Here is a 72089-nt window from a genome sequence, read left to right as displayed (position 1 = left end):
AACATGGCCAGGTTTATGGAGCAAATGTTTAGAGTGAGGCAAAATGTCCAGCAGGAGTCAAATGGAGCCTGGGGAGCGGCAAGCTCTAGAGGGGTTTGGGAGAAGCCTGCAGAGCCGGCTGCTCTCGCGAGGGCACTGGAGGGGTCAGTCCCCCCTCGTAGCCGGGGAGGTAAAGGCATAGGCGCAGAAGACAGTCTGGGAAGAGAGGAGCAACAGGCCACAGCAGGGATGGGGGATAGGCAGGGGCATTGCACCCTCAAATGGCGGGGCAGCGGCTCCTGGGGTGTCCCTCCACACAGGGGTGACAGGGGGCAGGGTTGAAAAATAGACTGTCCCAGGGTCTGAGGGACAACCCTCAGACTTTGGAGGTGCAGGGGGAGACTGCATCCTAGTAACAATTGCTCCATTACTGTCAGGGAGATCGTCATTGACCTGGCGCATTCCAAAGCAGGTAAAGGAGGTAAATGGGTCCCGACATTACAATAATCAAGGAGGATGATAAGAAAAGGAAGAAAAGCCATAGGCCAGAGCAGATGATTGGTAACTGGACCAAGGCATTTTCTTTGTTAGCTACAGTAATAATGGAGAAGTTCACAGAGCAGGGGGCGGTATTGTGGAAGTACAGGGACACAAGCATTATGGTTCAACAGGTTGGGTTGATTATGACCGTGATTTCAGGTCCAAGATGGCTCAGGTCCCCGAGGGGTGACAGGGGATCGAAAGGAAATGGAAGGGTGGATAGCATACATGGAAGGGAAAGGTACAGTCAGCCGAGCAGGGATGAGGGTAAGACTCCTCGGCAGGCTTGGTAGGGTAAGTTAGACGAGGGGAGAAAAGAGAGCTGGCAGCCCTTTCACCAGTGCAAGCAGGCCGCGATGGGCAAGGAGTGACCATGCAAGAGTGGCTTGCAGGGTGCAGGCATGGGGATCACAGGATGGTGGGATGGGGGAGGGAATGGCTCCCGCCATTAATGGGGGTTCCTGCCCCTGGGGCGTGAATTTCAAGTTCTCTCATGAATATGCAAAATGTATGGGCAATCACCCATCTACCGCATGCGACACGGGCAAGAGTCTCACAGGGGCAGAGGACAGCACAGGGGGCCACGATATGGAGTGGCTGGTAAATGGCCCATCTCCGTTAACAGAACTGAGCTACACAGATTGTTAAATGATTACCCCAGGGAGAAGGAGCGTGACTTATTGTACAACAGATTTAGGTGCAGGTTCGGTATTCCTTATGTGGGGCCCTTGATGGCAATGCCTCAGAACTTGCCATCAGCAGACAGCATACCATGCATTGTAACTGAAATAATTAAGAAAGAGAAAGAGCTTGACAGGGTGATGGGCCCATTTGCGACGCCCCCGGTTGCAAACTTCATAGTATCCCCGCTAGGAGTGGTTCCTAAAAAGAAACAGGGAAAGCACAGGCTCCTACACCATGTGTCTTTCCCGAAGGGGAACTCAGTCAACGACTGGCTGAACCCCCGAATACTGCTTAGTGACATATCCCTCTTTTGACCAGGCCATGGATTTGGTGGTGGAAGTGGGTTAAGGAGCTCTGTTGGCTGACGTGGATATAGAATCAGCAAGTAGACTGCTGCCAGTTCACAGAGAAAGTTTTCAGTTGTTGTGGTTTCAGTGGCAGGGCCATTTCTACTTTGACAGGGGCATGCCCATGAGCGGCACAGTGTCTTGTGCGTTCTTTTAGCAATTTAGCTCATTCCTGGAGTGGGCTGGATGCAGGAAGGAGCCGCGAGGGGGCATTGTGCACTACCTGGAAGATTTCCTCTTTGTGGGCAGAAAGAAGCCAGGGTAGTGCGCTGCCCTGACCTCATTTCATAGCTTAATGGTTGAATTGTGCATACCGCTAGGGCAGGGGAAGAGACGGGGCCCGGGAGAAGTGATCATGAAGCGAAAGACCGGACCACCCTTGAAAAGGTGCAGCAGCTGTTGGGCAAACTGAATTTCACAGCCTGGGTCGTGCTAGGAGGCTTGCAAGGGGAACAGCAGATGTCGCCTTGAAGCATCATCATATCAGGTTAATTGCACCCACCAAGGAAAAATGTGCATGTAGCGCAATTTCCTGCAGGGTTCAATGGCACAAGGTTGTGGAGAGCCAGATGTATTCGGATGCATCAAGGAAGGAAGGAGTCAGGGTCATCCTGAGCCCGGATTCGTGCGCACAGATGTGGCCTACACAATGACGAAAGAAGGGGAGATTGAGTACCATCTTGGCTCTCAAACTCTTCCCAGTTGTGTTAGCCCTACTGTTTTGGCTAGGGGAGTTGTGCAACAGGAGGGTGCATTTTTGGTCAGATAACAGGGCTGTAATGTAATTTACAATCTGCATCATGCCCAGTGGTCCTGGGATTCATAAGGAAGATGGTTGAGGTTTGCCTGTACCAAAATATCGAGTTTATGGCAAGACATGTCCGAGGTACTGCTAACATTGCAGCTGACACACTCTCTGGTTTTCAGTGGGAGAAGTTCAGGAAGGACCACCCGCAGCCATGGAAGCAGGGGAATGATTAGAGTGAAATTATGGCAGCTGATCTCGTGGACCCGATGCTCTGGGACCTTGGGGAGCACTCGCTCACACCAGGAGTGTGGTCCAGAAACTGGGGTGCACCAAAATGCGGTTGGAGCAGCAAGGTGAGAAATTTCTCATCTGGGCACACAAGGAGGCTTGAACAGGGAACTGGGCGGTGGGGCACTTGGCAGCAATAGTCTATTATAACACATTGAATGGAGGGGTGACCCCATCGAGGGTTTCATGGTGCGTGCCGCCCTTAAAGGATGGGGGAAAATGGAAGGAATGAGGAAAGACTGTCGCAATCCCATCGATTTTGGAGTATTGGTAAGGATGCTGGGAGTGCTGCAGGGGGGTATGTTTCAACGGATTTGAAGTAGCACTCTTCAGGGCCGCATTTCCATTGGTGTTTTCTGGGGTGTTCCAGAGTGAGCTACCTTGTTGCAACAGGAAAGAGGGATAAGTATGCAGGGTCCTCACAACAGGGGATGTGACTTTTTCCAAGATGGGTGTGAGAATAACACTAAGAAGGTCCAAGACGGATCAGGCGGGAAGGGGAGATGGATCGATTTGTACCTTTCAGCAGATGAGGAGAGTTGCCCTACTAGACCCCTTTCACACTATATGGCGGCAAGGCCGCCTGAAGGGGGAATACCTGCTAGTACATGAGGATGGGTCCCCGCTGAGACTGTTTCACTTTCGAAAGGTGTTGGAATCGGCACTAGGAAAAGTTGGAGGCCACAGGGGAGGTTGGTGCTCGCATGGCTTCAGAATAGGGGCAGCCACAATGGCATTCCAGTAGTTAATGCCCGTAGCAGCAATAAAGAACGTGGGAAGATGGAAGTCCGACCGGTACAAAATATACGTTTGACCATGGGGGGCTGGGCGCCAATGCGCCTGCACCACAGTAGGTGGGTCACAGGCTGACAGAAGGAGCGCTTGTGCAACCTAGGAAGGGGCTGTGCACAAATGTACATTAGATTGGTGTGTTTTCATGTGTGTTGTAGTTTTGGAAAGACCCTTTTTATGTGGACGTTAACACCTGTCGTTTACACCAGCAGGTCACAGTGTGGGTCATTGGCCATACCTTCGTCATGAGAGCATAGTTCAGATCTCAACAGTGGTCGCAAAGAGAGGGCAGCATGGGACTGAGGAGCACTGAGGCGGTCTGGCTGGGCACACCGGGCATGCAATAGAATGCATTGCTCCCCTGTGTGTGCAGGCAGCAAGAAAGGATGGCAGCACCAACGGGTACTCATAGTATACCTCGGGAGGAACAACCTCACAGAGCTGGTTAGAGGTTTGGTTATTAAAGGAAATGCAGGAGGGGATCAAGATCTTGGGGTAGACGCTCCCAAAGACTGAAATGTTTTGGTCAAAGGTAGTGCTGCAGAACGTGTGTCGAGGTGCAGGGTCCAATGTGGCCATTTAAAAATCTAGGAAAAGGGTGAACAAGGCTATGGAGAAGTTTATGCACCTGGAAGGACTGGGTTTCATCAAGCAACCAGTACACTTTGATAGCAACAGGGTTCCCCTGTCTGACAAGGGGCAGATGTCTTCCTCTTGGATATGTTTGCAGCACTGGGAAGGGCAGCATGTGCCTAAGGAACTATGGTGTGTAGTTGGGCTGAAATAGGTGGGGGCATTGTGGGTCACGAAGGGCCACCCCCAAAGCATGACAGAGTTGCAAGGGCGGTCCTAGAGAAGGCGGTATGCTGCAGATACTGCCACAAGCTGTACTCGCTTGCTGCATGAGCCAGGATGGGGTTTGTCGGACACTGACTCCATTAGGGACAGTCAGGACTCCTCAACAACTGATTGCAGAGGCCCTGGACATGCTCCATACAAGGATATGGGAGTGACCGACCTGGCAGGTGGTCAACTGGAGGCGGGCTGTTCTTGCTAGAGCGGAACCGGAAGTGACCATGTCACCCGGAAATGTGCCAAACCGAAGTGAGGAGGGCTCACCGGTTTGTGAAACCTTGGAATGGTGAGGGGCCAACTGGGGAGGTGTTTTTATGGCAGGTAACTTCAGCAGTATTATTTAGTTGTTGCAATAGTAAAGGGGTGTTGTGGTACCAGGGAACTAATTTGATTGCACTTTCTAAACTGGTATGTGGGTGGGAGCCTGATCCTGGGTCTTACAGGCCCAGGGCGTCTGATAAATGGCTGAACCTGAAGACATTCATGTTAGGGTGGCATTCAGTATATAGATTCCCTGCTGACAATACTGCCCAGAGATTGCTGCCCAAGTAGCCATTGGGCCCTAGTGGCAACCTATGTGGATCCCTGATTATCTGTGTAGTGTTAGGAAAGATTTCATATTTGGATGTAATTTTCCCTCCATGTGTAAACCCCCAAACTTTTTGCTGCTGTTTAAACACCTGTAACTAAACTTTGCCAGAGAAGCACAGCCCTCTGCTGCACTCCTCTGGGCTTTCGCTCAATTCTTATGGGGAAACTGACATGCCCTTAAGACAGTCCGTACTGGGAGACATTGTTTCCCTTAGTCCTTTCCTCATGTTGCAACTTTTGTGCAACATGTAACAAATGTACAATGTAACTTACCTTACAGTACACTTGGGTCTCTAGTCTTTTCAAAGGCCCTAGAAACTCTTGCTGGACTTTTTATGAACTGTGCAGATGTGTCACGGACACGACTGGTGGTAGCGTTCGTTTACATATATTTTTCAACCCTTTCTTGCCATGTTAAACTGCGTTAACCGCAATTGGCACGAATAGGTGGCCTGGCTCCAAAATGGCCATGCCATAAGGTTCTTTGTCCTGTCCTTTGGCCATCTTGTCCCTTCACCTTCCCCAGGTCGAGCCGACCCGGGTCAGTCCTTATTTGGACATTCACATTCCCGCGAAATCCAAAGCTTTTGCGGGCTTCTGCATGCCTTGTGTGTGTGCCTCCAGGATGTGGGATGGGATGTCTGTTCCCAATACACATCCTGGGTGCCAGAGAGTCTAGAGTGTCCTGAATGCTTGGGACCACCGTGGTCCGCGATTGGTCCATATATGGAGTGAGTGTTTGTGAACAGATCTCCCATTGGGTCCTCTCCGTTTTGGCCAAAGGGAACTTTGGATAAGAGGAGGCTGAAACACCACTACCATGTCGATCTCCCGAGTTCAGACCGAACAAGGGATAAGGAGCGAAGTATCCTGCAACAGAAGCCGAGTCAAGGAATCGCTGGGGACCCGCTGGAAGGTTTGGCACCCTGAGTCCGCTGTCGTCCCGTGAGACCCCTCTGCATCTGGTCGTCCTAGAAGGTCTGCAAAGGCGCTTTGACCCATTTGAATAATGGGACCAACTATTCTCAGCACCTTCACCAAACCCTGCAAATAAGCCTCTTCGGAAGTGTCCCTGGGCCAACCAGTGGGCTGACCAGCTTACGTGGGACATTTGCTCTGTCACCGCCGCCGTTTTGAGGAGGCCCTCGAAACTTGGCATACTGCTAACTCTGTGTCCACGGCACCCTCACACTAAATTTCATACACTGGGCATTCCCAGGTGTGAAGTGAGACGAGTGTATCCGGACCGGAGTAAATGCGGTTGCCGTGTTGCCCTGCTGTGGCAACGACCTGTGCAAGTTCACTGCATTTGTGACCCCCTTGCCTCTGAAGCCTGCTGCAGTGGAATTGGGCCGATTCTTTCTCCCTGAGCGGAGAAATCACCACTGTCCCATTTGGGAATCCTCGCTGCATCGGAACTACATGGTGTCGATACGTCCTGATTGTCGCATTCGAACCTGCCAGCGAAGTGGACTGTACTGGCGAAGTTTGGGTCTGCCTGCATCGGGGACCGGTGAGTAATCCTTACCCAAACCGGTGGCCCCTAGCGCAGGCGCCCATTTTTAGACACAAAGTGTCCCCTGAGGGCCCCTTTCCTTTCCACCGCTATTGAAAAATAGCAACTCCATCCCGAACTCTCCAACTGCCTCTGCCCTCAATTGGAGGTCCTGTTTGAATAGTGGGAACTTGTTCTTCATCGCCTCATCCACCTTCCTGAGCTGCTAGAGACCCTTGAAAAGACCATATTTTGTCCATTGGCACAAGCGCATGCATGTACTATTGAGCATAAGGCTCATCTCTTCGTAGGGCTTGGACTGCCTCTTAAATTAGGGGTATCCTCGATGTGGAACTAGGTCTAAATATTATTTGCACTGCCTGTTTTCCTCCCCATCTAGGTGGTCTACATAATTAGTGCTCTTAACCCCTTAGATCCCAATGGTCTTGTATATATATTGTATTGATATTGATGTATTGGTTTACTCTAGTGATACTGTGATTCTTTGCTATGGTCTATTTTACAAAGGCCGTGTAATAAATGTGCATATATTTTTAATATAACACCTGTCTGGAGTAATTTGTAAGTGTCCTTGCTTTGTATACTCATTGAGGTCTTTCAGTCACCCTCACCCCTCTTGAGACTTAGTCTTGACCGCCTGCCATAGCTACCCTGATTGGTCTGGCTTGTCCAGAGGTTACCCTGTTCCAAGAAACTAGGCTGGCCTTCTGAACCTCTGCCCCTCCAGGTCAGAGTTCAGAAATCCTTCTTAACAACCCTGAAGACATTCATGTTAGGGTGGCATTCAGTATATAGATTCCCTGCTGACAATACTGCCCTGAGACTGCTGCCCAAGTAGCCATTGGATCCTACTGGCAACCTATGTGGATACCTGATTATCTGTGTAGTCAGTGGTACAGGTAGCAGTTGTATTATAGTAAGTTGTCTACTTAGGGTAACACATGGCAGCACCATGAGCCCAGATAACCGTAGGCTGACAGCTAATTTGCTGCTGAACTACATGCTCTTTTTATGACACTGTGCTGGCCAACACAATTTGAAGGGCTATTGGTGTATGGTGGGTGTCTATGTATATGTATACATATAGACCCTTTGCGTCATCCACAAGGCTTTCTGGGGCTTGGACCCTCTTTTCATCCAACCCTCTTTCCCTAAATACCTCCCTGGTAGTGCCCTTTGGTCATCTAGCTCTAGCTCTCTGCAGATCAGACACTTCTTCAAGCAGAGAGTGGGGGTAGATCTCATTCCTGCGCAGGTGCCTCACTCTGAAATGGGCTTCCTGCGCCTCTCAGACTTGAGCCGGATCTCCTTAAGTTTCCAGAAGCTTCACAAGACCTTCCTTTTCTCTTCATCCCTTTTCCCCTCCCACTCCCCCGCTAATGTCCCACACCTGCCTCTTGAATGGCTACCTGGTTCCTTCAGAGTTTTACAGGGCACCAGGCTCCCCTAATACAGTCTACCCCTGAGCTTGTTCTCCCGTGACCCCCCTCACTTATATCCCCCTGCACTAGCCTGGCTGGCCTGCACCCTTGTATCCCCTCCAGCCCCTTACCTCGCACTCAGCTGGTGGACCTTCTTGCCCCCTGGACTCTCTGCTTTCCCCTGGCTCTGTCCACCTGGCCTCCCCTGGCACTCGCTTTTTCTCATGGGCCCTTCCGCCCTGATCGGCACTTCTCCACCTCCCCTCTTCCCTGCACTAGCACGATCTGAATGTCACAAGGCCTAATAGGATAATTTTTGTTTTGTCCTCCCTATGCGCCCATCCTCTTGTCTTGTTGTCTTGTGCATCAAAACACTTGTGTATGGGCGCCTTATAAATACCCAATAAATAAAAAAATATATATGCACATAAATATATATATAAAACAGACAACTATATATGTTGATCTCAGTGGCATGCCTTTCACCACAATCCATTCACTTCTCCGCACCCAATTCAAAGTCACATAACAAAGTACAGAGAGATACATGGTAAGGTTACCTACTCACAAAAAAGGCAGCTCAGGGACAGCAAAGGGTATCTGGGGTTGGATTTTAGGAAGGGACACGGGGGGTGGATGCTAAGGAGTACAGGGAGTGGGCAGGCACTGGGCAAAGGGAAATAATTCAAGTAATTTGAAAGAGAGATGGGTGCACCTGATATCATTCTTCACACACCAGCTTTGACACTAGCATATAATATACCTGTTATGACAAATAGAAAAGCCTTTTGTACCCATAGTCTCAAAGCTAGTGTTTAAGAACGGTATCAGGTGTGCCAATCTCTCTTTCAAATTACTGGAATTCTTTCCCTGCCCCCAGGATCCCCCACTCCCTATACTGCTCAGCACTACATTGACTAGTGGAGCCTGAGGGCGCTTGCCATGGATGTAGGTCGTGGCTGTTGGGATCTGTTTATGTACTACCAGGGGGTTTAAGGATATTGGCCATGGCACAATAATTGAAGTTAAGAGAGAGTTAAGGTGAGCTGATTAATCGCAACAAAACCCTCGACATTCAGCTGGTGTGAAGACCATCTAAACTCAGTGTCCACCCTATTGAAAAAAGCCCACGAGGACATAGATGATATCACAGAAGGGATTCAAAATGACATACAAAATAACATCATGGGGGACAATAAAGACGCTACAATTTGGTTCAGCTTTGGGTGAACGTCGAGTTAAGATGTTCATCAATCAGAGAACCTGCTGAATTTCAAGGGTTTTGTAGCGATAAATTAGATCATCCTAACTCACTTTTATTTAAAGTTTTTTTCAGGGAACACATAGTCGCTGAATTACTGGGAAGTGAATGCTTTGTGTGACAAGTCATCCAAGCATGCTGCAGCCAAACCCACAAATGGATACAATGAAGTGGAAAGTCCCTGAAAACACATTTCTGTAGAAACTGACGGCCATAATATTTCTCTGAGCAGGCAGAAAAGTTGTGATTTGTGCAGTAGAAACAATTGAAAACCCTTCAAAAGGGCATGCGTTATTGCATTACAACTCCCTCATATGTAAAGCAGCAAAGCTCACTAGTAACCAATGTTCCCTCTAAGCTCTGCGCATGTGCGTTTGCCCAGCTTCCTTCTGGGTCCCGCTCAGAAGAATTTTAGCAGCGCACACAGACAATTCCCACCTATTCGAAAAGTTTTAATAAGGCACAAGCCACAACCAGTACATCAGATTTACGTTATCTCAAAATAAAGGTACATTATATTATTCTAGATATTCTGATTTAGCCTATTTATATTTGCCTAATTTGCAAGCTTGCTCTTAAAAACCTAAAAATAGCATACACCCACAACTTGGGTTAAAAATGAATATGAAAAAGTGTCTCCAAGAATAGATATAAAACTAAGATATTCCTGCACACGTGAATCAAATTATCCTCTGTCCCCACCCAGGACTCCTATACTTCACTCTACCACACTTATACCGTATGACTCGAACTCTGCCCCAGGCCACATTCAGATATTACCAGACAACCATAACTCTGCCTATTTTCGCTCTGCAAATGGTTACCAGACTTAGATACAAGTTTTGTTTTATGTTTGTTATAATAATATGAATGATGTTCAAGCAGTAGAATTAAAGCATTACCCACACTATGTAACCCAAGTGTCAGTTCCAATATCGGATAGCGACTGTAAGTAAGCAGGCTACTACGATGTTTAACCTCATCCCATGCTTCCTATTCTTTGTACATATGTCACACAAGCACTTTAAAGCAGCCCCCTTGCAAATTAACTCATTATAATACTCAAATGTGAATTTGCCCGAAGGATTTTGAGTAGTGTAAGTGTGTCAAAGAGGGAAGCTGACACAAAGGTGGCATGGTTTTTGGTTATAAAATTGCATTTATTGACTCCAAAAAGGGAGTTCCCTGCCTCAAACTAAAACTAAAGAAATTGTCAAAATGTTTGCCAAATCAAAGTTCCACCGTCCTGCATCAAATCCTACTCTAACACTCACACTATAACTAAAGGATAAACTAACAGAATGTTCTTCTTCAGGAGAGTGGCTCCCTCCTGCTGCTTCTTGAAGTGTCAAAAGAATGTTCTCCAGAATTTGATCTTTCATAGATTCACATGCTGTGAATATTCCCTGTCGTCATGCTGGGATTCCCTGGTTACTTCCATTTAGTATTTTTCCTATCGAAAAACGTTGACACCTTCAGAGTCCCATCAATGTCACTGTGGGTGCTTTTGGTCCCTACCAATAGGACGTAGAGTGCATGGTTCCGCCCCAACAGCTTCCCCTCAGATTTGAACCCTCTTTCTAGCTGGTGGGATTCCTCGAGTTCTTCTCGTCACTGGGAAATAATCTTTATACACAAAAAATATATTTCGAATGGATTGTGTGGTAAAGCCTCCACTCTAAGTCTCCTCATTTGCTGGGAGGACTAAACCCGGCCCGCCAAGTACTTATATTCGTGTTCCTCCCAATACCACTGCTCTGCTGGTTGTAGATTCAAAAAGATCAGTGAAACGTTGTGAGTAGAAGTAGGGGATAGGTTCCTATATGTTCATGGTTTCTTGGTTTTGTTGGGCCTGTTTTTAGTGAGTAAAATGGGTGGTGCATATGCCTCCTAGCTGTAAGGCTGGTTTTGAGTAAGTGTTGTCATAACTCACAGAACATAATGTGGATAGTAAGCAGAGCCCCAAGAATTCTGATCTTCATATTCTGTGGTGCAGTTATTGTGATGCATTAATCGTCCTTACACAAATTATTACCACATTTTCTCCTGGCCCTTGAATTACTCCATGAAAGTGTCACATAAACTCCTATTGCCATGTTTTCTGACACATTCATTTCAGTTGTAGTTATTCCATTTACAAAAATTGCATAATTTCAGATTTTTTTTGACAGCCACATCAGTGATTAGCAATACTTGTTTTTTGTAATAAACAGGAGTTTTTCCCCAATGGAATTAAATACGTTCTTTATTGTCTCTGACTAGTGTTAACAAACGATTAGCCACAGCTAATTCTATTATTTCTGCTGAGCATGCAAAGCTGTGTTTGTGCATACACGTTTTTCTATGTAAAATATTTGTTTTTTTTATAGCCTATATGCTTGGAAAAAGGATGCTCCTTTTGCACTGAATTGTAAAGAATAAAGATTGCCCACTCTATCAGCTCAGGAAGTCTTCATTCTATTAAAGACAAGGATGCAAGCATTATGCTTTACTTTCTTTTATTTGCAGCCACACCAGCACTTTAAAACTTAACTTTAATACTGTACATTTATGTTCTTACAAAACCACAGTTATGGAAAACCAAAATGGACTAGTTTAAACGCTTGTTTCACATCTGCATGTGATCACTGTAATCACCCGGGAACTACTAGTCCCATGATACTCATGTCTCTGGTAGTCCAATCCTCCCAGCTCTGCGCCTATCAGAGGGCAGCCTCCTGTATAAGAACCCTTGTGCCCAGGTCCTTTCCTCTTTCTTTGTGTCTGGCCCTTAAACTCAATAGTCTCTTCACCAACGGAGCGATCCTCTCGGGATGAACTGTTAACAATCCTCGGAACTGAAGGCTTTAAGGTCAAACGCGACCAACTTGAAAGAACATTACTCCATTTCGTGAGTTTATTCATCCTGTAGCTTTCTGCTCATTTCCTAAAAGGAATGGAGAGTCATTATGAGGGTGGGAATGAGCAACGGTGTTACAAAGTTAACCACATGACAATGCAACTGATATGTTACAATTCTGGGTGGGATATAATGCTTGCCTCCTTGTCTTTAATAGAATGAAGACTTCCTGAGCTGAAGCGTCGGCAATCTTTATTCTATGACAAGACAGGAGGCTCGCATTATGCTTGTTCAACGCTGTTCACCACCCTATTAGGTATTTCCGATACAGTCTTAAAATAGAATGTCTTGAAGGTCGACTCAGAGGACCAGTCTGCTGATTGCATAATGTCTTGTAGCGACACCTCTGTAGTAAAAGCTTTCGAAGCCATCGCCCCCCTGGCTGAATGCGTGCCAAAAAGAGACAAGTCAATTCCTGCCCAATGCATTATTTCTCTCACCCATCTAGCAATGGTCGCTGATGCTACTGCATGATAGGGCTTCCTGCGCGTAATGAGTAGCTGGGTCACTCCCTGTGGCCTAATATGCGCTTTTGCTTTCTCATAATCTTTGATACATTGCGCTATGCAAAGCTTTATATTACTAGTGAAGTACGGGTAGTCAATCACTCTCAAATCTGTTTTTGTCATTTTAGTAATGGTAAAAGATATGCCATCCGGATAGAATATTTTCCTATCGATTTCCAGAGCTTTGACATCAGAAACTCTCCTACAGGCTGTAAGGCAAAGCAGCATGGCTAGCTTTCCCGATAACTGAGATCGGGACAAGTTCTCGTTATCGGGCCATGTAAGAAAGAGGCGAAAAACGTCTCTAACATCCCACAACACTTTGTACTTGGGCATAGGTGGTCTTTTGAGCTTCATCCCCTTGAGTAGACGTACAACTGCTGGGTGATCGCCTACCGCGGAATCGCCTATCTCATCATGGCCCGCCCAAATGGCTGACCTATACACTCCCATTCCGTTTCGCCGCCTTCTTGAAATTTGAAAGCTAGGAAGTTGAGGACTTCTACTAAAGGGGCTGAAACGGGATCCATCTCGTACTACGAACACCACCTGGACCACCCTTTCCATGCCGCACTATAGCTCCGAAGGGTGAAAGGCGCCCAGGAGACTCTGATACAATCTGCATCAAGTTGGGAAATTCCAGGCAAGTCCCATCTTTTCCTGAAACCCTGCATGCTATCAAATGTAGCGAGCCCGCGGTCACTAGCAGGTGAGGATGGCCGGATGGGTCGAGAAGAAGGTCCGGCTGCTGAGGCACTATCCTCGGAAAATCCGTAGAAAGTTCCATCGCTACTGGAAACCAAGGTTGTGCCTTCCAAAGGGGGAGCACCATCACAATCTCTGCTTGGTCTCTGCGAACTTTCGCTAGAGCTCTGGTGATCATAATGAACGGCGGGAAGGCATAATGTACTGCCCCTGTCCAGGGTTGCAGGAAGGCATCTGTGCCCGCTGCATCCGGGTCTATCCTCCAGCTGAAGTACCTTGATGTCTGGGCGTTCAGTCTGGACGCGAACAGATCTATGTGTAGGGGCCCCCATAGATTCTGCAATCGCTGGAAGACTTGGCGGTGTAGTTTCCAATCGCTGGAGTCCACAAGATAACGTGAATTCCAGTCTGCTACTTTGTTCTGCTTGCCTAGTAAGTATTTTGCTGATACAGAGATTCTGGTTTGAAGACAGTAATGCCAGAAATTCTTCGCTAACTCAGCTAGCATTTTGGATTTTGTGCCTCCCAATTTGTTTATGTAACGCATTGCGGAGATGTTGTCCATCTTGAGCAGTAAGCAACATTTCACCTTGTCTTTTGGAAAAGCATGCACTGCGAAAGATCCCGCTAACAACTCGAGACAATTTATGTGGAGGTGTAACTCTTCCTCTGACCACTTCCCTCCTGTCTGCACATGTTCGCATCTGGCTCCCCAGCCTGACCTGCTTGCATCTGATTCTATTACTAGTTCTGGGGCGTCGCCGAAAATGGCGCGGCCGTTCCAGGCCTCCATATTCTCTAGCCACCAGTTGAGCTCTGTGAGGGCTTTGCGGTCCAAAGTCACTAATTGGTGGTATCGCAGGCCTCCTTGTAGATGTTTTATCTTGAGCCTTTGCAGTGCCCGATAATGGAGAGGACCCGGAAATATTGCCTGAATGGAGGCTGCTAGAAGACCTACTACTCTGGCTAGTTTGTGAAGGGAAATAGTTCTTTCTTGATCGCTCTCACTTTGTGACCCGGGAGCTCGAGGGAGGCTTTCACTGAGTCTATTGTGAAGCCTAGAAAGTCTATCCTCTGGACAGGACGTAGTTGGGATTTGTCTAGGTTCACTAGGAATCCTAGCGAGGTGAGGAGTGAGAATACCCATTGAACATTCTAGAGTAGCTTTTTCTGATCCGCAGACAAGAATGTCGTCTAGATAGATGATGATACGTATGCCTCTCTCTCTGATGGCTGCTGCCACCAGTTTCATGAGCTTGGTGAAGGCCCAAGGAGCGGAGGACAGACTGAACGGGAGACAGGTGAAGCGCCATACTTCTCCCTTCCATCGGAAGCACAAATATTTCTGATAAGAAGTTTCTATCGGAATCGTTAGGTATGCGTCTTTGAGATCTAGACGAGCTAGCCAGTCTCCTGAGCGCAGAAGGTCTCGGAGAAGATGAATCCCCTCCATCTTGAAATGGTTGTATAATACCCATTCTTTTAAATCTTTCAGATTGATTACTGGTCTTATTTTGTCCTCTCTGTGAACTGGGAACATGTTGCTGAGGAAACCGGGATCTCTCTGGAGTTCGCGCTCTATCGCATTTTTGCTTTTTAATTTGCTGAGCTCGCTGTGCAGGAGCGCTGCTTCCTCTTGCACCATAACTATGGGGCGGGGTTCTGTTCTCTGCACTGGCGTACCTATAAACTCTATCTGTAGGCCTGTTGCTGCCTGTAGCACCCATGCATTGCTTGATAATGCTTGCCATTCTCGCATGTAGTGGAGGGTTCTTCCTCCTACACTCCGACATGCTGTACTCACCGGCTGCTGCCCCTGGTTGTCTGTAAGATCCTCTTCCCCTGTGGCCTCTGGGGAACCTCGATCTAGCCGGGAAGAAGGAGTCTTGTTGTCTGGAGTTCCAGTACTGGGCGCACTGATTGTAGGGCCTTCGTTGGGAGTTATAGCGACCGGACGAGCGACCCCTATGTCGTCTGGTCCTGGCAAAAATCCATCCTGGAAAGATTTTTCTGATTGAAGTCTGGGCTTTCTTTAAAGCGGAATAAGTTCCTACGAACTGCGCCATTTCTTTAGCGAACGCCTCGCTGAACAACAGACCTTTGGCGCCTTCGCCCGCCTCGTAGATGGCCAGGTCGCTCAACTTGTTGTCAATCTTCAATAAGATTCCTCTTCTTCTTTCCGAAGATAAGGCACAATTGGTGTTGCCCAATAGGCATACTGCTCTTTGCGCCCAGTCGCCCAGGACGGTTGCGTCTATTGGCACACCTGTATCTTTTGACTTCTCAGTGAGGTCCATAATTTTTGCTAAAGGACCCGAAATGTCCAGGAGCTTATCCTGACATCCTTTCCAGGCTCGGTCCACGCCTTTCCTGACGTCTCTAGCTGTTTTGGTCACAAACGTAACCATCTTAGAGTCTAAGTCAGGGGTTTCTGTTAGTTTATTCGGCAGCTCTGGTCTAGGACACTGGGATCTCATTCTCGATCTTACCTCTCTTTCTAGAGATTTTCTGATATGCTGAGCCATGTAGAGTGCCACTCTAGGGGAAGGTACCCATTCCGAGGACTTGGGGTGCCGGATGGCTTCGGGGTCAAACATGTCTGCCGTATCTTCTATGATTTGGGGGTCTTCCACACCTCTACTGATATCTTCTTCTTCCTCACCCCCTTCATCATCGGGCGAATAGCCCTCGTCATCGTCCCCTAAATTGTACACCCCTGGGGTAGGGGGTCTATCCTGGCCGTCTCTATTCTTTGCCAGGAAGGCTTCTTTAAGCCTGGCGACAGGGTCGCCTGTTAATTGGGGAACAGTGTTAACCCTTTCAGTGTTGCCCGTGGGGGTCAAAGAGTGCTTGCTCTTCCGGGCTACTTTACACCCCTTCTTCTCAACCCCTTTTTGGGGGTGTCCTGCTGACGTTCCTTCATCAGGGCTACTAGCCCGTCTTTTCCTAGCTGTGCTCTTTTTATGTTGTTCAGCCATTATCATTTCCAGAGTCTCCAATCTCTTGGTAATGGGCTGCACCCCTTGAGAGACCGCCTGCTGCAAGGAGTCTCCGAGTACCTTCTTAAAACTCTGTGTCAAGTCTGATTCTTGCTGGGAAGGATCCTCTTCCCACTCTTCTTGACTCCACTCTGGAGAAGTGGAAGGGGTGTTGGTGGGGGTGACAAACTGAGCAATAATCGAGTTGTTGGCAGGGCCAACTGCGTTGAAGTCAGCAGATGAAGGCTCTTCAGGCTCTACACACGTTTCTGAGGAGCAATGTAGTGTGTGCCTGTAAACCGCTTCTTGCGTTTTATAAAGTATTCAAAAGATATATATATATATATATATATATCTTTTTTTTTTCGAAATTAATCTGGAGCTCTGGTTAACTACTTCCCTCGTACGTGACTGCAAGCGCAATGTGAGCGGAAGCTAGAATCTCTGGGGAAGCTGGGAAAAACCTGAGGGGGTTCCCGCTCCCACCGGTCCTAATGGCCGCTGAGTTCGCCGGCGCCGATTATTACAGAGCGCGGGGCTCAGCAGCCTGAAGCGAGCGGAATTGCTCGCGGCTCCGGCCCTCACTCGCTCTTCACAACACTCGAACTTTCGTGAAAGAAGTCTAATGCACGCTTACTGAATGTAATACGCTGCGCAACGCTCGCACTTCGCGTTCAGGTAAACTCCTTTGAGGAGAATGAAACTAATTCCATGTGCGCTACGGTGTAATGCCATACTGATATACACATATCAGACCCTCCAGCTTTTAGCGATTTTGCGATCCCGCAAAATGACGCGAAAACTCCCTTTTTGCGCAAAATGCTGTGAAAACTGCTGTTTTTGTGCAAAAACAGCCTCCTTTTTAAAAAAATTACATTTGCAAAAACTACTGTTTAAAAAAAAAAATACTCAGGGTGCCAGTTTCTCAAAACTTTTTTTTATGCAAAAAATTAAATGCGCTAACACATCTAATCACTTGCGCCCAAAAAAAGAGCAGCCCAGTCCACAAGGGACACCTGAATGGGCACATTTTATATGCGCTCCCATTCAGATGGCCTTTTTTACCTCCTTGAGCAAATCAGGGGGCGTTTCTGCCAATTTAAAAGCGCATCCCACATTTCCAAGCAAGATGCACTTTTAAGTATGAAGAAATTGTAGGCAACCCTACGTGCACGGGATGTGGGGGTGCCACTGTGACAGGGTCTTTCCTGACCCTGTCATGCATTTCCTTTAAAGGTATGAACTGCTGCTGTGTCGCTTGCATTTCTGTTCCTCAAACAGGATAAAAATGCATTTTTTGGGTCGCATTTTATAGTGGCAGGCCCATGAAGGGCCTGTCCCTGTGAAAGGCGCTGAAAGCTTGCAGAACACTGTCGGGAGAGCGCTTCTATGCAAGGTACTATTCATTTTGACCCACAAAAATCGATTGAATGGAATGGTACAATTTTACCCATTTCGGACAGGACCATTCAATCGATTTTTATAAATACCGAACATGTGTTGAGGGGGTGTCACCCGCTCCCCTTGTACAGTATTTTTGGGCTTGGGGATTGCACGGGTGTCCCCCGCGTCCTCAAAATTGGAGGCAGGGGCCAGAAAAAAAAGAACATGACTAAAAAGGGACCCTGCAGAGTCGGATCCGACCCGCGTTAGAGACGGATCTGACACTGCAGGGTTGCAGGGGAAGTGGCTGCGACCAAGCCGTTGGGGGAGGGGGTGGTGGTGAAAGGTACATTTTGGGTTGTTTGGCTGAAGTGCCAATCAACTTGCGGCGAAATTGACTATGGTCAGTTCCGCCGCAAATAATTACACTCCGGTCAAACAACCCAGAACCCTATTCAAGGCAGCTGGCCAGCGCAAAATTTGCACTACAGCTCAAGCCAGTGGAAATGTGCCAGTCACCTTTGAGAATAAAGTGATCTGCTCATTTCCAAAAATGGGTTGTCTAAAAATAGCATATCCTGGGCTCTATTTTTAAATGCCCCATTTTTTGAGGATCTGGGTCAAAATCTACATTTTAAAAAAATTGTCACACTATGAGAGGGAAAGGAGCGAGAGGGAGAGAGTGATGGGTGAGATGTGAAGTGATAGGCAAGAAAGCAGAGAGAGAGCAGTGGGTCAGAGGAGGAAGCATTACACAGGGGAGCAGAGGAATCAGTGATGCGGTGGGCCAGAATTCTGTGAGCGAGCGGAGGTACAGAAAGTAGAGGGAGCGTGTGATCAGTGAGCCTGAAAGCGGAGAGGAAGCGGTTAGCTGGAAAGAGACAGTGAGCTGCAGATTGGGAAAAAGGATGAGGGAAGAGTGCGATAGAATGGGAGAAAGGATGCAAGATGCAGAAGCAGCACAAAAGAATGAAGGACTGTATATTGCGGGAGGAATTGAGAGTGTAAGGTGTGAGTTGGGAGTATGAATTGGAGTGTGGCAGGGGCTGGGGAGTGCAAATTGTGACTCGACAGTGACATAGCAAGTGAGTATTTGTATGACAGAGGTTAAGGAATGCAAGTTGTGATGGGGAGTGGGTGAGATGTGTGTTGGTGAGAGGTGTGTTGGTGTTTGAGGGATTGGAGAACATAGAAGGGGAATATTTTCAGCATTACAACAGATAATGATCAATTTAGTTAATACTATTAAATAGGCATGCACATTAAACCAAAAATGTAGCCAAATCTAACACTGTTCTGCCAAGCCAGAGACATCTGGGACTCTTCCTATTAAATGAATCCAAAAGATACATAATGATACCCTGGCTCTCTTGTAGGCTTGCACTCTGCCTCTTTCCTGCAATGTTGCAATCTTAGACCCTCCAGTTAATAAAAAATGTCCCGCAAAAATACCGCAATAAAGGTTTGTGCCGCAAAATTTGCCATTTCATGCCGCAAAATCCTGGAAGGTCTGACATATTACAGAAATTATAGAAATATATACGTGACTAACGATCCTTCTATAAGCAAAGATAGCGAAAAAATGTCACTTATTTTATGGCAGCAAAAAGAAAGAGGAAAGGACCTGGGCACAAGGGTTCTTATACAGGAGGCTGCCCTCTGATAGGCGCAGAGCTGGGAGGATTGGACTACCAGAGACATGAGTATCATGGGACTAGTAGTTCCCGGGTGATTACAGTGATCACACGCAGATGTGAAACAAACGTTTAAACTGGTCCATTTTCGTTTTCCATAACTGTGGTTTTGTAAGAACATAAATGTACAGTATTAAAGTTAAGTTTTAAAGTGCTGGTGTGGCAGCAAATAAAAGAAAGTAAAGCATAATGCGAGCCTCCTGTCTTGTCATAGAATTGCGGTGGTTGGGAAGGGGAAATTGCCTTCCAAACTCTTTGGAGATTGTATCTCACTAACTATGCATGCTCACAAAGTGGCTTACATCATTATTCAGTTGTCCACATGGAAAGTAATGTGCGCACGAAGGCTAATCATTTACGCACTTGGGAAATAATAATTAGAGGGATCATTGCTAGTAACAGAATGCATAGCCCACTTACCCAAAGGATTGAGTCAGACCGAGGAAGCAACTTTACCAGTGAAGAGATGGTGAAGATGTGGGATATTCTAGGGATAAAATGAAAACTCCACATTGCCTACCGCCTGGCCTCATGTCAGTTGGGACATCCGGTTGTCGCTTGTCCTGATGGCTATTAGGTCTACACCATCTTCTGCAACAAAGATGTCTCCATTTGAGCCCATGACCAGACGAATAATGGTGTTACCACAGCATTTGCTCTATAGGAGTCAGGAGCAGACCCTGGTAAATGTGTCCTGTACGTACTAATCGTGAGTACATTGAACATTTAAGGAAACATCTCTGGCATGCTTTTGCTTATGCTCAGCGCAATTCAGAAAAATCGCTGAAGGAATGAAGACCTACTATGATCTAAAGACCACCAAGAAAGAGTATGAATATGTGACTAGGTTTACATGTACAATTTTCAAAGGAATCAGGCCAAGGAGCGGAAATTCCCCCCCTCTTGTTGTGGTGTCTTTGAAATTGTAGATAAAATATCAGCTGTTGCTTACAAGATCCGGAGAACTAACAGAAGAAAAATGGGTCCACATCAATCAGACACGCTTTGCGACTGATTGATGGGTCAAATGAAAGTCAAGTAGAGGAACCATCTGAAGAATGAAAAGGAAGGATGACAAATCAGACCGAAATATATACATAAATATATTCAATGAAAAACTTTGTTAAAGAGACGTTATGGTTAAGTTGCACTAATAAAAACCTATGATATTCAATGAAAAAACGTTGTTAAAGGGACGTTATGGTTACAAGTAAAAATGAAAAACCCCAGAAATTTGCCAGATATGGTAAGCTAAGCAACCATAACTTGCACCACCACCGTGCACTGCTGAAACTAACACCAAGGACATCAGAAATGACATCACAAATGTCATTGATGACATCACTGATGACATCCCATGTGAAATAAATTTTGATGAAAAGTCCAAACAAGGGGTTGTGTTTATAATGTTGGTTACATGATGTCAGGTGTGATTGTGTAATGTTTAACATGTAATAACTAGCTAACAATTCAAGACTTACTACACATTTGTGCTAGTACAAACAATGCACATGAAGACCCACAATGCATACAAATTAAGGCACATACAGGGAAACTAAAGTAAGGAAGAAAAAAATAGCATAATCAGAAAATGTTAATAGCATTAAAGTTTATCTTCATGTATACTAATGAATTGTGTGTTTGAGGCCTGTCTATTGCCCCATGTACATGCACCTTTTGAATTTTAATATCCGGACTGTCAGTGAACAAAACCACCTGGCTTAGATATTTCAGTGAACAAAAACAAATGGGCCAGATATGTGATGTCATCAATGACATTTGTTATGTCATCTTTGATGTTCTGGGTGTTAGTCTTAGCAGTGCACGGTGGTGGCGCGAGTTATGGTTGCTTAGCTTACCATAACTGGTCAATTTCTGAGGTTTTTCATTTGTACTTGTAATCATAACGTTCCTTAAAGATTTTTCATTGAATTTCATAGGTTGTTATTAGTGCAACTTAACCATAATGTCCCTTGAGCAAAGTTATTTCAGTGAATTTTATAGGTTTTTATTAGTGCAACTTAACCATACCATCTCTCTAACAAAGTTTTTTCAGAGAATTCCATCGGTTTTTACCAGTGCATGCTATTTTCTTACAACTTACTAATATCATACTTACCCCAATATAGAACGTCTTTGTCCAATTTACAACATTTCACCTTAAAACTCTGCCATTTGCCACCTTCTAGCATCATTGTTAACACTTCTATACTTTTTCCACAGTTTTTGCTTCAGTCAATGTCCGCAAACCTCTGACGTCATTGTGGACCTTCCGGACAGTGCCACTTGACCATGTGTTTACGCGCAGCATAATAATTTGTCCATGAATGCGCTTGCACTTTGCGTTCGGGTCCTTGCTTCCAGGACAGTTCTGAACTGTATTTTCATCTGATCTAGGAACTTTCAAGCTCAAAATGTACCCTTACACAGCTCCTACACCTATTCTTACTCATTATCCATTAACAATCTAGTACAAAGCACATATTTGGAAGAATAGTAGCAAAACTGCTATTTATCTTAAAAATGGCATCAGCTATTGCCACCCCTCCTCCCAAGAGACACCACCACCATGAGCTGGAGGACCCACACAACAAAAAAGCACAGTATTACCAAAGACAATGAAGAGAACCAAAAATATGAGGTAGAGGAAGTGCCTTCCTCAAAACACCCAGAGAGAATCATGGGTGTGGCAGTTCTTTACCACTGTTGGGAATGTCCCAAAGGCTAAAGCTACAAAAGTGAAATGCACTTAGTGCAACTTTGTACTCAGTCGCAGACTACCGCACATTACTCCTACAGGACCACCTTCATGCGGCGTCACACCAAATCCAACTACTGCAATGCTCTCAGAAAGATTGTTCCTTGCTTAGCAAATAGTAGTCTACCTCCACATCATCTTCCTCAACCAATACTGTGACCACACAGCCTACTTCTGTGGGACACAAAATCCCACCAGCTACCTTGCAAGCAATAAAAGAGGCTGTGGATCCTTATCTTTGGAAGACAACAGTCCTCTGTATATACTGCAACACACCACTCTGCAGGGGGAAGCAATTTCGACACGCGTTTGAAGCTGTTATCAAGGAGCACGAGAAACAATGCCCACCACCTTAGAAGCAACACACGCGCAACATCTTCCCCTGTCCACCTGCCCCTCCATATTAGTGCTTGGTGCCTCTTCCATCATTTCCCTCTTCACCTTACGTTTTAAACTCTTCTGCAAACATTTTCTTTTTTTTTTTTAAACAACAAAAGAAAGGTTCCTTTAGGAACCACCTTTCACAGTTAAATAATAGAACTAAAAAAAAATCTTATAGACTCCATCTGCTTTACATTTCTCAGTAAAGTGCATAGACTCAATACGTTTTTCCAACATTCCATTAGCATTTTGTGTTCTGCTAATGGGAATAATGTGACGTTCATCTCCCGTTCCAAGGGCCGGAACGGGGGATAACGGCCCGGCAGCCCAAGTTATCGGCCCAAGTGAAGTGTGTCTGCGGGTGACCTTGATGCCTGCGGGCTTCGGCGCATTATAAATAAATAAATAAATAAATAACGGGCCCTCCAGACCATTATCCTCCATTGCAGTCCCTGCAATGGGGGATAAAGGCCATTAGCACCCCTGGTTCCCAAAGCGGGAACCCGTGATACTAAAAAATAGATTTTTCTTTCTACAGCGTGATGGCGGCGCCGTACCGCTGTAGGAAGGAAAATCCTTTTCCAAGATGGCCACCATGGAAAGAGAAGGTAGGGCTCCATACAGAACCCCTCTTCCCTTTCCATGGCAGCCTGCAGAAGGTGAAGTCAGAACCCTATGACCATATTACCAAGAGGACATTTTATTTCACTTTCAAATCTATCCTACTTTCGAATAACTGTGCCACATAGCCAGCCGGTCCAGGTGGACATGGCCACTTTAACACCATTTTTCCTCCCTTGGGGTCATGGCCAGTAGCCAGATTTTCCGGGTCATGACCTTATAACATGACCCAGACAAGCTGGCCACTGCTCATGGCCACAGGCTATAACTCAGTCACCAAAGGTATATCACTATTTTTTGTACTTACATTATGACACTTGTCAAAAAATAAAACACAGGCACATTTGCAAAACCATGTTTTAAGGTCCTTACCAATACTCCTTATACGAGTTTGAAATCCGCTCATGTTTTATTTTTTCCAAAATGTATGTACATATAATAGTCATATGATTTAGCCCCCACTTGACAAAATCCATTCAGTCTTTAGACTACATTGAAGGTTGGGTCTATAATCTTTCTGAAAACATTTGTCCACATTTGCCAAACGGCGACTAAGTTAAAAGCCATCTAAAAATGTCAAGACCCACCTCTAATTTAGCCCCCTCTTGTGAAAATCCAACCAAACTTAATAAAAATATGTATATGTAGATTTCAAATTGTTTTGCAAACTTTTGTGCAGATTCGTCAAATGGCACATTTATAAACCTTCACAATATTTTGGAACCCCCCCCTCTTAATTTGTTCCCTTTTGACAAAACAGCTGCACATTTTCCAAAACCATTCAGAATCAAGTCTAGAATAAAATTCCGCAATTTCATGCATCTTCGTTGAGTGGCGCCAAAGTTATAAGCCATCCAAGAACTGCTTTTCACCAACCCTGTCATGCTGAAATAGGCATAGATGTCCCCGAAAAACTGAATTGTTCACAAACATCACAGGACTGCCCATGAACATCCGGACTGTTTGCAGACTTTGGGGGTAAAAAACACCTGATTTTTGGCTTCTTACGGCCACATCCCATCCCATCCTCATCACCACTCACCTCCCTAGAGATTGTGTGAAAAGTTTGACAAGTGCAATGTTGTGTTTTTTTATGTTTCTACTGCAGTTTCCGCGAACACCAGCGGGTGTCCGTGAATCCAATGTAAAAGAGGACGAGATAACCACTGACGGGCCCATAGGCCAGTGCTCACTCTCTAGTACTTGTAAGATAAGATAGCTGCACCATGTGAGGAATGGGGGTGCAGGATTCACTTACTCCAACACGACTCAATAAGGAGGACTCAGTAGTTTGGCAAAGGGAAGTCCGTTTAATGACAAATACATCAAACAGGGAAACAATTGGAAATCAGCATTCTTGCGATCACCTGTCTCGCTCCGACTTCCACGAACTTCAGTTGAACAGTAACTTTTATACACAAAACTCATCATCATTGACGTCTAACTCTACAAAACTCGTCATGCAATATAATTGGTTAGGAAAGGTAACTTAAGTATAGGTGCTTTATCTGTATACCTGTATATGGTAACAGAGAATGTGGATTGGATAACTCTTATCGGGTGGGCGTCTATGTCCAACTCTCGACATCACGCGTGACAGACGTCATGACAACTACGACGTCTCATTGGTTCTACAAGCTATAGGACCCTAGATTATTTGGTCCATTGTGATTGGGTGGGTTACACCCCTAGACATAAATCTCCACTTTAATTAGCAGCATGCAGAATGGACACCCAGGTGCCTCATGCCCTAGGATTCACCCTGCCTCCTTTTTATCAATCAGTATCTTTGGGCTATGTATCAATTAGTTGGCTAGATATGGCCTCGAAACTGTAGCCTTTTATCAGGAAAAGTTATGGCACCCTCGGGTTCTGGGTGACATCAGACGTTGGTGCCTCCTTGTGCTTGGCAGGTCACGTGTCTGTTCACCATGAATTTGCTTCAGTTTCCATTTTTTCATGTATTTGACTCACCACCTGCTTGGGACCCCCTTATCTTGACCTTCACGGCGCTGGCTGGTATGCTCTTAAGTTTCGGTTCTCCGGAGTTGCCACTCTCCTCCCTTCCTGGAGTTGACCTTGAATTCTCAAGCATGAGCTACTTCTTGCTGTGTTTCATTCCGCTCTTCCCTCCTGGCTTTTGCTGGAATATGAATCTCGGCCTTGGTGGCCCTCTTGTAGCCTGGGCTTAGTTCTGCTTTACAAAATGGAGTCGCACTAGTATAGCGTGCTTCATTGAGCTAGATTTACACCAAATTTACAAAAGCACGCTTTCGAGACCATGCCGTCGCTCCTGGTGCAGATTTGGTGAAAATCCATCCAGCGTTTTTGGGCTGTATGTGTGATTCAGAGCAGGCCATATACTTTTTTTTGCAAAGTTTGGTAAGGATTCGTCCAGGGGAAGCAAAGTTATTGAGCAACTTAACCATAACTAAATGGCCACTACCGCAGGTTGTGTAATATATATATATATATATATATATATATATGTATAAAACACAGAGTAATCTTTTTGGTGTTATTGTACAAGTAAAACAAATTAAAATGTGTTTTGTGTAACGGAAATGTCATGTTATAACTATATGTTGTTGTTGTCAATTCTATGTAAATCTTCCAGGGGAGAAATGTGAGGAAAAAGTACTGAAACTCTTTTTCTATCTTTTACTAGAGAACTAACCTCCTTAACTCCCAACCTGTAGGTGAAAGCGGTGTCCGGTGAGAAACCCCAGGGACCTGGAAAGGAAGGAAGAAAGGGGATGCCATGCTACACCCTCCAACCCAAAGATGGAAGGGGAGGCTGGAGTGCCCACTCCCAAAAGAAGGAAGAAAAGGAGGCGCCATGCTATAACCCCCAAACCATAGATGGAAGGGGACACTAGAGTTCTCACTCCCTGCTGAAGAAAATTACGCCTAAGAAAAACCCCACTTTCCCCAACAAAGAGTCATGAAAGAACAGGGGGGGTGCGTGGGGTGTATTTAAAGGCCACAAATAGAAGTCCCTTTCTATTTACAAAAGAAGGAGGAATCAAAGATCCCTGTGACAAGATCCCTCTAAAACCATACTGGAAAGGATGTAATAGCTGATTTGGACCAGCATTGCAGATGATCCAACACTATGGTGGTAAATACATTACTGGTTGTATCTAATATGGACAAAAGCTGATAGTTGTCAGGGGCAGTTCTCGTTCCAGCCTTAAATACAGATATTAGTATCGAGGTCCATGAGGTAGGTATATTCTTTTCTTTACATAACTTTTTACAAAGTAAATATATCATCAGGACCAGCTATTAGGGTCATGTTTATTGACGCTTGAGGCAAGCCGATTCGGGCCTAATTTACACTGCAATGTCTTTCCTAGAAAACTTCAGTGGCCATTCATTCGAAGTATCATCCACAAAAACAGCAGGAAGCTCTTCGTACATGGAGTACAACAGGTTTTCTACCCATTTGTCTTCACCTATCGCATTTAGCGGTTGAGATATAGAATCACCTCTAACTTTATTTGGCATATTCCACACCGAACTGGTGCCTCCTTTTTGTAAGATGCCTATCATCATCTGCCACTTTATTTTTATTTTCTCTGATTTTCTGCGTTTACGCCAACACCTTTATTTATTATTCAACAATTTATTTTTTTGAATATAAACATTCATGGGAAGGCATCATTTCTTTAGATTACGAATTTCCTTACGATTGGTTATGCTTCGCCACCAACAGCTCACAATCATAGGATTAATTCAATTTCATCACCATTCATGGTGCTGATGTCAGTATCCAGGGTTTTAATTAATTGCTATGTTTTTCTAATCATTTTCTTAATATTAGATACATTCCATTTAATTTTAGACCCACTGCTATTAACTTTAATATTTATGGGACCCCTTCCATTGGAACCAACATGGGAAATATTCAACTTAGCATAGATAAGAGAATGGTCACTATATGGCATCTGAATAACTCCAATATCACTCATATGCTCAAGCGCGTACACATTCCCACAAATGTAATCTAAGGTGGCAGATTTACTGCCACTGTGCCAAGTGCATTTTCCAGGGGAGTCACTTTTTGTTTTTCCATTAAGCGACCATAATTCCCATTCCATCAAAAAATTATTCCACACTACCCTCCTTACATTACTGCTAGGCTTTTCCATTACATTTGTTACTGCAACATTGTTGAAACTCAGGGTCATCAAGGTGGCACCACACTGAGAATTAAAGTCAGCACCTAGGATTATCATATTGGTTCCCACAATTAGGAGCCAATCAGTAATTTTTAAGTCAATCAAATCATGTATCTCAATGGTACATTTTCTAGTAGGCGGGTCATAAGTATTAATAATTAATATATTAGGGGCAGTAGAGCGATTTGTTTGCCTTTATTTGAATTGCCAGCACATTGTTAGGTGAATTTCTGGTGGTCGGCAGAGCCGTACCCGGGGTCCGCGGACCTCCAGCTGTCGGAAGGCCCTAACTCCTTCTGTGTCCCAACGAAGTAGAGGGGCCACACAAGAGCAATTAGTTGGTGCTGTTAATTACAAGGAAACGGACAGGGACAAATACTTGGAGCGTAAGGTCCAGGCCACTTGTCATCTTAGTCGGACTCGCAGACCCTTTTTGTACCTGAGTGATGTAACATTGTGCCTCAGTGAAAGGGGTTATTGGAAAAGTAGAAGTCAGTTGGTACGCTTGGTTCATCCCTACAAATTGTTACTTCTAAAATGTTACATGGGGAGAGTAAGTGATTGGTTGTTGTTGTAATGTCTTCAGTGGTTAGCCCCCCTGTGCCCCGATTGGTCCATCAGCGAGCCCCCTAGCCTGGGACCATTGTCGTTCCCAGCCCGCAATGTACCTGGTGCTGGCAACAATGTATGACTATGTGTCAGTGGACGACAATGGACAGGTCCTGCTACTGCCATTAGCACGCTCCTTTCCCATCGCCGCCTGTGTCTATGTTGTTAAAACGTTGTTACAGGCGGGGTCCCAGACGTGGGACACCAGTGCTTCTTCAGTCTTCGGGAATTGGCATTGTATCAGGTCTGCCTGGTCACGTGTTGAGAGACCGTGGCTGAGGCAGAATTACGGGGATTTGATTTGTATTTTGCTTCGGGTAGTCGCAGCAGTGGCAGGTGTCACCTTGGCTTGGAGAGCGCGGAATGTGGATTGCAACATCGTGACCTTGGCTGTGGTGGCTCCAGCCAGGGGCTGTTCTGCATGCTCAGCACCTTGTAGCTACGTATGCTCTGGGCCTGTCGACTTTGGTCTGAGGCCTACTTCAGCTTGGTTGCATGTTGTGGTATAAGGTCCATGAGGCAAGGGGGTGTGCGGTGCGGTGTGGTTCTTTGTACATCGATCTATTTATAGGGTCCTGTCTTCAGGCTTAATAGCATGAAGCCTCTGCAAGCATATGCACTAACTCTTGCAGTGTCTTGCGTTTCTGTGAAGCGGTTGCTGGCCTATTGCGTTTCTGTGAAGCGGTTGCTGGCCTATGTGAAAAATAATAACGATCTATGTCTGTGAGTGTACACGGTCCGCTAAGCCATAGCACTGAGCGTGTTCTTCGTGTGGGTTGGTGTGTGTTTGATCTAGGTGCGTGGCAGCACATGTGTTTCTGTCTGCTGCGGCTATGTCGTTGTGTTATCTCTAACGATGGCAGCTTAGGTTGTGAAATGTTTAGTCAAGCTGGTCCATGCGATCGCTCCCAGCTCCGTCTTGATTCCCACCTCGTGCTTTGGGCGGGATGCGGCCTGGTTTCGCAGGTGGAGCAGGATCATGATGTGCATTGGCATCTGGGACAGTGGGAAAAGGTGTGAATTCATGTGGCCGGAGGTTCTTTGGCTGTGACGTTGTTTTCCACAGTTTGTACGTAGGTTGGGGGAAGGGACCATCCCATTTCTCCTCTTCAGTCCCCCCTCTGGTCGACTTGTCGACCACAAAGTTGTCCACTCTTTTATTGTCTTGTAAGCGCCATACCTTTGTTATCCCGCCTGGTGTCCATAGCAGTTGACGTGATCTTCGAATGACAAATACATATATACACATCTACCACCGGGCTTACAATAGACCCATTTTCCAACATATGACTTCGTATTTTGTGGATTGTAGACTTTTATAGATGGTAGGTACAGGTCTGCTTCTACTATCTGTTGGCGTAGCCGTTCTTGTTCCTTGAGGATGACATCCATGTGTAATTCATCAACTGCAGGCATGAGGATGTGCATACCAATAATTTCTTCTGCTGTACGTTTTGATCTTGCCATCCATAACTTTATTCCTATCAGCGATGCCATGCCCAGTATTATACATCCTGTTAAGACCTTAAAACCATCTGCTTTCCCAGCACTCAGGTTCACCTCCTATCTCTATTGCGCTCCATTTACATGGTAGATAGTCCAGTGGCACTACTTTTGTTTCTCCTTTGTTTGGCCCATCTGTTATGTACTGTAGTGCTTCAGTGAGTTGCCAATAGTTGTCGAACATAGGTAGTGTTTTAATTAAGTTATCCTCGTATGGGTATGTCGACCTTGATTTCCACCTTAGTGTTGCTGTTTTACCTTGGAATCGTCCTCGTGTCTGAAACACCGCTAGATATAGGAGACACTCTGCTGTGGGCACTGGTACTTCAGTGGCCACAAATGTTCGGGAGGCGCTCATGGCATACGGGATCAATGAGCAAATGTAACAGTTGCTCTTTGTCGTATCTTTACACATTTTGAACATGTGTTTATACCACATGTTGTTAGAGACATGTGCGGATTCTGTAAGATATGTGTCTACCCCATGTATATCAAGGGAAACACTACATTTACCTCTTCTTACCTTTTGTCCCGTGCTACTCGTACCACCTGACACAGTGCTCCTTGCAGAGGAAGTAAGGGAAATGTTAGTATTGGGTGTTGCGGGTGCATGCAAAGCATAGTAGGCCTGCCAGACAGCGGCAGTTACCAGCCAAGTGGTCAGGAATACCCCCAACATTGTAATCACAATCTTTGCGACCACTGACATGTTGATCTTACCTTCGCTGTTGTCCTGCAGTTATTGAGTTGAGATGATATAGGTGCCTGCCTGAAATTGTCTAAAATGTTGTGTTGTTACTGTTAGTATTTGTTACTTAAACCCTGCGGATCAAATAATCATTCAATGCCCATGCAAAAATCTCCTTCCACATCCTCCTAACTGCCCTCTTTCTGAGATGGGTAGGGCCGCGTGGAGGTGAGGGTCTGACCGTACTATGAATTGGATAAAAGCGTTATAATAAACGCGTGGCCGTCTGGGCATTGAATGGGTTGGCCTTTTAATCCCATGTATAAACTGGTGTGATTATGCTTCTGGGTGGTCAATGGGAGGCAACATTTAAGCCTGGGCAGTGATCAATGTGTTTCTATCAAATATTTGCATATAACATTACAATGTGCAAGACCTGCATGTGCGATACAAAAAATAAGAGAACATGCACGTGTTTACGTAGTGTTGTGCGTATTGACGATACCCCTATCAATATCTGTTGTTTATCAACTTTCACTGATCACTTATTTTATTGCCTTCTTCATTATTCCAATATCATCTTCACATTTAGAACTCTATTAATTGTTCAGTGCGGACATTTTGTGTCTGCGATCTCCTGAGCATAGGGTGGGCTGTGGCTGTGACTCGTTTATGTCCTTAGGGGTATCTAATGCTTGTGATGTGTCTTTTCCATTGTCTGTCATTGCTGTTGCCGATGCGTTGACCCTGTCGCTGCTGTGATGCGGCGCAGTCGGTGCTTTGTAGGGCTTGATGTCGTGGATAAGTGTCCAAAATGTCTTTATTTGGTAATTTAACTTCTCTGGGTGCCACCTTTTCTATGACATGTGGCCCTGTAAATCTAGGAGCATTCAATTTTGTCCTAAAATTCCTAAGGAGCACAGTGTCCCCTTCTTTTACTGCACACTCGCCTGTTTGGTCCTCATTGTTAGTTGTTTCCTGTTGATCGTTCTCTGACCTGCCCTGTGTCTGTTGAATCTGTTGAGAGATAAAAGAGGCACTAGTAACCAGAGAAGTAACATAGTCATACATTTCTTGTTTAAACACATAGTTTGTTCCTTCACAGTCATACATGGCTCTTGTGGGTAGCGTTAATGGGAGGTGCATTTGTCGCCTGGTCACCAGCTCGTGGTGCGTGAGGTGGTGGTCTGAGCCAGGCTTATTTCGGAGCTCGAACAGGGCCAGAGGAAGGCAGTAGAGCCAGCTCTTCTTTTGGGAGGCTGTTGAGGCGTTCACAGACATCATTGGTTTGCGGGTGGTACGCACAGTCAAACTTATGTTTGATCCCAAGTAACGCAGTAATGTGCTGGAATAGTTCATTCATGAAATGTGGACAGTTGTCTGACCTCAAAACTTTGCAAACCCCCCACCTTGTGAACACCTCCCTCACAGGAAATGTTGCTGTCCGAAGTGCATCGGCATGGGAGCACAGGCCAGCCTCAATCCACCTTGAGAAGGGGCACACTACCACAATCATGTATCGGTAGCCTTGGCATACATTGATCATATCGACGTAGTTGATGTGCAGGTGTAAGAAGGGTCCTTAAGGCCGTGGTATTGTTCCTTTGATCACTTGTAACGTGTGACCGGCCGTAAATTGTTGGCATGTAAGGCAATTGCTGATGAAGTTTGGAACGTGCGCATTTAGTTCGGGACAGAACTATGACTCTTTTATTCATGCTGCAATTGCCTCCTTTCCTGTATGGGTGGGGTGGTGTAGTTGGGCCAGCGCTGTTTTTAGCAGGGCCAGGGGCATAATTACTTTAGGGTGTTATTTTGTCTCCATAGTGCATCTGTTGGGTACATTGTGCATCCTCTTTTTACCCACAATTCTTTTTCTGTCATTGGGGCTGCCGCCTGTAGTTCCATAATCTCTTTTGCCGTTTCTTTCTTCTAGAGCTAATATGAGGGCCCCTAATTCTGCTGCTTGTGCTGAATATTGTGGGGGTAATTTGACACATTTTACTGGCTCGCTTTTCCAGTCTTCCCTTAATCGCACTACAGCTGCACCTGTTCTTCTTATGCCATCACTCTGATCAATGTTTGAGGACCCATCAATGTACAAGACATCACCTTCCACTAGGGCGTCTTCCTCTATCTTGCGAGTGGATGAGTAGTATTCAATAGCATATGTTCAGTCATGAGCATGTTCACCCTCAGTTACCTCTTCTGCTATGAACTGTGCTGGGTTAACATTGTTGCATCTCACTATTTTCTGTTCTGGTCTTGATAGTATTATCTCATATCCCGTTGCCCTCTGGGTAGTGAGTGTGCTTTTTGGTTTATGCAGAATTGCAAAGAGGGCATGCTCTACATACAGTGTTGTAGAGCAACCCATAGTGATGGATGATGACTTTTCTACTGCGAATGCTGCAGCAGCCAGGTGTTGTTCGCACAGGAAGTGTCCCATCATTACTGGGTCTAGGTACCCACTATAAAATATGAGAGGTGTGTGTCCCATGCTTGTTTTTTGGGTGAGTACTGCTTTCATTACTGCACCATCACAATGCAAAGAGATGTAGAATTCCTGTTTGTAGTTGGGAGTACCCAGAACTAGTTCTGTTGATATGGCCTCTTTTAGTTTATTAAATGCTTCAGTAATTTCTCTCATCCACCCCAACTTTCTCCCCCCTCTTTGTGCTTCCCTGAGGGCTGCCAGCAGGTACCTGTGTATGTGCTGTAGTCAAATACCCATGTTCTGCAATAATTGCACAGGCCAAAGAATTGCTGTAACTCTCGTACCGTCTGTGGCTGTGGCATATTCATTATTGTCTGGACTCTTTGTGGTGCAATGTTCTGCCCTTTTTGTGATATTATATGCCCTATGTATAAGACCTGTTCCTGGCAATACTGCAGTTTCGCTTTGTCAACCTTGTATCCTTTCTTGGCCAACACTATGAGAATTTTCACAGGGTCCTTCCTGCACTCCTCTTCGGTGGTGCTGCAGATGAGAATATCTTCTACATATTGAAACACTGTGCTCTGAAGCTCAACATTTCCTAGGTCCATCTGTATGACTCTGTTAAAGATAGATGGTGACTCACAGTATCCCTGGGGTAGCCTTGTGTGTTTCCATTTTATGTTGTGGTATGTGAAACTTGTCAGGTCTTGTGATTCTGGATGTAGTGGTATCTAAAAGAAGGCATTCTTGAGATCGATTACAGTGAATCAATCGTGATGTCTCTGCTGGTATCCCACACAATATCGTGGCAGGGTTAGCTGCCACCGGGTACTCTGCCTTTACAATGTGGTTGAAGGGTCTCAAATCTTGTATGAAACACCAAGACCCTACCTTGGCCTTGTGCACAGGGTACACCGCAGTGTTGCATGGTGATTCTGATGGTAGCAATATATCCCTTTCTATTAGGGCGCTTATTGTTTCATAAACCCCTTCATCACCTTCTTTTGACAGTGGGTATTGTCTGACTGTGGGTAGTATTGCTCCCTTTTTCAGTTTTATCTTCACCCCACCGATGCTCTTTATGCAGCCTATATCATAGGAACTCGTTGTCCATAGTGAGGCAGGTACAGTAGCCAGATCTTCCTTGCAAAAATCAGGTGGTGCAGGGTGGGGTGCCTCTAGTGCCATTGACATCTTTTGCGCTACCTCCTTGTATGTTGCTTTTAGCCAAACATAAACACTCATATGGAGCACTATCTCGCCATCTCCTTCTTCGTCTGAGAACAGTTCCTTGGCTGACACCTGCGTTAATCTACACCACTCCGCCAGTGCTATTACTGCTCTCCATGCCTTACCTTCCTCGTCCACAGTGTGAACGGTGATCCAGTCCTGCCTGGCTACAATTCCTTTGATGTCTTCTGATATTATGGCCACTTTTCCCTCACCTGTGGGCGTTTCTGGCCTGAAAAGGTAGGCGGCAGGTCTTATCCATACTTTACCCTCAATTCCTGGTAGCCACGCTATTGCCATTTCTGTCCCGTATTGGAATATTTCGGCATCCACTGGTTCTACCCTTACCGCTGTCTTAGCACAATAAGCCTGCAGTATGTGCCTCGCCATGAGCATGTGTATGCCTGGTGTGGAGCACATTATGCCTTTGTCAGTGAAGGAGATGGTCATGTTTAATCTATTCATGATGTCACGCCCGAGTATATTCACTGGTGCTTGTTTTGAATATAACAAGGGCAGAGATAGGTTGTGATCTCCGACTGATAAGGAGATGTTATCAGTAAATGGAACCACCCCTCGAGCCCCAGAAACTCCTTGAGTGTTCATGGCATCGCCTGACAATTTGAACTTCCCCTCCCTAATGCTGGAAGGATCTAGTGGCTCCTGTGTCAACTAGGAAGGAGTATGTCTTGTCATCTATTGCCACCTTGCGTGGTTCCTCCCCAGGCTTAGGTGTTACCGACAGGATGGGACATAACAAGGAAGTCTGTGGGTGTCCTATTGGGGGAACAATGATTGTCCACTACCTGTGTAGGGGTTATGTCCCATGACCGTTACTCCTCCCGTACGTGTCTTTGGTACCGTGGTGTCCATGGGTTGTTGTGGGTCCTCTTGCAATTATGTTAATTGCTGCACTGTGTGGATGTGTTGTTGTTGTGCCGTTATCATTTGCTGTTGTGCCTGCTGTTGAGCGGCTTGGTGTGATATTTGCTGAGTGTTGGGCATCACGTGTGGTTGCTGTTGGGGCTGTGGTTGTGGCATGGTACATTGCTGTCCCATCTGCACCTGACCCGTCTGTTGTGCTTCTTGTTGGTAGTAATTGTTTGGTCCCCCTTAGTAACCATTTTGTCCCTGTTCACCCCATCCTGGTTGTGCCAGTCTTGCCCTGCATGTGCATGCTACATGTCCTACCAACCCACATGTCCAGCAGGTGGGAGGCTCCCGTGCTTGCCATGGTAATCCCCTTGTGCTATCCAAATATCCCTGCTGTCCATATTGGGAATATCCTCGAAACCCACCCCCCCCCGGCTGGTGTGAAACCTCCTCTGCCTCTGTAGTTGTTTGTGTAGCCATTGCCCATTGTCGTGTATCCTCCCCACATGGGTTGTGCGTATTGTTGTGGTGCGTTGTATGGGGCCAGGAGTGGTAATTGTTGGGTCATTGTGGGTACTTGTTGTTGTTGTATGGTTGATTGTTGTTGTGCTAGTGGTTGTACCGGTGGGGCAGGGCTGGTTATGAGCACTCCCTCTAGGGCATATTTCGGTAGCTTTTTCTGAACCAATTTTGCCTCATCTGCCTTTCTGTCTTCCTCTTTCTGTTTCATGTTCTCTTGCCATAGTCTACAATAGTGCACTATAGTTAATTGTATATCTGGACATGCCTTCTCTTCCATCCCCACCAACTTTTTCAATTGCCTCTGCACAGGTTCTGGGAGCCCCTGAATCAGTATGTGATAAAATATAGCTAGTTTTTTGTCCCACGACTCCCGTATTTCCAAGCGACACTTCTCCTGAATCTCTTGGATGTAATTAACAGGATCCTCATCCTCACGCATTTTGCGTGACGTAATCCCCCGCATGTCTGATGTGTCAGGGTACTGCACACTTAATGCATGCTATACCGCGTGTCTACAATTTGAAAATGGTGACCCGTCGTGTGATGTGTTGCTGATTGTCACCCCAGGAAACCCCACCCTTTTCCAAATGTCGTCTGCAGCGTCACCCAAAATGGAGATCAAGAGCCCTTTGAAGTCACCAACCGCTAGCTTGTGACCTGCTGTAAATGTTTCCATTTCGTATATCCATTTCCACGCCCCTCTGCTTAAGGAGGGTAGCCTGCACTTGATGTTCTCCTTGTCTACATGTTTTCATGGTACATATTGTGGCCTTGTCCCACCCCTTTCTAGTAATGGCCTATGCGTGTATTCTGCCATTTCCTCTGGTGTGAGCTTATACTGTGTTGTCTGTACGTCCTGTGTGTCGTCCTCCATGTCCGACAAATCATCAAAAAGGTCTTTGAGGTTGCGTGCATGCTGCGTGTCCCCTGTTCCCCTTCGTTCCCCGCATTGGTATGAATGGCCCATGTAGTGCGCTATTGCCGATCCTTCCCTTCTGGGCTTGGGGAGGTCTCTGAGTCTGTAGACATATGGTGTGTGTGTGGCTGACGATGTTACTGTTTGTAGTGTCCCTTCCCTCTGTGCGCTTGTACCTTCCTGTCCGCTGTTTTCTCTTCTCGTGTTCTACATTCCCATGATGACCCTGTGCCGATACGTGTGATGTAGAGTTTGCTAAGCCCTTCTCTGTTTTCATCGCTCTGTCCTTCACATGATTCTTCCTCATCCTCATCACTACAGAACCCCCCAGAGAATGTGAGCTTAGTACGTGGGTGGGGGTATCGAACTGTTACCCGTTCCAAATCTATGTCTACGTACTTATCGGCATCCATAATGTCTGCCTTTGCCTGGGGTGCTGTCACCAATTCGCTACTCTGTGCACTCAACTTGCTCCTCGTAGCCCTGTCGTTATCCTTTTGCGCTCGTTCGCCTGGCCGTTCATCCTTATTTTCCATCTCCGCCCTGACCCTGCGTAGTTCCTTCCTTATGGCGTTACTCACCTCGCCCAGGGCCTTCTCATCCCTATCCTTTGTATTCAAATCTCCACTACCGCTTGCTAGTAGGCTATCTAGTATCCTGCCCTCTTCGTACTTACGTGTGCTTTCTGATAGAATCTTTTTCTTTCAGAGTGTCATTTCTCTGTCAACCTCTTCCCTTCGCCTATTCTCCCGCTGTTCCATACGCGCTGCTCTATCCGTGATACCTTGTATGCGTGCTCTTACTTCTTCCCATTGCTGCTCAAGTTCTATCCTTTCTCCTCTTTCTTTCCCCAGCTGCACCCGCTTCTTTAATTCTTTTAATTCAAGCTGCTTAGCAAGTATGCTTTGTGTTCTTTTTAGTTCGTCTATCTTCGCTTCCAGTCTTGCTTCTTCCTCCTGTGTTGGGTTCCCTTCTTCCCTGTTAATTACCTCTCCCTCTCTCTGCGTTCCTCCTGCTTCCACTCTTTCTATTGCCTTTATTGCCCCCTTTTCCTTCCCCATGGTTGTCCCCTGCAGCTTTAAGAGTACCTGTGCTGCTATCCATTCGTCTGGCCCTGTTCCTGCTAATTCAAGCTGTGCTTTCTTTATGCCATCATCATTCACCTGTGACCTTTCCGTACCTACCATGTCCTCCTTAAGTGATGTTTTTTGGTATTGTTCCTCCGGAGCATACGGTGGTGGGTTGTATGTAGGGTTTGAGAATCCTTCTGGTGCTGTCAACTCTCGGGGCTTGGCTGCTTCCTTCAATTCTCTTATTGGGTATAACCCTTCAGTCTCTTCCTCACTCCCCTCAGCGCTGTCTGCGACAGTGCTGGGAGGGGCCTGAGGTAGAGTGCACACCTCTCCCTCACTCTCCTCTTCTTACTTTACCTCTTGCATGCTCATCATCCCTGGGCCGTATCCCTGAAACATCCTCCAAAGCTCGAAAATCTCTAAATGGTTTGTCAATTTCTTCCCTGTGTATGTGTTGTGTAAGTACGCTAACAATGAATGTTGTGTTTCCTTGTAGAAGCTACCATTAGGCAGCCAGGCTAGCCTTATGTTTTGGTCTGTACCTCTAGTCCATTCTATACTGAACTTTACTAGCTTGTCTCTGTATGGCAGCGGTGTTGTACATATGTATTGGAGTGTTGTTAACGTGTGGTACGCATGGTGGGTTACTATCCCATAGTACAATGACATTTGAAAATATATACCACCATTACCTGGCCACTAGTTGGGGACTTCCGACTCTCCGTTATCAGTAGGAAAGAAAAATGTGCATTAAACTCTCTTAATTACTTCTACACCTATTTCTCTGTTGTCTTGCACTGGGCTGCCGTCATCCGACGCGCTCTTCTGCTTTTCTAGGGCCCCCTTCGACCTGTAGCGTGCGAAGTCCCCTGCAACCTCCTAGTCCCCTAGGTCCCCAAGTCCCCTATGCCCTTTCGGGGTTGCCGTTGCTTGGCGCCCAGCGTCTTGCGTTTCTGTGCAGCGGTTGCTGGCCTATGTGAAAAATAATTAATGTATGTCTGAGTATACACGGTCCGCTAAGCCATAGCACTGAGCGTGTTGTTCTTGTGGGTTGGTGTGTGTTTGATCCAGGTGCGTGGCAGTACATGTGTTTCTGTCTGTTGCAGCTATGTCGTTGTGTTATCTCTAACGATGGCAGCTTAGGTTGTGAAACGTTTAGTCAAGCTGGTCCATGCGATCGGTCCCAGCTCTGTCTTGATTCCCATCTCGTGCTTTGGGCGGGATGCAGCCTGGTTTCACAGGTGGAGCTGGGTCAGGATGTGCATTGGCATCCGGGACATTGGGAAAAGGTGTGAATTTGTGGAGCCGGAGGTTCTTTGGCCGTGATGTTGTTTTCCACAGTTTGTACGTAGGTTGGGGGAAGGGACCATCCCATTTCTCCTCGTCATTATCATGTGCAATCTTAGTTATGATTTCACTCGCAACACAATCTTGTTTTGCTCCAATAATCAGACTGCCAAACGGTCTACCTTTTGCACCTTTTTTAGCATTACGTTGCAAAATACAATGGTAATCTTTATGATAATCTTTTAGCAACCACGTCTCCTGTAACAAGAATATTGGGAATCTTATAAGGTCATCAAGGGATGCACCTAATTTGAGAAAATGAGCATGGCCTCTCGTATTCAGGATGCAATACTGCACTCTCATGGTTACAACCTTTGCAGCTGACCGTTATGCTGCCCTTGCCTCCTGTGCGCTGGAGTATGAGGTGCATGCACTTGCCCCCAGGTTGCTAAGCAACCACGTTGATGGGTGGTGTCAGAGAGTCCTGTGTGTTGAACTGGTTCCAGAGTGCACTGGTGCCGCATGGGTTCATACCCACCGATTGCCTCTAACCGAAGAGAAGATTCATTGCAGATCAGGGAAGTCCTAAAGGTAGCTTTGTTTTGTACTCCATGCATTCGTGTTTGACTGTAATGCATGCTGTGTGTGTGCGTGTGTGTGTGTGGGCACGCAGGTAAGAGTTGAGTGGGTCTGTAGCTGAGCATGTATGTATCTGTATGTTAGGGCGCAGAGTGTCTATGCGCAGGCGCATGACTGAATGTGTGGGAGTGGGTGTGTAGGAGGGGGTGCAAGCATGAACGCAATTCATTGCATGTGTTTGTATTGTGTGGGAAGTGCAATGCTGATTTCTATTAGGGGCTCAGCCTCTTGCAAGTGATCTGCAGCGCCCATTGTTACTGGCATAGACAGACTGTGGCAGCAGCTTCATGAAACTCGTGTACATGCTCCTGTGTACCGTTGGTGACATGGTGCTTACTGTCGTTTTATTATTAACGTGTGGTATCACATGACAAATCCAGTAAATGACAGTAATAATGGTCACTGTAAGCCCTAAAGAACCCATTGTAGATTCTATGGCGTTTTAACCAATTTATATATTTTTGTTTAACTATTTTGCCATAAAATGTACATTTCGGCACATTTTTGTAACATTTCCTCAGGGTGAGAAGCCTCCCATATTAGTATCTGATACACGTAACCACAGTGGCCTTTTCACTGGCATTTTGGTGAAATTTTTATGAGGGGCAAGCCCTCAATAGTGGCTTGATGGCAAAAATGCGCCAGCTCTCACAACTCGAAAACCCCCTTAAACCTATCCCCTTATCCAAATGGCACTTCACCGACTGCCTTGAAACGGCCATGGTGAGTGCGGCAGGTGGTTTTTTCCTGGTCTCCCTTGCTACGTTCGGGTCGCTTGTTTTGTGCCGATATGTGGACCTAGTTTGGCCTTTCCAGTGAAAATATTCACCATCCTTGACTCGCTGTGAGTCACTTAGAATGCTGGCGCCCCTGAGGAGCTGTCCGCCGCCCCTGGCACCAGGGGTGTTGCTAGGTCTGGAAAAGATCAGGTGCTAAGCTATTGTCAGGACTGTCAGGACTCGGGGCTAGCTAGCCTTTTGATTGTAGCTCCTGAGGTTCTATTCGGGGCTACGACCAAAAGGCCCGGGGCTTTTGCCCCCTTATCCCCCCATAGCAACGCCTCTGCCTGGCACCAATAGCTGCCTCCGCCACTGCAGGTCAGGTGTGCTTCGTGTGATGTGTAGGGAATTAACGTTACAGCAACACGGCCACTGATGGATCTCCACGTTTGTGGTCCTCATCAATTGTGCCAATAGTAGACCATGTTTTGATGCATCGTAAGCCCTGAGTCCAATGCTGGATGACTTTGTGTGTTTATTTAGCAGTACACCATCCTTCCCTCCTGCCCAATGAGGAGGCTGGTCTGCACCTGCTGGGTGTATCCCAGGCAGCATCTAGTTAACCTTTCATCTTGATGGTTCTTTCACCTATGTTCTCTGTCAATTATGGAGCACCAAGAAGGGGCTTAAGGTCTTATGATTTCCACACCTGTACCCCATGCTTTTTTTGTTGGGGGTGAAAACGCTGGCCGGAGATAGTCCATGTGCGGGCCCCCCCCCCCCATAGAGGTGTAAATGGGATGGGGTATAGTTTGACGGTTGAAGAGGTAAGAGGGTCCAGGAGAGCTCCACCCCTGTCCATGTTAAAAAACCGGGATGTCTTAGTTGGAATGTCATCCGCGGCCCAAAAGTAAAACTAAAAAGACAGAATCACGTGGAAGCCACCATTTCTAGAACACAGCCTAGGTCTGGAATGGTGTTGCCTAGCAGAATTCATAGTAGATCCAGAGCAGGCATGTCTGCTTCTTGGGTCGAATTATAGGTAGCCACTCACCCCAGTGGCACAGGCAGCTTTTGATGCCGGGGAAAGGCGGGCGGATGGCTCCTGCAAGGGCACCAGGATTCTAAATGATTTGTGGCAGAGCCCTCAAGGGGTGGTGAACATTTTAGGTGAAGGGTCCCCAATATTTCCTGAAATTGCCATCGTCATTTGATGTTTATTTTGGACAATGTACATAAAACATGTAATTCAATCATAATCCCACAATAAATATTATATGAAATACACATGAAATCAGAACAAAAACATGGTAAAGCGGTAATCCAATCAACATCACAAAGTATGTAGTACCCATAAATTCAATAAGACACCTCTAATATAGTAATATGATACATAGTTTCATACTATTGGGGGGATAGCCCTATTATGTCAGCTTGGTGTTCCTCGCAATGTTTATCTCCTACTGTAAGGATTTCAAGTATTGACTCAGGAACTGTCTTTTGAGATTACATTGCCATATTCAGAACGTGCGGCCTCCCTATCCAGGCTTTGTGTGTATGCTTGTCCACAGAAAAGACCAGCAGTAGTTATAGATATCGGATCTATAATAACGAGACACGGCTTCTGCAACATTCCTAATACCGTGTTCCAAACATCTAGGTTTCAATGAACATTTCCTAAGATTCGTAATGGATGGGCAAATAAGCATAACATGCAAACCACTCTCTTTCCTAGACTCGCAGTAGCCACATGTGTCAGAAACCTTACTGTCCCATTCATGCAAACGTTCGGCCAACAGAAGATCTTCTATTCTGAATGAGACATATAGTGCTATTTGGAATGTTGGTTACCATTGGAAACCTGGTAATAATAATATCCTGCTCCAGTTCAGATTTGAGAGCAGTAGAGTTCTACATTGCACGCAGCAATGTTTCTTCTTCATAAGTTTGATCATTATTTTTTATAGAAGATTTGGAGGATAGAGTCATCAAATCAAGGTTTGTCCAAAGATCGCCTGGACCAAATAATAGTGATTCTTTGATATTTGTACACTGTCCGTTGATGTTCCTCCCTCTTGAGATAGAAGATCTTTCAAGGCTTCCCTATATCTTCCTAAATGAGAAGAACTCCACACTCGTGCCCAATAATGTTTCAGTTTTGCCGAATGGTTGATACCCAGTGTGCTTCAGGGCAAGTACATCTCTTTTAGAGAACCTTTCTCTATGGTTGATAGAACCTTACATTCTGTCCGTCCCCACAGTTCAGAACCATATAGGGCAGCCTACTGTGCCTGTCGCATGTATGCCTCTATGTGGACGCGTAGAGCTCCGATCCCATGAGCCTCTGTAAAACCAGCAATTGCCCCATCTACTGAGCACAATCCCTGCTTCTCAACCTGTCGTTTCCAATGGCCCCTTTCGGTGTCATAAAAACAAACTCGTTCTATCTTATCCCCACTCAACAATACAGAGTATTTAGACACCGTTTTCCTTTTAGCCATGAACACCATACTCTTGGTCTTAGATCCATTTATTTGAAGACCATTTTTCTAACAGAAATGTTGAAATAGTTTAAACAGTTTTTTTCAGCCCAACTGGTGTGAGAGATATGAGAACCGCGCCATCTGCAAAAAGTAACAATGGGTATATATCACTCCCTAGCAGTGGAGCATCAGTAGGGATGGATGTTTTGTTACGCTATTGATAAAAAGACAAAAGAGTTGAAGGGCCACTTGTCCAATTGTGTCTCCCTCTCCTCCCCACTCTCCTCACCTGATCGGTAATCCTCCAATTCTTCTGTATTGAGATGCCAACGTGAGCAGAAGTCTCTCTTCGTAGCCGAAGACACTTGTCTACCACGAGAGGAAGCCACAGTGAATGCTTGAAACAAGCAGTCCTGGGACTCCTCTCCCGTAGCAGGCGACAAGGGAAAAAGCCTTGACGGCAGAAAAAACCCTTGTAAGAAATGAGGCCAAACAGGAGTCTTCCAAGGAGATTGATGGTACGTAGGCTCCAGTGGCAGCGGAAGAGTGGGTGGTCGGCTTCTGAGGCTTGGAGGAGGCAGACATGAGCTGATAGGGGAGGAGACCAAGAAGCCCTCGCTCCGCAAGAAGGAGTAGAGTGAGAGACTCGTGCCGGCGGCCCGAGCGAGCCGCGGGAACCGAAGGAAAGCCAAAGCAAAAACTAAAGAGAGGAGAGAGAGAGAGAGAGCGAGAGAGAGGGAGAAAAAAGCCTCGCCAGAAGCTAGGAGAGGTGAAAGGAATAGCCCGGAACAAGCCGCGAGACGGAAAAACTAGCGTTCTCACCCAAAAGCAGGAAGCAAAAGCAACGGGGTTGCAACGCCGCGATCGCTGGGAGTGAGAGGCTGAAGTACCTCCCAGCGACCGCCATGTTGCCGGAGAGCTAGACCGAGACTGCACGTAAGAGGGAACAACGTGCTGGAACTACGGTCTGCGCCGGAGCCTCCAATGCGAAAGTATCCGCCAATCGGCCCGGCTGCGTATGACACCACTACACAGCCTTGACGCACGCCTTTTTCGATCTTAACTGGCTGCGACACTTCCCCATTTAGGTTCCATCTAACCGTTGTTTCGTTATCAGTATGTAATATTAATAATGCCAAAAGTGGTGCTTCAGGATATTTCATTCGATGAAAATATTCCACATCTTACATTACGGGTCACTATCGCATGGTTTCTCGAAGTCTATAAAAGTACCAAATTCATTAATCTTTTTGTCTATTGTGCATTTTTCCACGAGTAGTTGCAGCCTCAGGCATTGGTTGATGGTACTTATCCCGGGCTGAAAAAGTTCTCAAGATGTTTCAGGACCGCTCTACAGAAGATCTTACCTCCCGAATATAGTAGTTAGATTGGGCGGTAATTAGAAGGACCGTCCCGTCCTTAGATAATGGGTTAATTTCATGGTTTTCCCATGCATTAGCAGCAAGGTTAGATGCTGTAATGGCATTAAACAGCCGTGTCAAGTATGGGACCCAAATGAGAGGTTCAGATAAAAATAGGTTCATGGGTATCTTATCCGGTCCCAGGGCCTTGTAATGTTCCCGTGCCTCGATGGCTACACGGATAACCTCAATACTAAAGGCGAGAAGGCTGAATCAAATAAACGACCGGACATATCTTTCTGTTTTAAGTGAAGTCTGGATTCACAATGTAGGTTCTTAAAGAATTCATACCACACAGTCTCAGGTAGGTTTCCATGCTGGATGTTCTTCTGGTCAGCTAGGCCGGAGCTTATCATGTGCCAAAATGCCACGCTGTCTTTATTTGTCCTGGCGTCTGATAAAGCCTCCCAGGCTGGTTCTACATAGTCTACCTTTTTCTTTTTCATCAGGTCTTTGTATTGGGTTCTAGCAATATGCAACGATGACCTACCTGTATTGTCTACACTCTTTGCACATTGAATAAGGCATTGTTTAGCAGCCCGACATTGGGGATCATACCAAGCAGATTTTGTTTATAGGTGCTTTTAGGTACATTCTTTGACGTTTTGGTGAAGAAGGGACATATATTATCCATAGTCGCGATGTAACCATTCATAGTTACTTTGTTCTGAGTATCAGGGCTGCTAAATTCCCCTTCAAGAGGTGGCAATAGTCTTAAATATATTAGAGGCAAAACTCTTGTTTTTTCAACACAGTTTCACTTTATTGAGCACCATGCTTGGCCTACAATACATATGGGCGTGTTCTCATTTTGGGTCTCAATGGGTGGTCTGCAGGGGTAGGGACCGTGTGAGAGGACGGTAATCACTCACTGCATAATGCTTGATTGATGCCCACAATTTAAGACTTAGAAGTATATAGTCGATATGGCATGAGCGGGTACCGCTGACAAAGGTAGCCTTAGCCGGGCATGTTTGTATTGTCTTTTTGGTTTAACTGCATTTAAATCAAGTATTTTCCAGATCCCATCTTCCTCTTCTAGTACACCTGCCGTCATATCCATAGGTTCGTACTGCACATTAAAATCCCCAGCTACAATAATATTTGCCCCTCTTTGTAATTGTATGGGTGGCGTAACCCTGTATGTTCATTGAAGACAAGGCCCACGTCCCTTGGAAACATACAATCTGAAATGATCTTAAGAAAGTACACCACTGGTCGTCAAGTACGTTCTTAGCCAGGTCAGCTATACTCCATGAGAGGAGCAGCACTTCAAATGCAGGGTGGGGTTCAACCTGTGGGATATATGCTCTTGGACCCCTACATTCAAGGTGCATGCCCGTCAATCCATGTCCTCCAAGCCAGACTCTACTGGGATACCTGGGGGGGGGGCTTCGAGAACATTTTCACCCACTAAGTGTTATTCTTTCACGACTTTCGATGAAATATTTGTCCCCTGTCGTCGTGAGGTGTCAAAAGTGGTATTATTAGTAATAGTGTCTGATGATGGGAAGGGTCTCATCATGATGTTAGTATACTTTGGAGGGTATGATCTACAGTCAATTGACAGTAATCCCCCAACTAACCACTCATCCCTGAGCTCTCTACTAATATAATCTTTTCTACTATTGTTCAATTCCGGGAGACCTGATGATTAAACAGCAACCCCTTTGGATCGACTCCAATGGATTACTTTGTCCGTTAGGGAGTCACTTAGTCCTCTACTTGTTGCCTCAATTTGGGGACATTAACAAGATATACAAAACTGTTCCTCCCATCTCTGTGATGTACATGACACTGCTTGTCTGCCATTTGCTTTGGGTGCCATAACCACGCAACTATTTTCATGGATTTCCCTGTTTGGTTGTTGGACTCTGCCGTTCCTTACACTCCCCTCCCTTTTGTGGGTGTGCTCCTGCTGTCACACTGCAACGTTGGAGCATCAGGAAGTGCTGGAGAATAGGGTAATGTACCATTATGTTCCTCAGAGAAAGCACCATCAGCGGTCTATTCCTCCACCAAGATGACCGCCAACTGTTTATCACAGACCCGGAGCGGCAGCGCTCCGCTTTGCAACCCTTCCTCTCTCTGCATGGTAAGACGCTTGTTCTTGCTTCTCCCTTGCTTTCCCCTCGCTTTCGCTTGCCTTCTCTTGGTGTTAGCTGCTTATCATTCTTTCTTCTGGAACCCCTGTGTCCCCGCTGCCTACTTTACTTCATCCTGTGCCTCCATTCTATATTTGCTACTCGTATCCATTACGTTGCCGGTCAGTCCTACCACAGCGGCGTTAGATGTTTACACCTGACAAAGACATCTCTATTCCCGGGTTTTTTTCTGCCGCAAGGCTTTTTCTCCAATCGGGTTATCCCCCATGGGTTCACTGTCCTCGGTTTGCCCACAGAATCGAGTGTGGTGGTCTCCAATGGGGATAGACCTTATCTCCAATCGCATTCTGCAGGATTCTGCAGCTGAGGAGGTCAAGGAGTCTAAAGTCAAACATGAGACCTGCAACTTAACCCTCCTCCCAGGTGGATTTGTTGCAGCTGATAGGTATCTTATTTTACTAGCATCGCGTTACTCTTCTCTCTGAGTGTGTTACTACACACTCAGGTGCTTTATTTTCTTTCGTCTCCTTAAGATCAGCAATATCTTTCCGCTGTGCAATGATCAGGGCCACGATATTCCTGTGTGTTTTGAAGACTTTGGAGCAACAGACACAAGTATCAGTAGCCTTGCCCCCACCCCTAGGCCCCCAGAGGAACCTCCCTCCTCAATCTAAACTGCGACTTCCCGTCACCCTCACTGGTGCTTATTCCCTGCAAAGCCGGAGTATCCGGCTCCATAGCCGTTGATGGTGCAAGGGCCATTATTGTGGACGATTTCAGGTTCCCAGAGCACCTCACATCCATTAGATGTAATCATTTCTGAGGGCTAGATAATTTTCTCAATGGCAGGGTGTGCAATATCACCATGGATACAGGTATTATATTTTGTCACATTAATTTCTACCGGAATGTTCTGGTTTTTCCCACCCAACTGACTGGCGTTTGTGGGACCTCAAAATCTGCAAGGTTTTCACTCATAACGCCGGACTAGTGTAAATAATGTATCTTTCTGGATAGAAATGTCCTGTTTGTTTTTTAGTCCAGTGGTGGTGAGGTCTTTGCATCTATCCCCCTTTGTATTTGTAGCAGGATCTTGTGTGCTAGAGGGGCAAATCACATCTACCTGGATGTTAGAACACTCCAATTCGAGGGCGATGGCGTGTTGCCTTCGTCTGCTTTGGGAACCACAGGGTCCACTCTTTCAGCATGGTCAAGATTCCATAGGAGGGCTTCAATCTCGTTAATTAGAACATTAGCCTCGTTAGTGGGTTTACTAAACTGGGCTCTTCTTTCGACAGAATTCGTGGTAGGTATACATTTCCTTTGAACCATCTTAAATATATTATAATATAGTACTAGATCCTACAGTGTGCAAAATCTGCAAGAACATACAAACTATATATATATTTTAAATAAACATGTGCAATGTCATATTGCAAATACCATATGCTTTAAATTAAACACCCTCTACAGTCTTGTTGGTATATGGTGATGATATCTTTTGGCAGCACTGGTAACACCCGAAAGCTTGGAAGGCACTCCTAGTCGGACTCTGTTGGGCTTCTAGGGCCCAGCTAAAGACGGAAGATACGCAGAGTGTATTCATACGTCTTTCTTTATTGAAGATACAAAAGGAAATGCCTAATCCCTTCTTCCTCCTCCCTCACCCTGACGTCACGTCCCACTTGGTCTGGCCACCGTGACACTGTCTCTTTCTTAAAGGGACACTAGCCCTTCAACAATACCCCCGGACAAATGTCCTTGCTGCACTCTCAACATTCTTCAACTAGGCGTGTTGGCCTCCTCACGATCCTTTGAGGCCGGCTGCCTGTGCCTTCACTTGAACTTTCATCTGGTCGATCTGGTCTCTTCGCTTTTGGTCAAGGTGAGAAATAGGGAAGAGTCCATAGGCTATCTCTGACGTCATGTGGCTCTGGATCTGGATCCAGAGGAGGCAGTCTCTCACTTTCACTGGTTATAACATGTTTGAATAGCGAGCTGTATCGAGTTACTTCTTTCTCCTCATTTGCAGCAGTCACCATGGTTCCCTTTATCGCTGTGACTTGAAGGGGGTTTGGAGCAAACCGAGAATCGGTTTTCCTGACGATTGCTTGTTGTACTAGTACTTCATCTCCGATGTGAAATTCTTTCAGTCGTGCCCCTCTTCTTTCACCGGTCTCTATGCAAGCTCTTTCTTTCCGTTCTGCATCCCTGCTTAAGATCTCAGGGTCTGCTTCTGGCTGACTTGCTAGATGTTTTATGATTCTTGTGCGAACTTGGTATTTCACCATGAGTTCTGCTGGCGTCTTGTTCGTGGCCTCGCGCGGTGTATTGCAGTAGTCACAAAGCATGCGGCATAGTGCTTGATGGGGGTTGACATTCTCTATTCGGGCTCTCTGTAGAGTCTTCTTGATAGAGGCCATGAACCTTTCGGCCATCCCGTTAGCCTGGGGCCAGCGTGATGTGATATTTCTGATGTCTGAACCCCAGGTGTTTGGCGAATGTTTCAAATTCATGGCCGCAGAACGGCAGACCGTTGTCTGACTTGATGATTTCTGGTATTCCCCATTCGCTCACTACTTCATTGAAGACGGCGGCTACTTGGGCAAACGCCGTGGACATGGATCGCTTTACAATCAGGAACCTGGAGTGTTCATCGATGAATAACAGTAGGTATTCACCTGATTCAAGTGGTCCATAAATGTCTACTGCAACCTTTTCGCATGGGTGTTCCGGGATCAGTGTTGGCTGAAAAGGTGTTGGAGCTTCTGCTTTGGCCATGCATTGGCACGCTACACAGTTTTTTACCCACCGGTCCACCATAGCATCCAGGAAGGGGAACCATACGTGGCACCGTAACTGGCTTTTGGTGTTGTCTGCACCCCGGTGCCCTTCGTGAGCTGTCTTGATGACTTCTGATCGTAGGGTGGCGGGAATCACCAATCTGCATCCTCGTAGGAGTATGGAGTCATCTATCGCGGGCAATTCCGCATGCACTTTTGCTAGTCTTTCTAGTTCGTCCCTGCATGCTGGATGTTCCTGTAGTGCCCTCCTTTAGTCTTTCCACTTGTTGTTTTCGGTGAGACTGATTGCCAGTGCCATGGAGGGGTCTGCAGGTGAGGCTGAGGCGATGGATTCCAGTGAGATCGCTGGGGGAAGTGCATTTGTGGTGATGTAGCTGATGTATTCGACATCTCTGAGTCTTGGCACTGGCTTGCCTGTGGGGTGTCTGGATAAATAGTCAGCCAGGTTGTTCTGACCCCCCGGACGATGAATGATCTGGTAGTCATATTCTTGAAGTCTAATGCCCCACGGTTCTATCCAGGGGGGCATCTTCATTCTGGGGTTCCCAAACAGTGATAGAAGCGTGGTGATCGGTGATGAGGGTGAACTTTTTGCCTATCACAAAGTTATGGAAGTGTTCACACGCCCATACTGCTGCCAGATTTTCCTTTTCGGCTTGTGAGTATGCGGACTCAGGGGGTGCCAGCACCCTGCTGGCGTATGCCACTACATGTCTTGAGTGGGCGTCAATCCCACTGGACTGCACCAGTATGGCCCCTAGTCGCACAGGACTTGCATCCACTACAATTTCAGTATGCCACTCTGGGTCAAAGTAGGCCAGTTTCTTGGCCTCGGCGAGGGACTGTTTGATGGTGTCGAATGCATCTTGACATTCTGCCGACCACAGGAAGAGGACATCTTTCTGGAGCAGCCTCCTGAGGGGCTCCATAATGGTGACATAGTGTGGGATGTACCTGGCACAATACCCTGCCATGCCAAGAAATGATCTGACTTCCGCGACTTGCCTGGGCTCTTGCAGGTTGAAAATTGTGGAGACCTTGTCGGGATCAGGGGTCATGCCATCCGCAGAGAAGATGTGCCCAAAGAATTTCAATTTGGACTTGCTGAATCGGCATTTGTCAACATTGAGGGTGAGATCCGCTCCTTGTATGGTGCAGCAGGTGGCACGGAGAGCTGTGTCATGTTCTTCTTTGGATCGTCCATACAAGAGGATGTCGTCAATGTAGTTCAGTGCTCCGCTTATTGGTCGGATGACTTGCCTAATGGCCTCGTGAAAGATTTCTGCTGCGGACGAGATGCCAAAATTCAAACGTTTATAGCGGAAGAGACAATCATGGGTGGCAAAGGTGGTGATGCCTCTCGATTCTGGGTGGAGTACCATATGATGGTACCCCTGGTTGAGGTCCAGTTTGGAGAAGAGGATCGATTTATTAAGTTGGACTATCATGTCCTCTATCCTTGGGCCTGGATGGCACTCTCTCTGGATGGCGGTGTAGGCCATACACACAGTCTGAGTCGTCCTCCTTCCTTTGACACTATGACTAATGGCGAGACCCATGGTGTCGGGCCAGGTGCCGGTTCAATGATTCCGTCTTCTTGTAGTTGTCTGAGTTCAGCCGAGACTGCTGCTTGCAGATGAAATCCAACTCTTCTTGGATGTTGGGGAACGGGTCGGACCGCTGGATCAATGTGTAGTTTCACGGGCATGCCCTTCATTTTTCCTAGGCACTTGCATAGGAGTGGACATTCTTTCATTGTGTTCTCTTTCGTTATAGCACCGACTTGCGAGGGCCAGTACCGCATGTTGTATGCGTGATCTCTTGTGTCGGGTGCTGGTGCCGTCGAACGGATGGAGTCCCTCTTGCACATGTATGTCTATGAGTCCCAGGCAGGAGGCGGTCCGGTAGCTTAGGAGGCATCTCCCTTTGGTCGGGCTCCGAATGACATGAATGATAGTCGTTGTGGAGTGATCACCATGAATGAGTCGACGTCCAAACAACCCGATGGTCTGCAATGGGACATCTGCACCCCACTGGAATATCTTGGAGGCTGACTGTGTTAGCACTGGTTTCTCAGGGATCTGGTGAAACTCCTTCTGACCCATTATATTTATGGTGGCTCCTGTTTCGACCAGGAAGCAGAAGTGTCTGCCACCTATTTCCACGGGTATCCTGGGTGCTTCTCAGGCTTCTCTTTCATCCATGATGAGATTGACATATTCATCTTGAGAGTATTGATCATACTGGTCAACTTCGTACTCAAATACTTGCTGTTTTATGCCATAGTAGGTCTGATGTGGTGGTGGTCCGTCGTATTCATCTCTAATGCGTGAGATCTGTTCATGTGTCTCAGCCGTAGGGTAAACATCTTCAACCATCTTAACATATCTTCTTGGGGTTTGCTGGTATGGACACATTTGATATGGCTTTGCTTGGGGGTTCCTATTGAATGTCTTGTATTGCGGTGTCGCAGGCATTCGTGGTGTAGGAAAAGGTCTGCCTATCCTGCAGACTGACTGGAAGTGGCCTTCCCTGCTGCAATTTCCGCATCTTTGGGAGAGTGCGGGACATATCCCTGCGTGGGGAAAAGCCATCCCGCAGCGGTAGCACTGAGGTTGTGTTCATGGAGTCGCTATGTAGGTGCTACTGGAGGGTCTGTCTGTAGTTCTGGTGTTGCTTGGTTGTATTGCTGCTATCATTTCGTTCTTGTCCTGCTTGGCTGAGGTGTTGCCCGCTATCTGCATTACCTGCTTGTTGACCCTTTCAAGAATACTAGCCATCTCACTGACTTCTTCAATGGTGATTGGCTTCTTGAGGAGTTGCTTTTTTAGGGTTTGAGTTACGCACCCCTCGATGACTTGTAGGCGGATGGCCTTGTCAAAGGGGAAGACATGGAATTGACAGTGTGCAGCTTTGAGTCGTAGGCGAGTGATGAATTCATCCACTATTTCATCAATTCTTTGGGTACATTGATTAAACATGTACCTTTCGTAGTCCCTGTTAGGCTCGATCACTAGTCTCTTGTTCAAAGCTGTGATCAGTCTTGGAAAATCAGGGTGTTTAGCAATTGGGATGGTCTTAATGAGTATTTTGGATTCATTCCCCACTAGATGAGGAACATGCTGCGTAGTCTTGGTGAGTTTTCTTCGCCTGCGGCTGCAATGAAGGTATTAAAGTCTTCCAGCCATTCAACCCACCTCGCCCCTTTGTCGGCCTGTGGCGTCATGGAGAACGGGGGTGGCATGCGCCATGCGGTGACAGTAGCATTCCCTGTGGGGGCCTGGGGAGTTGGAGCTTGTTGCACTGGTGGAGAGCTCATGGTGGTTGGATCTTTCGGTGATCAGTGATGAGGACTGTTGTTTGATGGTAATGTGGGTGCCCGTGTGTCCTGTGGCACACTGGCAGGCTCTTTGTGCCACTCTCTGATTTGTGTCCTGTAAGGTAGTTATAGTACCAGGGACACTTGTGGGTTTACATGCACTCTGCACATGGCCTTTGGCTCTGTAGAGGGCTTTATCGTTATTTTTTTTTTGCTGCTTGGTGCTGTGTAACAGTGGGAAAACGCAAACGCGGAGCGCCACCCACCTGGATTGTTTTTTTTTTTCACTTGCCCGCCGTCCGTGACTGCAGTCATCTGTTGAAACCACTAGCAGGTTGCCGCACGGTGTGTGTGTAACGCACTCCACATGTGCGCACTTTCAGTCAGGCCTGCCATGACTGCAGGCATCCGCTGGGACCGCTGGCAGGTTGCCGCACGGTATTTAAACTCCACGTGTGCGCAATTGTAGCTGGGAAGGAGGTTGGCAGCTTCTGCCTTAGGCCCGCCAGCATGCATGAACTGCTCGCTGCTGCGGGGGAAGGAGGATGTAGGCGGGGCCCAGGATCGGGCGCTCGTTGGCGCTTGCTGAGATCAGCTGGCCGGACGCACTGGAGCAGGAACGCTCGTGCGAAAAGGAGGAGGAGGAGGAACTCGGCGGTCTGGGAGCAGACTCGTCGCCAGTTGTTGGGCTTCTAGGGCCCAGCTAAAGAAGGAAGAAACGCTGAGTGTATTCATGCGTCTTTCTTTATTGAAGATACAAAAGGAAGTGCCTAATCCCTTCTTCCTCCTCCCTCACCCTGACGTCACGTTCCATGTGGTCTGGCCCACGTGACACTGTCTCTTTCTTAAAGGGACACTAGCACTTCAACAGACTGCTCCCCCCCCCCCCCCAAAATCCCCTACAGCAGCACTGTCCTGGAGACTCAAAAGCCAATTTCCCTTATGGGACCTCGTTCACGTCCTGCTTGCACCCTTTCCGCGGTAGTGAGACTTTGGTGGGAATGGCTTTTAGCAAGTGCTGGGAACACCCAACAGCTTGGGGTTGGGGGACCCTCAGTCCAACACCCCTCAACACTATTTAAGATATTCGCTGACCAGTTCTTTTTATGGGTCCACAAACTTGTCTCACTGGGGCGGCGTATACCACAGTATCCGATAAAATCCCCCAGCTACAATGAGGTTTGTTAAAATATCCCACACAAGGTGCAGTTCCAGCTGCATGAAAGTAAAACCAATCAAATTGCTGCCCAACAACAGCAACTTCCAGGTGTCAATCACGCAAGAAAAGGGGTTCCTACTTAATCTGGTGGGCAAGGCTATAAACAATGTTACTACGGGCTGCTCACCCAGCCTTTGTAGACACGCTTGAATCTTCCTCCACTGGATACTTATGGCTGCCAACACAGACCTATTTAGGAACATAGGGCACAGAGCTCGCTCATCCCTCCAGACCCAAACAGCTGAAACAGCGACGCCCTTTGCCGGCGGGCTTTCACACAATGACGTCTCGCCTCCTTTTTTTGTAATTGGTGCTCCGCCATCACAGAGGGGAGGGTACACCAGCAGCAGCAGTACCGGGTAGGGAAAGCAGCACCCTTTGCTGGTGGGCTTCGCTGCAATGACGGCCCACCTCCCTTTTTGTATTTGGTGCTCTGGCGTGGCAGAGGGGAGAGGCCGCCACCAGCAGCAGCAGTACCAGGCAGGGAAAGCAGCACCCTTTGCTGGTGGGCTTCGCCGCTATGACGGCCCACCTCCCTTTTTGTATTTGGTGCTCCGATGCTCCGGCCTCGCAGAGGGGAGGGGCCACCACCAGCAGCAGTACTGGGCAGGGAAAGCAGCACTCTTTGCTGGTGGGCTTCGCCACTATGACGGCCCACCTCCCTTTTTGTATTTGGTGCTCCGGCGTGGCAGAGGGGAGAGGCCGCCACCAGCAGCAGCAGTACCAGGCAGGGAAAGCAGCACCCTTTGCTGGTGGGCTTCGCCGCTATGACGGCCCACCTCCCTTTTTGTATTTGGTGCTCCGATGCTCCGATGCTCCGGCCTCGCAGAGGAGAGGGGCCACCACCAGCAGCAGCAGCAGTACTGGGCAGGGAAAGCAGCACTCTTTGCTGGTGGGCTTCGCCGCTATGACGGCCCACCTCCCTTTTTGTATTTAGCGTTCCAATGCTCTGGCGTCGAAGAGGGGAGGAGCCACCAGCAGCAGCAGTACCGGGCAGGGAAAGCAGCACCCTTTGCTGGTGGGCTTTTCCGCTATGACGGCCCACCTCCCTTTTTGTATTTGGTGCTCCGATGCAACGGCGTCACAGAGGGGAGGGGCCACCAGCAGGGAAAGCAGCCCAAACAGCAGCGCCTTTTTCCAGCGTACTTTTCTGAAATTATTGCGAGCATTGCCCAAAAGAAATAAAGGGAATCAGGGTGATTCCCCTAGAAAATCTTTTATAATAATGTGCTGGTATGTTGCAAATGGGATACAAAGCCACACAATTTACAACTGCTTCTCTGGGGAAACATTCCAAAATATCCTGTACATTTTATGATTCATGGGCATTGAAGCCTGGTAAATATTTAGAGAGGCAGGCCCTAAATATTTACTCAAATATAGCGCACGCGACCGAGCAAAGCGATGGAGCCCAGAATAATGAATGGAAGATTAGGGGTTCCACCGAGAGCATTTTTTTTAAATAATGTGTTGAAGTGATGCGTTTTGCAGAACTATTTTTGACAATAATGAGGAAAAAAGTCATACAATTTACAGGTGATTCTATGATAACACATGTTAAAATCCATTAAATGCCATGTCACCAATAGTGCACACTACATAGGAGCACTGCATACCATGTTCATGAGCCTCAGACACAACCTATCTATGCTAGTAACGGTCAGTGTAAATTGCATGCAAGAGGCCGCGTCCATAATAGCCATCAGAATTGCTCTGCCCCCACAACACCAACACGTGCACGTATCCTATTCACGCTTTCACTCCTAGCCAGACTCTCACAACCTATCTATAACACGAATGGTCACTGTAATTCCAGAGGTCGAAGTGTGCAGGAACTAAAGGGTATGACGTTCCCCTGATATATGTCACGCAGAGCACCGTTCAAGGGCTGCATGGAAGGACACCTATATTTATTTTTTATTTTAATTCTCCCTTCCTGGGCACTCGAACCTGGGCCCATCTTTTAAGACTCCTGTCTACCCTTCTCACATATAACTGAGCTTTCTCGCTGGCAACGGACTGCTTGTGTTTATTTTAATGGACTGCTTGCGACATAACGCCAGTTCCACGCAGCCACAAAGCCCTCCTCGGCAGTGATCGGCGACTGGCTCAGCTGTCTGTACTGGTGATGGGATGGGGGTGGTGTGGCTATAATTCTGGGCATGTCTCTTAAGAGGTGCGAATGGTGGGTGATTGGAAAGGAGAGAGTGAGTAGAGTTAGTTACATGCTGTAGTGGACAGTGAGTGAAACTAATAGTCGTCCTGTAAATTCATGTTCTCATTTAAATGCATTTTCTTTCACTGTGTTTCTTTCAGTCTTTATAATACTGTTGTAAAGCACAGCGTGGGGTGGACTGGAGGAAAGGCAGGACCCAGGTATGGGGTTTGTATTGGAGGGGTTAGGGTGAGTATGGGGTCGGTAGGGAGCTGAGGGGATAAAACAACAACTGTGCCCCTGTTTATATCACATGCCTGAAGCGGCACCTATCTATGCCAGCAGGGGCGCGCCTACGCACGCACGCGCACACACATACACACCTTAAGTCTTCCCTTTTTCTGTCTTTGCATCAGCCCAGGCAATGGCACGCCCCCAGCAGGACCACCACACGCACATGCCAAGGGATGAATTCAGATGTACAGCGCTGGCACACCCCGGAAGGACTTCAATACCCAGGGTGTGCTGGCAATATGTGTGCAGGAGTCCCAGCCAGGGTCGCCGACTTCTGGTTTTCCCAGTGGTACCCGGGTGGGAGGGGGTTCCAGCAGAAAAAAAACTCCCATTCTAAGACTAAAGACTTTCATGAAAATAGTGTTTCTCGGGGGTGGCCGGGCCCTGGATCACCCGCATACTCGGCGCCCCTGATCCCAACATGCGCACACATTTGCACACCACCCACCGAGTTTTTGTTTTTAAAATATCAGGGCTGGCGCTCAGTGAACGGCGCCAGCCCTGTGGTACTAATGCGGGTGCACCGGGCACCAGGGAGGAGCCAGACGGCAACCAACCCCCCTGCCCTTGCTTTCTCCACCCCTTTCTCGCGCGGACAATTGCACTGGTGCGGTTTGGGCTCCCCCTTGACATATGTTTATCACAGTGCCCTTTCGGCCTTACTAAAGGGCCTGGTAGTTTGTGTTCGGGCAGAGAGCTCGAAGTGAAAGCATATTGTAAGGATCCGGTCTTATCCTGCATCCTAATGGAATCTGGAGTGAGTGTCATGATTGACAATGGAATGTTACTGGTTAGAATGTTTATGTGTGACTGGTGTTCTCTTGAGGGAGTTGAGAGATGTAGCCTGAGAGAGAGGATGCCGGTGCTTGTCTGTGAGATCCGGACTTTACCATCTGATGAATAATGACTCTAGAAATTGGATGTTATGCTTGGAAACTGATTAAAGAGGTTACTCATCCACACCTTGATGTCAGAGTCATTTTGCTAAAACACAGAACTCCACACATATCCTCAAGATAAGTACTTGAAGAAGGAAGGGGGTGAACAGGTCATGGCTGGGGTCCTTACCGGTTATCCTGCCTCCTCGCTATTTCATGAAGCCTGCTTCCCGCTATGTCCTTCTGCTGCAATCCCTGCCTGCCGGGTCCTATGCGCAGGACACATTGCGGGCTCAAGGGACTTTTCTAGCAACTCTCCATTTTACTTTTCAAGTAGTACGTAATATTCACTGGGGTGTCTTTTGGGTATGGGGGACTCACCTACAAGTAAGGAGCTATTTAAGATCACTGCTAAGTAGCCCTGGCACTCTACACATTAACTGCCTGATTCAGAGAAGTGTTTTATAATGGCACAATCCCATTGAAAAATGCTTTGTGAATCAAACCCTTCGTTGCATTGAGATCTGCGCGCCTCTCGTTCTTCAATGCAACGTAAGCTGCAGTGTTTGCATTTGCAGCAAATCAGCATGCATGTTAACTGAAAATGCAAATGTTGCTGTCCCTGTCAGCGTATGCTTTGTGACCTATGTGCCAACAGCTGGAGACGCACTTGATTGACACATGCCCAGTGCAGTGTGCGAGAGAGCCCTGAACTGCCAGGCAATAATAATAATAATATCTATTTCTTATATAGCGCTACACACCCATTGGTCTCAGGGCACTGAAATAATAAATGACATTATTATCCACCTTGAAAACGATAAGATGACTTTGCCAGGATTCGAACCTGCCACAGCAGGCTGTACACAGATATCAGGGGGGAGCGTTAATCTCGCTGTGCAGGACTCCTAATACCCCACCGTGCATGGAAAACGAGACTGCTCTGCTTTCACTGTATCTGCCTTTCACAGGCTTTGGCTGGGGATAGCTCAATGACCTCACTGCAGCCTGAGGCACCAGCAGGGACAGGGCAGGTTGAAGGCAGTGACAGTGCTTGGTAACTCCCCTCCTGGGATAATGCTGATCATCCAGCCGTACCCAGGCGGGGAGTCACACAATACTGTATGACCTTTCCCTCACCGTAGCCTGAGTGTGCCTGCGTGCATTGCGGGGAACCAGTGACAATGAGCACCAGACTGATGTCAACCGGAGACCGTGCAAATGTCAGTGATGCGTGGGAGAAATACTTGTGATATATCCAGTGTTTAATTTGTAAAAAAAATAAGTGCCATCGCCCAAATATTTTCTAGCACTCCTGTGACACTGCGGGCGGCCCGTTCCCCACCACTGCTGCCACCACCCATAGCTGCTCCCCACAGTGTCGACATATTTGGGGTGACACTACAGCTTGCACCTGCTCATTGTGGTTGATGGATGCACTGACTATCACCACTTCATAAATAAAGTGAGTCTGAGATCATAAGTGGCGAGGCTCACAAATAAGTTTAGTTTATTTCATTTATTTGTAACGCGCACTACACCCTGGGGTAACTGGGCGCCAGAATTTAAGAGAATGTTACAGACATACAGAGGATTACAACAAACAAAACAAAAAAAGGGCTGAGCCCTGGCAAAAAACTCCACAATGCATTGGGTACAGCCTAACATAACACAGTGGCGTCTTCTATTGGAGAAATACAGTGGGTAGATGGAGGTATGTGAGGGTTTTGTGCACATTTCACATGGGGTGATGGCACAGTGACATGAAGCAATTCTGTGAGGGAAACATGAGTGGCATAGGAGAATGAGGTTAACAAATATCTAAAGTACACAGCAACTAATGTCTTTTGTTTTGAGTTAGGGAACCTTTCTAGTAGTTACATGGGAAAATGAGGCTGCCATTTTCTGTAGCTTTGCAGAAACCAGCATGAGAATGCGAAAGGGGGGTGACATTTGTCATGTAGCTACTAAACTGGTATTGTCACTTTCTTGGGGAAATGTGAAACGGGCATATGAATTTTCTCAGGGTAAAGTAGAAACTAGAATGCAACTGAGGCTAAACTGGATTGTAACTGTTGATATTGGAACGGCACGTTTCTAGATGCAATGTAGGAGATGGCATGATTGTGTTTGACTGGAGTAAATTAGGATGGCAAACTGATATGAGAATATACATGTCACGGTTTCATAACACGGCACACTCCAGCCAGGGACTCCTGCCCTGACACTGAATGTGGCGCACAATAAAAACATGTTTTATTTTAAATAAACCACAGGTTCTTTTATTTGAGTAGACCTCCAACCCGTCTTGCACCCAACCTCCACAAGCACCCTGTGTCACAATGGACTAGGAACCAGGCCGTTGTGTATTAATAAGATATTTATTCATTTATTATTTAATGAAAAAGGAAAAAATATTCAAAATACAACAGCCACTAATATGTGGCAACACAAATGCAATGATTGCTAGGGAACAATTAGTTTCAGATATCCTGTCACAGTTTACACAGGTCTTTAATTGCAAAACAGGAAAAATATCAGTTTTTTATCAAATGATAGCATCAAGGTTTAGCACTCCCCCCTGCAACACTCATCCCCAAACATCAGCTAACTTAATTCCTTTGCAAGGAAGGCAGTGGCAAGGAGTAAGGATAGAGAGAGAAAAATCGGATTTGGAATAAAGCCCACCACCCCAAGATGGGAAGCCAGAAATTAAAGTGAAAACCCGTTTTTTTAGCAAAACGGCTGGATCAGACTTGGATTATTATTCACACGGCTACTCACAACTGCTGTGGGACAGAATAAATGAAATTTGTGTTGCTACACTTGAGGAGATAAAGAAGTTTAGAGACTACTAATCAGTACACTGAACAACGTGGAAATTAGGTAGGAAGATCAATTTTGGGAAGAAAGCAAATGCAAAAGGAAAAAATAAAAACGGCAAATAGAAATTCTTTTTACATGGGATTTACAATGACAGGTAGCCAAGGAAAGGGTTTAGCTTTCAAAATCGTAAATCGTTTTCCAAAGACAACGACGAAGGCACATAACAGATAGGATTCTAGGCAAAAGGGATTGCTCTCAATAGGACTACGGTTTGAGGTTTTCAATAGGACAGAGCAAATTAGGAGTTTGTGGGGTATTGCACACAATACACACAATACACGGGCAAATTCGATTTTCAGTTACACAGAGACTAATTCTGTTGAGGCTATATTAATAAAAACACTCAACATGATAGTTGATTTCGAATGGCAACAATTTTGAACGTGAATTTCAATGGCGGAATTAATTGATTTATTTCAAATGATACTAAGGACTTATACAGATAGCTGAAAGATTTATCAAGGGAATACGCTAACATACACAGGCTAATACAGATCATTCTATGGGAAGGTCAATGAATTATACTAGCAATTTGGGACTTTCAATGGGATTTTCAATGGGGTTGCAATGGGATTTTCAATGGGGTTATCTGCTACTTACAAAGGAAGCCTTGGTTTGGGACAGCTGGATCTCAGGACACTCTGGACAGCTCTCTGCACTCTCCTGGATGGGATTCTGGACAGCCAGTTGGATCTCAGGACACTCTGGACAGCTAGGCAAGGGGTCTGGTCTCTTCACTCTCCTGGACGGGATACTGGAAAGCCAGCTGGATCTCAGGACACTCTGGACTGCTAGGCAAGGAGTCTGGTCTCTGCACTCTCCTTGGGAGGATTCAGCTGCCTCCTCTCTGTCCTCCTTCTCTTGTCTCCCCGGATTCTTGTTTGTGGGACTGTGTCCTTCTGTCTAGTACAGTCCCCTCTTATATAGCCCAAATTACATCATTCACTTTACAATCTAGAGGGAGTATTCTATGATTACCCCAATCCTCTGATAGGACAATCTACCCTTCCTCTTCCTGCCCCATAGCATCATTGGTTCAAGGGAGCACCATCTGTCTGTTTGACATTTATTACAGTTATTTGTTTCTCAAGTCAACTTTTTAGCAAAACTTAGTTATGTTTTCTAACTTCATATTTATACTAGCCACCGACATAAGAAATAGATATGCGGTTTCAGTTAGTCATAAGGAATTAGGTAAGCCGATCGCCAACTCCGTGCGAGGTAGCATGGCCCTTTGACACATTTCTGTCCGTTTCACAAAATATATCACAGTTTGTAACTCTGCAAATTATTAAGCATGTTCATAATCTCATTTTCCATCTTTCCATAAAATCTCATGCTTGTCACATTTATAAATCAGCCAGGCACTAGTGTTTACTGGCCATTTCAGTCCACCAAGTCCTAGGAACATGCACTTAGACTCTAAACAACTGCCTGGAAATCACATGGAAAAATAGCAGAAAATGAAATTACTTCTTATTCTGAGCGCTGCGAAAAACGGCTAAAATGAATCAATCCTTTAATGTCAATTTGGAGGATCTGTCACATATAGGAGGGTGGTGCTTCATTCCCCACAGCCAACTGTCCTCCCCTTTCTCAGCCGGTGACCAGAGATTTTCATTACACCCTTTGAAGTTTGCCAGTTTGTCCTTGGTAGTGGGTGCAGGAGGAACTCACACTTCCTGGCCAGGCTCTAGCCACACCTGCTTTCTTTGTCCTCCCTGCTAGTACTGCCTTCAAGTCAGGCAGAGCATGGAATTATAACACCCTCAGTCACATCACATGTCATTGCGGCATAGTTCACTTATAGGTGCGACTTCCAGTGGGAGGCAAGGCTTTCAATTGAGTTTTGTGCCTGAGCTCAAAACTGTTTTTTCTTGTATTCTGAGCCTTTTCCAAGGTGAGATTAGTCTTGTGGGGGAAAACATAATGTACATGGCTTTAGTCAACACTGCACCCAAAACATATTTCACTGGACATTTTCTGTGCGAGGAAAGCTATCCTTTCATAATGGCTTTTAAAAGTAAATTTTCTTTATTTCACACGTGTGTAAGAAGTTTTTCATCTACCGTTTGAAATGCTGTTCTGTAGGTCATGAAATTGTTTAATTTGTCCTTTTTAAGTGAGTTTGCATCTGCAGTTGGTCCATTAACACGGAAGGTTAGGCCCACTGCACAGGATTCTTTGATTTGACACGGAATAAAAGCACAAGCCAAGCCGTTTTTTTCATTTGCAGTGTTTTAGAGCACTGCTGTTCACATGAAAGGGAAAACAAAAGCTTTGTTGGGTTGCAATGTTGAAATCCTTGCCACTCATGTGAATTAGCAGTAAAACAAGGCAGTTTTTGGATGTAGTGCATCATTTTTTGGTATTCAGATGAAAGAAAAGCAAACACAGAGCCGTTCTTGGTGAAATGGTCAAATTCTTCCCACACATGTGCCAGGGAAAGCAAAGGCCAGCCGATTTTGGTGGCAATGTTCAAATGCTTGCCAAACATGTGCCAGGGAAAGCAAAGCACAGCTGTTTTTCGTGGCAATGTTTAAAGGCAGTTTTTTAGGTAAAAGGGATTTCTGTTGTGCCAATTCGGAAGTGGTTCAGCAATGAGGAAAGGGGCATGACAGTGTTTTAATCCATAGGCTAGAAAGGCACAGAGAGCTGAAGAGTGTCATTTGGTGTCTTTGAGCAGTTCCCATAGCAGTTTGACACTTTCATCACTTCATCAGCACTGTGAAATATTTGAGCAACACTAAGATATTACTGCACAGCCTAGATTATTTTAGAAATATGTGGATATATATTTTTGAAGTTACCGGGGATGGCATCTTCGCCCTCTTGCAAATTTTTGCAAAATTCTAAATCGTCACCACTAAAGGGGTTTCCCTCCACATGAGGTCATAGGCAGTGTGGAAAAGAGGCTTTTGTAAAAGTAGAACTATGGGAAGCAGAGACTTAGAGAGCCAGGATTCCAGCTAACATTTTACTGCCTATTTTTTAAGCTGGAGTAACAGTATTTAACCACAATCTAAAAATAAATCTCATTCCCAATGGGAGATTTCTTTGTTGGGGACAAAATTACTAGTGAGACATACTTCTTTGCACCTAGAAATTCATTGAAATTAAGAGATGCCTTTTTAACCTGAAGGTTCCCTGCAGCTCATGCAGCAGTAATTATAAAGTAACACCCAGAAAGGAGACTGCACCCAAAGTTGCACAGTGATTTATTATATACAAAGATGTGCCCTTCTTGATGACATGTGTTTCGGCCTTTCTTAAGGCCTTTTTTCAAATCAGGGGAAAAGGAAACGTGTGATGAAACGAGAAAACTAAGACAGGGATTTAACCCGGACAAAGATGAGCGGATACGCTTTATAACCCAATGGGGGCACTCAAGACAATAAATCCATACATTGATATCTTAGTTGAGCAGCCCTGATTTGAGAAAGGCCTTAAGAAAGGCTGAAACATATGTCATCAAGCAGGGCACCTGTTTGTATATAGTAAATCATTCTGCAACTTTGGGCGCAGTCTCCTTTCTGGGTCTTACTTTATACATACCTGATTTGTGGTCTATTTTGGCTAAACCACAACCCAGGGAGACGCAACCTATCGCACAGAACTAATTTGAAAAAGAATACAGATAGCATTGGATTAAACATGTCGCCATGTTAGACCAGACCTTCAAAGCCAATAACTTTTGAAGCTCTCATGCAGCAGTAATAGCGAAGCCCTGACTTTTGGCGCTGCTTTGCTGGTACCACACTTTCCATGAAATTGTGTGGGTGGAAACAGAGTGGCAGACTCCAAGGTGTCCATTGTTTCCAGTAGTTTTTCATGGGAATATTTGCACGCCCTATAGTTTTGGAGTATTTCCTGTTTTTAGGGAGGAAAAGTGGGTTCTACGCTGCTTATCTGTATGGCTAAGAGGGAACCTATTGATGTTCAACTGGATTAATTGCCAGCTCTGTGAGCACTATTTTAAATACACAGCACTGAAGATACTGTTGACTTATCTCTCATCCACTCCCATTGTGCAACCAAATAGTGGACTTCTATTTTATATTCCATCGGTTTTTGCACTCTTTATTGCTTCCATCTGTCCTGTCTCAGCCACTACCTTTCCGGACAACCATGTTCAAAGGCCTAGATTCTCGCAGGCTACCAACTGCGTTTGCTATGGAATTTAACTCTTTAACTCGCATTGGAGTTATAGTCCAAAACGCCTGGACGGGACCACATAATCAGTAACAATGTGGGATGCGTTGTTATCATGAAGAGTCTATTGCAGAGGTTTCTGCCATGAAAGAAATTGAGAATTAAAGAGAAGGAGAGGACCAAGAGGCACATAGCCGAATTCTCAGCTGCTTCACAAGATGACTAGGCATATGGTACAGCTGGCAGTCCACATTGTGCCTGAGCCACCTCTCTTAGATTCATCCATACATTTTCTGTACAAGGAGAGGGATTTCCAGGACACAATGGTCTTCATCGCTGTTAAGCCTCATTCCATTCGAATTGCCTGTATTGGAGTACTCTTAGGTAAACGGAGTACCCTTTTCCAAAAAATCCCCTCAATCCTTGACCAATTCTCAGCCTGAAACGAGAAAGAGGTTTCTGCTCCATATGTTAAGATTGACAAAGCCTTCATACGATAGAACAAAATCAATGGGAGCATCAAAAAAGCTGCAGCATCTTTTCAATAGTACCCTTCCTTGGCTTGCCAGGTTTTTTGCTTTAGATCTCAATAGTTCTAGTCTCGGGGCGTCCCTTCTATTTGTGTCCGAGCAGTCTCTCAAATATATGAATGACTTCACCTCAGGAATTTGTATTCCCATTAAATTCCAAAAATATTTTTTTTTACTACTACGCCCAGTCGAAGCATCAAAAGATATAATCCTTGATTAAGATGGATTCATTTCTAGTTGTTGCTGTAAAGCAACTGGCATCTGGTCCAGCAGAACCACGTCATCAGCATATATTAATCGACCTATTGTAAATCTTCCGATCTTTGGTGGGAAGCATCTGATGTTTACAAAGGCATCTCCTATGTTATGTTATGTTATTTTACTTTGCATTTATATAGCGCGTTATGTACCATTGGTATGATCTCAAGGCGCTGGTAGGTTGAATGCCCTCTGGAATCGTAGTTCAAGTCAGAAGAGAGAGAGAGAGAGAGTCATAAGGTGCATGTGTGCACCGGATATGTGTGGAGCAGGTGTGGCACTCGTATGATAGCTGCTCTTAGCGGTAGGTGTGGTGGTTGGGAGATTAGGAGTAATGTGTTCGTTCTGGTAGGGTGATACCAGACTGATTCTGCTGCGTTAGGCTTGAGGAGAACGCCTAGGCTGACGGGTGTGCGGCTAGCTGTGTTTAGTTAGGATGATGGGGAGTATGGGGAGGTGTTGGTATGAGAACAGATATACCAAATGTGTTATAGTATCGCTGTGTTCTAGTTGAGTGGTGTTGTATAGAAGAGAGTAAGCGTGGTGATGTGATATGGTGGTTTTCAGTAGGTGCTTGAGATCGAGCGCCTTCATGCTCCATGCATTCCATGCACTCCAACCATTCCACACACTCTAACCGTTCCATGCTCTTCAACAGTTCCAGCCACTACAACCTTTCCGTGCACTACAACTGTTCCGTGCACTCCAACTGTTCCGTGCACTCCAACTGTTCCGTGCACTCCAACTGTTCCGTGCACTCCAACCATTCCGTGCACTCCAACCATTCCGTGTACTCCAACCGTTCCATGCACTCCAACCATTCCATGCACTCCAACCGTTCCATGCGGTCCATGCGCTCAGCCGTTCCATGCACTCCAAGTGTTCTGTGCACTCAACCGTTCCATGCAATCAAACCATTCTTGCACAGTGTCCATTCCATGCACTCTAACCGTTCCATACATTCCATCCATCGCATGTACTCCCTCAGTTCTATGCAATCCATCTTTTCAATCCGTTCCTTCCAATCCATGTACTTTGTCCGATCCATGCATTCCATCCATTCCACCCACTTCTTCTGTTCCATCCACTTCTTCCGTTACACCCACTTCATCCCTTACATCCACTTCATCCGTTACCTCCACTACATCCGTTCCACCCACTACATCCGTTCGACATACCAATGTATAAATACATTGAACAATTCTGGCGCCAATGGCCAGCCTTGTTTTAGACCTTTGTTTGTTGGGATTTCATTTGTCAGAAGACCTGATTTATCCATTCTTACTTTCATTGAGGTCCCTGAGTGAAGATCTTGAATTACTTCCAATAAATTGTTTGTACATCCCCACTATTGTAATTATTTCCATAGTTTTGGCATATTTACAGTGTCAAAGGCCTGTGTGAGGTCTATAAAGGCCATAAAGATCTTCTTCCCTTTATTTCTCTCAACTTGAGCCTTAAAGATGTTAACGATAAAAATGTACAGTGATGTTCCTACACCCTTAACTAACCCGGCTTGCCATTCGTCCCTATGGCTCGATTTGATGCTCTGCTTCGTCAGGATTTTCAAAGTGAGTGAAGCGAATGCCTTGCCGGCCATGTCTAATAACGCAATTGGGCGATAATTTCTAGGGTCGGATCTGAGGCCTTTTTTATAGATCGGGATAATCACTGCTATTTTCCATGTGACTGGTATGGATTGTGTTTTCATGATGTACTCAAATAGAGTCATCAGGAATAAAGACCATTGCATAGGGCCCTGCTTTAGTAAGACGTTAGTCGTCTCGTTGGTTCCCGGGGCTCTAGAGTTGCCCAGTTTACTCATGATTTCCTCCACAGACAAGACATTGATGCCTAATTGATCCCACATCTCAGTTTTAAATTCAGATTGCTCTGGGTCGTAGAATTTAGAAAAGTATGTTACCCATGTTGCCTCCGGAATAGTATTTGATACTAATACCTCCTGTGGAACATCCGGCTCATAAATCATGGTCCAAATTTCTGATGTATTTTTGGTCCTTATGTTTTGAAGCATAGCTTCTGCGTCTTGTTGCAAGAGCAATTTCTTATGTTATTTTCGCCATTTTCGATATTGCTGTCTTAGTTTGTGAATCTTGATCCTTGCCTGTATAGTTGATTGTTTCTTTAATGGAGGTATAGACTGATTTATTGTTTTTGTTCTTTTAATGACAGCTGGATCAAAAACATGGCGAGGGCAAATAATAGGTTTATTCCTACTCCCTCTCCTATTTTCAAAAGCTTTAAATAGCATGGTGTAGTCAATTGTTTGGTTTCCTCTTTGCATGCTTGTCTGTAGTATGGCCAATTTAAGCTTTCCTGTTAGTCCTGGGATTCTGTTAACTCGGATCCTCAATCTGTTCCTTCCTAGAGTCCTATCTGGATGAATAGTGTATTTAAGTCCCTTGTTCTGGTTAACGGAAACCCAAGTCAAACTTAAGAGATTGTGGTCGCTCGAGGACGTCAAAGTCTGGACTGCCGCAATCATATTTTGAGATACAAAGATATAATCAATAATTTGCCCACCAATCTTGCCTTTCCAGGTTATATTTCCTGGCGTGTCACCATTGATATTGATATTGATATTTTATTTCTATCGCGCTCGTACACAAGTGTTTCAGAGCCCGACAAGGCAAGGGAGGGGAAGAGGGGAGAACAAAACAATGATCTTACTAGGCCCAGTGATATTGAGAACGTGCAAGTGCATGGGAGAGGGGGAGGGGAAAAGTGCATGGAAGGGGGAGAAGTGAAGAGTGTGGAGCAAAGGAGAAACAGATAAATAATAATAAATAAACAAATAATAAAGGCAACAAACAGTGGTAGTGCAGCCAGCAATTGGCAAGTGCTGGGTTTAAGGCAGCAGACAGGGTAGATCTGATACGTGCAGGAAGAAAAAAGGGGGGACTGTATGGGTACAGATACAGACCTCAGTGCAAGGGGTGGCCTGGAGGCAGTGCAGGAGGGTGGCAGGGTGAGCAGGTACCAGGGCCCAAAGGACAGAGTGTGGCCAGGTGCACAGTGCTAAGACAGACCAGATCAGCGGGGGTAGGGTGAGCGAAGGCAGAAGCAAAGAGGAAGGTCTTGAGTTGGTTCTCCTCAAGTTTTAGAGTGGCAGGGAGGCTGTTCCAGAGGGAGACCCCAACCAAAGACAGAGATATACCCCAGCTTGTTTCTTTGAAAAACAACTGACCCTGAGGGAGTTAGAGGTAGAGGAGGGAAGAGCTCGAGAGGGGAGGTATTTGCAGAGTGATAGCTGAAGGTATTTGGAACCAGGCCCCAGAAAGCCTTGTGGACAATGCAGAGGGTTTTGCATTTAATCTTTGCATCCACTGGGAGCCAATGGAGAGATTTCAGAGCTGGAGAGATATGATCCCAGGGCTTGAGGCCCAGGACAAGTCTTGCAGTCCTGTTCTGGATTAGTTGCAGAGGGCAAAGTAGAGGCAGGTATATTTAGAAAGAGGCTGTTACTACACTCCAACCTAGAGAGAACAAGATCTTGGGACTCTGTTAGTTCCTTAGCCTCTGTAACCATTGTTCTCACAGCAAGGTCATGGATATTTCAATTATCCTCTCCAATAACATCTTGTATGTATGGTTTACACTTTGTTGGTACTTGGGAGTTTTCGAATTGGACCCTCCTGGTTAAATAAGTCCACCAACCTTTTAGAAACTCTGAGTGAAAATCCATCGGGCCTCTGTCTGCGTTGCCATCGAAGGTGGCTGTTTTGTGGCCGGGGCTTCTAGTGTCTGTATCTTCATCAGATCAAATGCTCTCGGCATTCTTCTAGTTTGCTACTCCTTGATGATTGGGTCTAATATGGTGTGCAATAGGTTTGACACTCTTGCTGTGCTGTTATCCAAGTTGTTCTGGATTCCTGTGATGAACCCCTCAACGTGCACCATCTTTGAATGAAGCATTGCAAACATCGTAGTTTGATCTTTTCATTGGTCTCCCATTTGCTCATAGAGATTCATAAACGAGGCCAACATTGATGTTAAAGTTGAGATTGCTAAAAAGTCAACCTCTCTCGAAGTCCCTTGAGAGGCACCCGTTTGGACTTTTAGGGGGTCAACAACATCAGTTTGAGTTATTTTTGAGGAAATCTCGATTGTCGTCCTTCTGGCCTCTTCTACTTGTTCTATGGAATCTAATCTCCCTCTTTACTGAGGTTCTTGTTGGTCTCTTGAGTAAAATGTCGTTGTGGATGTCTCATCCGACTTCGCTGCTATAATCCGACGGAGTCCAACTCCATTTGGCTCCCACCGATATTTGTAATTAGTTGGGTCATCTGGACTAGATGGGCTCTCCTTTCCCTCTGTCAACTGTTAAATTCCATTGAACACTAATAAACGCGACATCCAAAGGTAGTCGTCTGCCGTTTCTACCACCAAGGAGGTTTCCAATAGAAGCTGATCTGAAACTTCACTCTCTGAGTGGGCATTATACACTCCAGAAGGTGTAGTGGGTGGCCGATATCCACGGTCTCCCCCACACCCTGATTTCACCTTCTGATAAAAGAAACGCAGTCCATTAAGAACGTCATATGGTTTTAGTCCTCTTGGCTTCCAAATGTTTCTATCTGCTTGCATTCTCATGGATTGACATTTGGCACCTCCTTTTCCTGAATGCCTTTGGTGAACAGTGTTTTCTGGTTGCAGCTTCTTCTCTGAAAATGTGACATAAATGCATTATCCGAAGTGCTGAGTGACAGTGTACTCGATTTAGACATTATTTTGGTCCATTGCAACTCTGGGGGGTTGATTTCAACTCTGCTGAATTTGGGCAATATCACCCCCGTTGCATTCCTATACGCCATCCTTGCTGTGCGGTCCTACGTTTGCACCATTATAGCATTTGCATTTGCAACGGGTTCCGTCACATCAGCTGACAATCCAGTCTTTGAAGTTGATGTTGATATTGAGTCCTAATGTAGTTCAGCAGGCTTTACAGGGTTTGCCCCTTCCTTCACCTGGGGGTTTTGAGTGAGATTTAGAGTAGGCGTTGATTTCTGAGCCTACATACTGTCTATATAGAGCGCAGTGCTCGCTGCAATACTCACCTCAACTTTTAATGGTTGTGGGTTTCTTAGCAGTCTTCTCTCCCCCCCACGTTTCAAAGTGTGGCGAGCACTCACCCTTTTCCTGCTGACGTGGGGTCATCTTCACGGGCGGGGATGTTACTCCCGGCTTTCTAAAAACGTCTTCCTTTAAATTTCCTTCAACCATCGTTGTACACACACTTGCGCTCCTATTGATGGATGTAGCCACACCCCTTTCATTCTGAGTCGCGGCCTCACATACCTGCAAGTTGGTTGTGGCGACCATCAGCGATCTCTGTCCTGCACCTTCCTGCCCAGACTGCCTTGACTGTGACACCTCCTCCTTCAAAACAGTAAAAGCAGTAGAAAGACTACCTGGGTTGAACGCACGATGAAGCAGCACCTCCTGCCTTGACTGCGACACCTCTTCACACAGATGTAAAACTCTTGCAGAATTCAGTACCATCTGTCAAAGCATATCCTAAAAAGTCCTATTAAGAGGTTACGGTTGTAGGTCATTTGGTTGAAAACCAAATGATCGAATGCCATTTGATCGACAGTGAAATGGTCGAAAAAATGGTCGATTTTTTTTTTTTTATTATTCTTTTTTTTTTATGGGGGGTTCCCCCCCGAACCCCCCGTTTTCTTTATTAAAAACATTTTTTTTACCAACCTAAACTAAAAATATATATATAAATAAATTTTAAAAAAAATCAACCTTTTTTTTTCAACCATTTTACTTTAGATCAAATGGTCATTCGATCCTTTGTTTTCGACCATTTGACTAGACAGCAGAGGTTACAAGTAATATGCTCCCTAACACAGGGCAATGGCCCCAGACAGTATTATTGCTCACCCAAATTTAAACTAGAAGACACACTAACCACACTGCTGTAGATACACCATGAACCCAAACCTAAACATCTAAACATAGGGCCACGCCATGGTCTCCACTCACATCTCACCTGCAAAGGCCCAGCCTCCCCATCTAACCCACAGGGATTAAAGGCCTCTATTATGCAGCTACATCCAAAGCTTTTTTTCTCTTTTCCCTACCCGAGAACTGTCAGGTTTGCCGTGGCCGTGTGTGGGAAGGACTTCCCGTCACGCTTATTTTTCTTTTAGATTCTGGGACTTTTAGTTTTTCTTTTACATTTGAAATGTAGCAAAACTGCAAGCGCTGGAATAAAAAAAATTAAGAAAACAGGACAGGTTGGCCTTCTCCAGCCTGGCCACGGGAAACTTGAGAGTTTTGCCTTCCCGATGCAGTGTAGGTTGCTGCCTTTTCACACACAAAACACTATTTCATGCTTTGTTATTTCCCTCTCCCAACATTTCATCTTGTTGCAATTCTAACCTCCCATTACACTCCGACCTGCAGCACGAGCTAGCTCTGTACTCCTACCTGCTCTCCACTGTGAGGTTTTACATGGGCTTCTAACCGTCTTAAGGACTAACACGCTGGAGCCGGGGTGCAGTGCAACCTTCTTTATTTAACAACGGCAGCAGACTGCCGGAACCCGTTACCCCACTCCCTAACGCCAACCCCAACGTCACTTCCCTCCTACGGGAAAGGGCCGCAACGATGGTCCACCCACATAACGATGTGGGCGGGTGATCCCGGGGTGGGAACAACCTGACATCCACACCCGCCCTTACGGCAGGAGGCTTCACTACCATGCAGCTACAGCCCTCAGCCTGCCTTACATTGTACTGCAACATTGAGGTAAGTCCTTTTTTGCATTCTGCCCTCTTCAATCTCCATGTTCCTTGTTTATGGCTGTGTGGAGTTTGTGAACATGAGCAGATTTATTTATTGTTCATTTATAACGCGCTTAATACCAGCGAGTGGTTTCTAAGAGCGGGATTAGAACCTGCGTTGCACCACATTATTTTGCTTCCAAGACAAACACGTCCCTGAGCTATCCTTGCTGGACTGTGAAGATTGACAGAGCCTCTGAGTTGGCCTACACAGAACTTAATAATAACAATGTGCTGCTATTTACATAGAGCATTTTTAAATATAATTTGTACTCGGGTGAAATTGGTGCTCATTTGACTACCCGGGAAGGATGAAATGCGGAATTAACCTTACCTCAATTGGAGTGAGACCTGCAACCCCATAAAGTACCTCAAGTCTTCCTTGAAACTCCTTGCCCCCCTCCAACCCCACAAGCACTGTGCTGCTTACTTAGAGAAACAGGCTCCATTGCACAGAAAGTCCTGCTGTGGTCTATTGTAGCTATTAGCACCTTTTGAAAAAGTGTGTATATTTTGCCTTCAGACCATAACCCAATTGTTGCTCTGCAATATGGTTGAAGGCGTGCAGCTCACCGTTCTTATGTCTGCAGCAATTCAACTATATACGTAAATATCACACTAAACCAGCGAATAATGGTGCAGTGCACTCCTGCGTCCTTTCCCCGCCTTACACCTTGCATAGCACCGGGAGATACGGAGAGAGCACACACCAACAATGACACGAAGGGCTTAAACAAGTATGAAACACCCTTCTGTCGGAAATAGGTCATTTCAGCTGGGTTAGGTCATTTTAGCTAAGTTGCACATGCCAAGGCCCAATTTCCTTAATTGTGTTTTTACAAAATAAACAGCCCATCCCACCCCCGCGATTTCCGTGTTTTTTCTCTGGCCGTGCCGCTATCAGCAATGGCTGGAGGAGCTCCAGCAAACACTCACCTGACAACACGACTCTCGCCCACATAGAAAGAGTCATGGGGCCTCATCAGGGGTTGGGTGGAGCGGCAGAAATGCACCGGTAATGCTATTACTGCCCAATTACCTCTCCGCCCAAGCCCGAGTATGGCCGGAAAGCAGCAGATCTACCTCCAGCTCTGAGCTGGAGGTAAATCTGCCACTTTCTGCCCATTTGCGGTGCTA

General features: G+C 46.1%; 1 long non-coding RNA gene across 1 annotated transcript; it reads right to left on the bottom strand.

The window, feature by feature from the left end:
• Positions 1 to 11503: 11503 nt before the first annotated feature.
• LOC138504404 (uncharacterized) lies at positions 11504 to 70689 on the bottom strand. The gene is made up of 2 exons (XR_011279880.1): positions 70597 to 70689; positions 11504 to 11948 (listed from the first exon to the last, which is right to left on the bottom strand). It is a non-coding gene; the product is annotated as an uncharacterized lncRNA (long non-coding RNA).
• Positions 70690 to 72089: the final 1400 nt, after the last annotated feature.

Source organism: Ambystoma mexicanum, chromosome 1p (assembly GCF_040938575.1).
Source record: "Ambystoma mexicanum isolate Mex_15411 chromosome 1p, UKY_AmexF1_1, whole genome shotgun sequence".
Taxonomy (NCBI): domain Eukaryota; kingdom Metazoa; phylum Chordata; class Amphibia; order Caudata; family Ambystomatidae; genus Ambystoma; species Ambystoma mexicanum.
Note: the sequence above shows the minus strand (reverse complement) of the source record. Positions and strands in the feature narration are given on the sequence as shown.